Consider the following 72,089-nt stretch of genomic DNA (forward strand, 5'->3'; position numbering starts at 1 on the left):
TACACCTTCATTTCAAAACAATGATGTCAGTTTATCCTTTTGCAAGTCATAATCATGTAAAGGGAGGTATTGTATTCATTATAAGGTTTTCTAAGCCTAGGGAAATGTGTCATTACAACTATTTTACCTAATCCTAATTTTATGCAAAATTTGACTTATAGTAAAAATTCGATTGCCGCTACGAAATGTTTTCGACGCTTTTTGAAAAAAATTAAAACCTGATTTATAAAATATTGGTCTTCCACCTATATGATATGGCATTTTGCAACATTTTCTGGCCCAATTGAGCCTTTTAAGATCAATCTCTAGTTTGCCATGTTTTTCTTAAAACCGATTTTTCCAGCAAACCCAAATTTGCAATTTTTTAGTGTAGAAAGGTTGTTAGTTGTCTCGCAATCCTCTATTAGGGTATTTCAAGGTCAGTAAAGGTGTTTTCAGGTCTTGGAGCATTCCAAATGGGTCAGTATAACAACGTGATGCCAACCTAAGCTGCATATACCATAATGATGTAGCCAAAGCCGCATATACCCACAGTATGCAAATTAAAATTGCATGTCACACTATGTCTATCCTAGGAATTCCAAAATTCCTTACTTAGGGAAAATTCTCTTAATCAAGGTTTAAGGCTCCTTAATTAAACTCTATGCAGAAACATTTCATTTAACTATCCCACAGGTTACGACTTTGGGTTATTTTTCAACTCCAACGCTTATCAACCATACCCTTTGGTTAAAACCCAAACTTAACCCATAAAACCTTAACCCCGATTATTTCTATTATAATTCCCATATAATAGAAATATTACATAACCACACTTAAAACTTTACCTTTCCGCCTTTCTTCGAATCTTTGCACATAAATCGATGCTCTCATTGGCGCATTAGATCTCCGCCATCGATCTCATTCCTCGATTCGATAGTTATCGCATCACCCGATCATTAATTCACCTGGACGATCTCCAACGTTGATCTGCTCCACCCGATCCAACGACTATCGTGTTACCTGATCGCCAACAAGCTTGGCTAGTCTTCACCATTGATCAATCTCACTTGATCCAACGGTTATCGCGTAATTTCGCGTGAAATTAAGCACGACCAATATCAGGTCGAGAGCACGCGATAAAAGTGGTTTTCTCTTTCCTTCGTGTGCTATGTGTCAATCGTTAAAGCTAATCGCGTAGAATTTAGAAATATCATTTACCACCTTTATGGCACTCGAGAAACTGCTTATCGTCTTTTCAAGGCCGCTCCATCATTCTACACATTTCCAATCCTTTTGTCAACACGTGACTTGATCTCTGCCATTCATCTATTAACTTAACTTTGTGTGACTTAATCCTCCCCATCTATCGCACACAACCTCGTCCATTGATCTGATTGATCCAACGGTTCTTGTGCACCGTTACATTCTTTTGGTTCTTACTATGTAATCGCCCATTCGGCTTTCTCTCTGTGTAATTGTTCTCGCCTTACAATCTTCATTAGTTCTGATCTCTATCTCCACTCGCGCCTTTATGCTTCCTTCATAATTCCTTAGGTTTTAAGAAACCTTGCACTCATACCTTCGTTGTAACACTATAGGCTTTCTCCAATACTATTTGTGGATAAAACCATAACACTACTCTCTGCATCTCTTCTCTGGTTCTGCACTTGCAACCTATGTTACACAAAATTACTCTAGTTCATACACAAATATAATTTAATAACACAGTAAACATCATACAAACTCAAAATCAAGTAATCTATATTAACAAACAAATATTTACACAAGAATTTCTTCCTCGGCTTGATCTTCTATATCAGTGGCCTTTACTATCCTGGCCTTATAGTGAAACCTATCCAATTTCACTCTAACTAACTGACTCTATGCCTTTTAGGCTTACATTTATACAAAAGGTTTTGTTTAACCAATTCTGCATCAGATCCTTAATCCGCTGAACTAAATCCTAAATATCCTCTAAGTCCACTTTTGACTCTAGTTAATCCTTAATAATCCTCTCTAGTTCCACGAATCATGACACCACTTTCTAGTCTAAGAATTATAATTGATTTCCAACTTTCTCATCATTACTCATGTTTTCCTACATTTGAGAGGATTTACAAATATCCTCACAATATCTAATTAATTCCTATTCTAATCACTCAAAACATTAATGATTATATACATAGGAATCCAACTTCCTTGAAAACACAAGACCCCCTAAGTTAACTAGAACATAATGAAATTGTTGAGTTGAATGCCCCTGCACCAGACTCCCGAGGTTAAAATACTCATGATCTCCTGATCATGTGCTTCTGACCTTTGTTTTCCTGGATCCCATATTTTTTTCTTAGTTTGTCTTTGGTTGTTGTTGTTGGTTGTTGCCGTTCTCTAGGTTTCCACACTTTATGTTGCTTTGCCCCACTGGCTAAGCTTTCATAGTCTGCTGCTATCTTTCTCTTTCTGCTGCTCCTTGGCCTTCTTACTACTGCTTTCTTTTGAGGCACCTTCATCATCAATCTTATTATTCTTTCAATCTCTATGTCCAATTTATCTTTTGATTGATAATTACTTTGCCATTTGATCTGAAATGAGGCTTTAACATCTTGTTATACTTACAAGAACCTCCCACTCCAAAGCTTAACAAATATATGATCTAGCTTATGTTGACAACAGTGGAATTAAGTACTTGAAATAGGTGTATGTCTTTGCTTTAACTCTTTAAGTGCTTATTTGTTCATTTTGATATTAAACACATATAACAGTAGATGCAACTAATAAACAATCACACATAACAACAATATAATCTAGGAGTTCACCCTAATATCATGGGCTACGTCTCCTTGAGCTCTTGTCAATTTGACTTGGCTCTTTGGGATTATGGTAAAGCTTCTTTTACAAGTTCCACACTTAACTCCAAAGGTTTTTGAACTGAACCAATGGGCTTAGAATACCATCTATATCCCTGACTGTCCTCACTCTGCAACAGATCTAAGCTTTCTTGGACTTGATTCCTTCAATCAGTGCTCTAAGCTTACTTGAGCTTCTTGATGTCACTAAGTCCCTTAGAATTCTTCAACTATTTCTGGAACTTCTTCTTCTGTCTTCAATACATATCAGACACCTACAACAGACTGATCATTTGATCACTTGCTGCCTGAAACTTCCCTATAGCATCTTGGCCCTTAGAATCCTTTATATGTTCTGCAAATCCTTGCAATGGATTCATAAGGATCATTACAGTCCGAATTGACTGTTGGATCACTGAGAATGAGCTCTGGTAGCTCCTGCAACTGCCTCCAACCTCTGATGGCTCTGAACTCCAGAATCAATCTTCTTGGATGGAATTCTCCATGAATATGACTTCTTCAGCTTCTCTGGATTATTCCATTGGCTTTAGAAGGATCTGATTAGCTTAGTGAGCCTCTTGTTTCACTCTCTCTGAGTTTCTCTAAATCTCGGGCTCTGCCTCTGTTTCCTCTAGACTCTCCCCTGGTAAAACTACTCTGTGAGTGCTTTTATGTGACATCTCCACCAAAATTAACGACTGCACCTGACTCCAACTAAACGAAAATACGCTAAACATTAGCCACTCTGTCAGGCTGACCGTCAGAGGTATCCGTTAGCATTACCGTAATTGTTGGGCGTACATATGTGCGGTATAATCTCGACGGTTAGGGACAATCCTCCATAGAGCTCCTGATCAGGTTAATTCTGAATCGTCGATCTATCCCGTCCATCCAACGGTTGTCGTGTCGTCTACTGGCCAACTTCCCCGGATGATCTCTCATTGTTGATGTGACCCCACTCAATCCAATGGACGTCGCTCAATCTCGTGCAGATTTCATGCATGAACGATATCTAACCGAGGGCGTGCGAGAAAAGCAGTTTTGCTCTGCTACGTGTAAATCACTGAGTGGAATCGTGTGCTTTTGGTAGATTACCACTTCCAGCGTTTCACGCACGCGAAAAACCGTTTACCACTTGGTCGAATACTTCCCATGTGCTTAGTTCATAATTTACAGAAAAGGCACTTAACAAAGGTTTTTGCGCTTAAGGCCAATATTAACCTTTTAGCACTAATTCACGTAGAAATGGCAGTCATGTGAACTGTAACCGAATGTACAAACGTTGTTCTTAACCTTTGTTCTTTTCCTTTGTTATTAACCTTGTTCTTAACTACAGTTAAGGTTCTGGATCAATTTTTGATCACTCCTCCCCATTGAGAATCTTTTGGACCCCAAAATACTAATATATTGATTTGCACAGTAGATGAGAGTACGACACCCTCTTCTTTCAGCCTCCATACACTTGCCTTGCATGGCTAGTGCCTCTAAACCAAAACTTGAAGGCAGTCAACCCTTTCCTTCCTGGATGCGCTTGTCCTCCTGTTAAGAACTGTCTTCCTTGAATTCCTTCATAACTTCTATTGAGAAGGTTATAGAAGGTAGTTGAACATCTCTTCCTTGATCATTGATCCAAGGTGGCTCAAACAAATGTGAGATCACATCTTCTTAACAGAAATTTACATTTGTATTAGTTAAAGTATGTTTTACTGACATATTGTCAAAAACAACATAAACTCTTACTTCATCAAAAGAAACAAATTTCACATCAATGTCTTCACATCTTGTATACAAATTATTAACTAGATAACAAGCCAAAAAAAACATGCCTTTTCAAACAACTGACTCTTCAAGTCAAGTATGTATAAAAAGAACTTAAGGATTCTTTTTCAAAGATGAAACACTTCATCATTATCTCCTTTTTACAATCTTGGAGACAAAATCAACTTTTCTAAGTCAACATGACATTACATGCATGTTTTAAACATAACAATAAACCATCAAGTCAATTACACATACATGTTCAAATACAAGGAAATCATCAACATCCTTGTGTTCATACATATCATTCTCATGTATGTATTCCATCCTTCAACTTTGTTTTAAGCACACTATACTTACAAAGCTGAAATGAATATAATTTTTGCTGCAATGAAGTGAGTCTACATACTCAACTTTTCCATTCACCTTATTGGTAAACCCTGCAACTTGCATTCCATTAGCAAAGAAATGCATCAAATCAAAAGACATGCAACCTTAATTGGATAAGAACTCTAACCATTTCTTACCAACCCACATCAAAGGTGCTTCCTTTAACTGCACATTGACATCAACATGTGAATCATCCTGCAACACATCAATTATGGAAACTTCCTTTCCATTCTTGCCATTCTCTCTTTCCACCTTCTTCAAATTTCATGGAAGCATTGTTGGATTTAGAGTCCAAAACTTTTCAACAATATGTCCTTGCTTATGGCAATAAGTGCAACGCATGTGCATCTTCTTGACAACATGATTTGCCTTGTCCAATGGACCTTTGGCTTCTTGCCTCATTTTCTTCAATAGTTTCTTGTATGTGGCCATTCTCTTCCAACATCTAGAAACACTATGGTTATCCAAACCACAAAAGGAACATGCAATTTTTTTCCAATGCTTATGTGGAAATTTACCATGCTTTACATGATCAAAGGAAATATGATTGAAATCAGATTTATACCTTTCTCTTTCACCTTTATTACCTTTATGAGGAGGTGAACTCGTATGAAGAAGTGGCTTCCTTTGGAACACCATCAATCTCTTCAATGCTTTCCGAGCTTTCACAACTCTCTGGTTCAAGTGCATGCTTATGAACACCTTCTTCCTGAAAAGTATGTTTCAAACTATTGCATTCCCCAAGAATACAATCTTTACAAACTTGAGGTAGAGAATCTGAAATGAAACTCCTTCTAGGAACTGCTTCCTTTGCCTTCATCGCTATTTTGGAACTTTCTCCATACGCTTGTCCATAGCCAAGACCCAAATACTTAGGCCTTTTCTCAACCATTATTGGCTCAACAATGCCCTGTGCATGTTTGCCCAATCCTTTTCCTTCATAACCCATTTTTGACATCAACTTGGACCCTATGCCTCTATTATGTTTTTCAAAAGAACCAACATAAGCATTCTTAGAGGAGATTGAAGAAAAACTAGAATTATTTACCTCTTCTTCAAGCTGATACTTGAGTGAGGTTTCTTTGGCAACAAGAAGCTGTGTCTCCAACTCATGCATCCTTTCCAGGTTCATATTTGCAATATGAAGTTGACTCTCCATTTCCTGCAATTTGTCAGAAAGCAACTGCTTCTCTTCCTTCATGGAATTCAATTGCTCTCGAAGTTTGGTGTTCTTCATTTCTTCCCCATACATTTCTCTCACCATATCCATCATGATGAACAAGTCTTGCTTCATGTATTCATAAAATAATCTTGTGAAGGAGGAGGATTTTGAGAACTCACTTGTAGAAGTTGTCATTATCGAAATGAACAAAAGAACTTCAACAAAATTCACAAAGAGCTTATTCAAATAGCCTTTAGCAATCAAACCTCTTGTGCTTCAAGGATTGCCTTGAGGTCCTTGGGGTAAGGAGAATGCCTTCAACCCTTCTTCCTTCTTGTCCTCTCCTACACTTAGCTATCAGTAGTTTCCCTTCACCTTTGCAAACTCAAACAATAATTAGTTTACAAACGATCAAACAGTGAAATCCCTTGTACTGTTTAAACACCTTTCAAGTCAAGCAAGTAATCTATTGCTCTGTCAATCAAGAATCTATGCTCTGTTAATCAAGCAGCTAGCTCTGATACCACCTAATCTGAAATGAGGGTTTAACATCTTGTTATATTTCCAAGAACCTCCCACTCCAAAGCTTAACAAATATATGGTCTAGCTTGTGTTGACAATTTCGGAATTAAGTACTTGAAATAGGTGTATGTCTTTGTTTTAACTGTTTAAGTGCCTATTTGTTCATTCTGATATTAAACACATATAACAAAAAATGTAACAAATAAACAACCACACATAACAACAATATAATCTAGGAGTTCACCCTAATATCATGGGCTACGTCTCCTTGAGCTCTTATCAATTTGACTTGGCTCTTTGGGATTATGGTAAATCTTCTTTTACAAGTTCCACACTTAACTCCAAAGGTTTATGAACTGAACCAATGGGCTTAGAATACTATCTATATCCCTGGCTATCCTCACTTTGCAACAGATCTAAGCTTCCTTGGACTTGATTCCTTCAATTAGTGCTCTGAGCTGACTTGAGCTTCTTGATGGCACTAACTCCCTCAGAATTCTTCAACTATCTCTGGAACTTCTTATTCTGTCTTCAGTAAATATCAGACACCTACAATAAATTGATCATTTAATCACTTGCTGCCTGAAACTTCCCTGTAGCATCTTGGCCCTTAGAAGTCTTCAGATGCTTCTGCAATGGATTCATAAGGCTCATTACAGTCCGAATTGACTGTTGGATCACTGAGAATGAGCTCTGGTAGCTCCTGCAACTGCCTCTAACCTCTGGTGGCTCTGAACTCCAGAATCAATCTTCTTGGATGGAATTCTCCATGAAGATGACTTCTTCAGCTTCTCTGGATTATTCCATCGGCTTCAAAAGACTCTGATTAGCCTAGCGAGCCTCTTTTTTCGCTCTCTTTGAGTTTCTCTAACTCTCGGGCTCTGCCTATGTCTCTTAGGCTCTACCTCTATTTCCTTTGGACTCTCCCCTGGTAAAACTACTCTGTGAATGCTTTTATGTGATATCTCCACCAAAATTAGCGACTACACCTGACTCCAACTAAACTTAGCAAATCCGCTAAACTTTAGCCACTCCGCTACGCTGACCGTCAGAGGTAGCCATTAGCATTACCGTCACTGTTGGGCGCACATATGTGCGGTATAATCCTAACGGTTAGGGACAATCCTCCATAGAGCTCATGATCGAGTTAATTCTGAACCGTTGATCTATCCCGTCCATCGGTTGTCGCGTCGTCCGCTGGCCAACTTGCTGGAGAATCTCCCACCGTTGATGTGACCCCAATCAATCTAACGGACGTCGCTCAATCTTGCACAAATTTCATGCACGAACGATATCTAGTCGAGGGCATGCGAGAAAAGTAGTTTTGCTCTGCTACGTGTTGATCGCTAAGTGGAATCGCGTGCTTTTGGTATATTACCGCTTCCAGCCTTTCGCTTGTGCGAAAAACCATTTATCACTTGGTCGAACACTGCCCACATGCTTAATTCAGAATTTAAAGAAAAGGCGCTTAACAAAGGTTTTTGCACTTAAGGCCAATATTAACCTTTTAACGCTAATTCATGTAGAATTGACTGTCATGTGAACTGTAACCGCATGTACAAACATTGTTCTTTTCCTTTGTTCTTAACCTTGTTCTTAACTGTGGTTAAGGTTCTGGATCAATTTATGATCACCATTTTTTGTTGTACTATGTCCACTCATCGTCAAACTATTGCTTAATATCTTCTCTTTGAAGTCGTTGGATTCTTACTACCGCCCATTCATCCTTACCCTTTTGTTGTTGTCCAAACAACCTCTGTTCAATACTTGTAAATTTACTTTCAAAAAGTAAATTGTCCTCCAATTTCCTTTGTACTTGACTCCTCTTATATACATCACTATGTTGTTCATCAATTCCAACATATTCTCTTTTCTCTTTTTTGACAACTTTCAGTAATAGATTATATTTTCCAGCAAATAGGCAATCATAGAATTTAGAATTTTTGTGAAAAAAGAAAAAAACACAATGGAAATAGTATTTTTTGAAGATATTTTGATTAGCCTGATCAGAGAATTCATATATGTAATCCAAAGAAAGAAAGACAGATCCCAAATATATGTATTATTTTTTTTAACCTAAAATAGCCTCTCTCTTTTTTTTTCTTTTGAAAAAAAGAGTATATGCATTTCTGTAAAATATATTTATTATTAATATTTATGTATGATGGATTTATTATCCATAATACTGTAATGAAAGGAACAATTAAAAATATAATTGTAAATTGTCATAAGCTCATCATAAAATAAATTGTTCTATTATTTGCTTTGCTTGAGCATATATTTTTCCTTTTTGTGATGTTTCTCTGCGCAACCCTGCTTTAAAGGACATCTTTCCTTTTTCTAAACTGAATCTGTTATTGTATGTGCTTGTTATCCCGGGTGGTTGGGACGGTGCAATAATGCCCTCCCTACCCATATTTGAATCACGATTATACATGTTGGGTTGGCCCAACGTTTGTAAGCTTTTGTAAAATTGATATCATGGATTGTTGTCGGTTGACACAATGTTTGTAAAGATAATATAATCTATGATGTAATATAATGCTTCTTCAGCAGGGATTATCCCTTAATAAAAACTTGAATCTGTTACACTAGCTGGCCCATCAAATCCTAGGTGCATGACATTCGTAAGACTAAGATGGAGCTGACGCCATCAAATTCCAGGTGCATGACATAATGCTTCTTCCGGGAGGATTATCCCCTTAATAAAAACCTGAATCTGTTACATCAGCTGACCCCATCAAATTCCAGGTGCATGACATTCTTAGGACTAAGATGGAGCTGACGCCATCAAATTCCAGGTGCATGACATTCTTAAGGCTAGATGCATTTTTTCTCTGAGTCTATTTTTCAAAATGCGCTAGTAGTCACAAGGTTCTTTGAATCTAATTTTTCACAATTTTCATGCCTAGAGAAAGTGGCGAGGAGGAACTGACTAGGTTGCATGTTCGCTGCCAAAATTGCATAAGAAGAATTTAAAATATTTTATTCTTCTAGACTTTAACTTTTAAAACTTGATGGTCTATTTCTCGATTTTTCCAATTTCAAAAGTGACCGTACTATTTATTTATTTATTTTTCAAAAGTGATCGTACCATTTTTATTTTTTAAGACGTTATATTTTGAAATTTTTAATATTTTAAGATGTTATATTTTGAATATGAATATTAATGTTAACCAAATATAAAATTTATTTTCATGGTATGAATACCATCATACAATGAAACCATAAGTTCTTTTATGAATAGCATAAAAGATGTATGTTAGGAAAAATATGAAAAGCATAAAAGATGTATGTTATGAAAAATTGTAGCATAATGCGTTGGAAAAATAAATGTGTAGAAAGACCTTTGTCGACGCATTTCGAACCAACTTGTCCTGACGATGAACCACACTTGTTGGTTCGAAACGCGTCGACAAAGGTCTTTCTATATGTGATTTATGCCGAAGCTCTTCTTATAACTGTTATGGATCACAGAAGTCTGAATTCAACAAAATAAATGTGTTTACAAATTTTTTTAGAATAGAGTGGGGTATATTAGGTAAGTACATTTATGTTATAGAGATATTAAGTATATTATTTGTCTAGATTTATTATGTGTTTAGAGATCAAATTTCTCAAGGTGTAAATATTTTTTTAGAGTGTAAAGCTTGAGAAAATATTTAAACCTCAACCCCATGATAAATTCCGAGTTATATGGATGGTATTAAATGGTTTATTAACCTATGCACACATAAATGGATCAAAGCTCAACCCCATGTTTTCCTTTCAAAAGCCCATTAGGCTAGGCCAAATTGTGGACGTCCTACATCAGAATACATTTATTTACCAATATTGGGAACTTGCATAATTTCAAAACTTGGTTAACTTGCCTAACATAACTTGTGGATGGTTGCCTTAGATTCAATAGGAACAAATTTCAACACTGAACAACTAGAGCCATATTGTATGCATTATTGATCCAAGTATCCATTTTCACCCATTAACAACAGTGTTCACCAATGTTGTATTCCTAAAACTAGTCGATGTAGACATACAACATCCCAAAACCTAGTGTTATATCGATCCTACAGTCAATACATGGGAAAAATTCCAACTTGGCATCACACTCCTAGTCTAAAAATCTCAAAATGAATGTACCTGGGCTGAGACTTGAGGCCTCGTTTGGATAGTGAGTCTGAAAAAGCGTTATATTCCCAGAATATGTGTTCAAAAGTGATACTTTGGAAAACGTTTTTCAGCAGCAGAAAACTCAGGGTTCCCAGGCATTTGAGAGCAACTATGCATATGTTGTATGAAGAGGTGAAATTCAAAATTAGAACTTCAACAGACATTTTTGAAAGTTTTAGAAGCGATATCGAGGTCACGCAAGGTTGCCCATTGTCTCCTACCCTTTTTGGTTTATATATCGATAAGCTTGAAGAGTGGCTAAATTCGCAAGGGGCTGACAGTATCCATTTGGGCAAAGTTCGTTATAAGACTTCTTTTGTACACAGATGACCTTATTCTGACTGCTAAATCTACTCTTTGTTTGCAAGAGCACTTACTTTCCCTTGAGAATTTTTGTAGAAGGGTGGGGATGCAAGTCAATATTAGCAAAACGAAAGTAGTGGTTTTCTCTAACAAAAGAAAGCATAACCATCATAAGTTCTACTTTGAAGGAAACATTTTGGAAGAAGTTGCGGATTACAAATACCTCAGAATTGACTTCAACAGAGATCTAAGTTGGGATGATTGTAGAAAGAAAATAACTTTGGGGGGTTGGAAATCATTTTATGCTTTTCGAAACAGGTGTAGAGAGGTAGAGTTATGGGATTGAAAAACCACTCTAACTCTTTTTGGGCTTCTAGTGATTCCGATGATTCTCTACGGTTGTAAACTGTGGGCTAGCAGTACATTCGAGATGCACTGGAAACGAATTGAGAAAATTAAGAAGCGTTTGATTACAAACAAATTCAAAATTAGAAGTGCAGTTTCTTATGCTATCTTGTTAAGTGAAACATGGGTTGCTCCTATTGAAGCAATTGATATGGTGTGAGTCATAAGGTATTTAAAAAAAATTGAGCAAATGGAAGAGGGAAAATGGCCTAAGGTTGTGTTTAATGACATATTGTGCAAAAGAAAGAAGACTTGGATGCGAAAAAATAACAAATGGTTTAGTAAATGAGGAATTTTCTTGAGCATATGTCTCACAAACAGTGAAGAGATAAAAACTTTTGTTATGGATAAGTTTCACAAACATACTTGGGAGAACGAGCTAGGGAGAAAGAAGAAGTAATGTATTGAAGAGTTTAATCCCACTCATAATCATCAACAAAAAACATACATAGGGGCCAATATTTCTTGGAGAGACAAAATTCTTATTGCTCAATTAAGGACTAATTGTCATCAACTTCGTTGTGAAATAGGGTGCTTGAAAAGGCCAAAAGAAGTGTGGGAGGAAAGAATATGTATCTCTTTCTCTTCTAGGAAAGTGGAAACAGAAAAACATTTCATTTTAGAATGCGAGGCCTTCAAAGACAACACAGAAAGTTATGCAGATATTCTAGCAGCTAGCTCTTGGGATAATCTATTCAACGAGGGGTTTGTCGAGAAGCTAAGAGAATTTATTGTGAGACTTCACAAGAAAAGGGTCGAATACAAGCACCAGATGGACAAGCAATCTGTCCCATAGGCTATTTTTAGCCTCGTGGACATTAAAATAGTTTCATTATTCATTTAGTTTTGGATTAATGGAGGAGAAAAGGCTGCCATTCCACTTATCCATTCAATTACCACCCTTGAACGCCGATAGAACCTATTTAACCTTGCACAAAATGTAGCAGACCCCAGAGCGCATCACTTATGCTCTCGATTTTGTGTCGTCGCCACTACTCTAGTAAAATGTATACCTCAATTTGTGCACCACAGCCATAACATCTCACCTGTGCAGCCCCATCAAAATATCCAGTAATATATTTTGCAGTATGAGGGATCACCAATATTCTTTGTGCCAATGCCAACCATGTTACTTGAAAAAGGCACATATACATTCACTAACCCAAACTATGTAATATGTCATTTCCTCAAAGATAACAACATTCCTTCCCTTTCATATGCCCCAAATGATGAAAAAGGGGAGACTCTTATATGCCCCGACTCGACTCACCCATCATTCAAAGCATTCATCCATAGACCTATAATAGGTCACCTCATTTGTATATTAAGACAAAGAAGAACCCTGATCCATGTAGCTATTGCAAAGGAGCATTTTATGTGTAAATGATATGTATATTCGAGCGCACCTTTGCAAATGTAACATCGACCAGGGCCAATGTTTCCTCTCCTACCTAGGTTTTCCTATCCGAGGTTTCTATTCTTCCAAACCAACAAGCTAAAGATAGTGATTTTGAATGACATTTCCGAGGTCCACACAATCCAAAAATAACATATAGATTCATTTTCCATAAGAGAAATATAGATCTTCTGATATCTCACCATGAGTTAGATTACCATTTCATCTTGGTGTGTCGTCCTCTAATCTGATCGAGATCCTTGGCCATAATAAATGATTGATATATCTATCCCAAATTAAAGCATCCTCGTTTGTGATGTCGAGATCCACCGCCCCTTTCTACTTTGGAAGTGGATGCTCAACATCAGTTTGTTCCATAATTTGGCTTATATAGATGATGCCTTTCATCTGTAGATGATTAATTATCGATGTCCGAAGTAGAGATGAATCATGCATACCCATGATAAGATCAATCCCCACTTGTACAACAGATTCGGTTCCAATCTCCCATTGTAAATTTCCCATGATCCATTTTTTTACCTTCAAGATGCTATGCTAGATGTGTGAGCTGTTCTATTGAGATATTATCCTAGTCTAGTACCAGTCCACAGAAGAGTGATGTTTCATATATTTAGCCTTAGTAATGGATTTCCATATCCCTATACCGTATATTGCTCTCTAGAAACTCTTGGAAAGCAAAGCCCAACCGAAGGATTTTAAATCTTTTAAGCTCCATCTGCCTTGGTCAGTGAATCTAGAAATGTCCCTTAGACTAACCAAATGATTTTTTTTTCCTCTCGCCCCAGACCATAGGAACTTGACTATGTAGCGTTGATTTTATGGATAACCATATTGGGCAATAGAAATCTTTGCATTGAGTACACTGCAAGGTTGTATAAAATATATTGAATGTGTATCATCCTGCCCCTCGATGACATCGACATGTATGTCCAATTTGTTATCCCGCTCTCAATTTTTTCTATTATTCATTGCTAATCCGAAATCCGATAGCAATTTGGCTTTAATCTGTATCCCAAATATGTGAATCCATCATCTAGAGGCGAACCACCAACTCAAATAAGTGTGCAATTTCTGAGATGATCTCTTATTGATCGGAGGCATGGATAAGCATTGATTTTGAGCCATTTGAGACCAGAAGCATCCTTGAATTTTGAGATTATGTGCGAGAGTTCTTTCCATTGGCAAACAAGTACTTGTCCAAAGAGAAATACATCATCAAAAAACATTAGATGAGTAATAAATAGATTCTTAGTGACATGAAGACCAACAAATCTATTGTCAATCTTTGCCCTGGTAATTTTTCTACTTAGACCATCAATGACAAACAAAAATAGAAGAGAAAGGGCACAACCCTATCTTAGTCCCTTATGAGTCCGAAAGAAATGAGACAAAACTCCATTAATCAGAACAACATAACATACCATTGAAACACGTGACATAATCTAGTCCACGATGTCAATAGATAATCGATTTTATGCATGATCAACTGAAGGAACACCCAATCAACACTATCGTACACCTTATGCAAATCTAGCTTAAGAACAATGACCTCCTTTTCATGAAATTTAATCGAATGAATTGCACAAAAGTGTTACGCCTTATGCAAATATAGCTTAAGAACAATGACCTCCTTTTCATGAAATTTAATCGAATGAATTGCACAAAAGTGTTATGCCTTATGCAAATCTAGCTTAAGAACAATGACCTCCTTTTCATGAAATTTAATCGAATGAATGCACTTTTGTGCAATTGCAACAACCTCTTAAATTTGTTTGCTCTTTAAAAAAAAACCAAATTGTTCCACAAATATGAATTCATATAACTTCCCTTTTAAGCGATTTGCAATAATTTTAGAGATCATTTTATATGTGATATTACACGAGGAAATAGGTGTGTAATCCCCGGACAATAAAACTTTGGTACGAGAGCAATGAAAGTAGCATTTATATCACTTGTGAATTTTATAAAACGACAAGATTCCTCCACCAAATAAAATAGATCCATTCCCATAATGTCAATGAAATGTTTGAAGATCTCGTCCGTCCATCAGTCTAATCCATCTCATCCAGGACATCAAAAGATTTGCAAAAGATTGAAATAAATCTGTCAAAAATTGAAGAACAATCATTAATTCCTCCTTTGAAATAGGTTTGTCAAAAATTAAATAACAATTGTTAATTCCTCCCTAGAAATACACTTAATAATATTTCTCTGTGGTCTAACTGTCTACTGAGATACTACGTTGTGAAAAGCTCTGTTCTCCCTCGTCTCGCAGTCAAAAAAGTGAAGCCTACTACCAAGAATTCCACGCTTTTCTCGTATCTCAACGAACACGGAGAACGTATTTTATTCCGTCCATGTGGTCTTTTGAATGAGTCGCCGAAACCATCCGTGTTGAACGAATGCTTGCGCAGACAATAATTTAACATCAGGTTTTCTGGGCGGTGTCGATACTTTTTCCAAAATCCATTACATTATATATATTGCGCGCAGTGAGAATAGAACAGGTAAACAGGCAAGCAAGCCCATATCGCGTCTCGAAAATCGGTCTGGTGAAACTGTCACACATCTGGGAATTCCACCGTTGGGAAATTTGATTGTCTTGCCACTCTTCCTATTTCCATTTCATCAGGATAGCGATTCGTCGGGAGCCATCTAGGTGTTTGTTTTTTCTGGTTGTGAGGGTTTCATTTTTGTTTACAAATGAGTAACCAGACATGGAGATGGAGTGGAGATATACAGGGTAGAGTGAGATACTTGTTAGCAGAGCAACCCATGGTCACACATTTCAGATGGGACCATCACGCTTGGGGTTCCACATGGCACTTTCCCCTTCTGGCCATTGCCTCCTATTTGTTGCTCATTCTGCTTCTCAAGATTCTGCTTACGCCCAGGAAGAGGCCGTTGCCTCTAGGTCCCATCCCCGCCATTCATAACCTCTTGGTGGTTTTGGCTTCGGTGGCCATCTTCATGGGCTGCTGGGAAGCCACGGCGGTGGAGCTCAGAGAGACGAGATGGATTTGGGGTAGGCAATTTAAAAATGCGGGGGAATGGGTAATGTGTTTTCCTGTGGGCACGCGCCCCTCTGGCAGAGTGTTCTTCTGGTCATACATCTTCTACCTCACAAAGTACCACCAGCTCTTCGACACGGTCATATGGATCCTCCGCAAGAAGCCCCTCACCTTCCTCCACGTTTTCCACCGCGTCGCGGTCGTTTTCGTGTGCTACGCGTGGCTGGAGTTCTCGCAGTCGCTGCAGATCGTGACCATCCTCGCCACCACACTTCTCTATGTCGTGCTTTATTCGTATTTCCTTTGCCGCAGCATCGGTTGGGGTTGCTGGTCCTCTTTTCTGCCCGCCAATTGCCAGATGGTGCACTTGGCATTCACGTCGCTCACCTACGTTGCTCTTCTTGCTCGACACTTCACAGGGAAGGCAGGCTGCAACGGAATTGGCGCGTTACTTTTCGATGCCCTTTCCAACGTTACGCTTCTCTTGCTGTTCCTCAACTTGTACATCAAACAAAGATGCAGCAGCGCCAAATCAGTGAATACCGAGCACGACATAATGATGAACAACAGCAAGAACAAGAAGCACTTGTGACAACATTCACCTGACCATCTCTGTTATTGCCAAATGCTGGCTGAAAGTGCAGCCGCAGTAATGATGTGGGGAAAGCTATTTCCTGTAGCTTGCGAAAGAGGGTTCTGTGTATCCTTGTAATGGTAAATTTGATAACGAGAGTCTCTGCCTCAAATGGTAATAAACTGTAATATAGCCATCTCCGTATCGACCATAAATTCATTTCATTTAAAATTGTTTTATCTGAATTTCCACAAATTCCAAGCAAAATTCCATCTGAATTTCCACAAATTCCAATCAAAATTCCACAAATTCCATCTGAATTTCCACAAATTCCAAGCAAAATTCTATCTGAATTTCCACAAATTCCCAGCAAAATTGTGGCCACTTTAAACTAATGGCCAAAAAATATTCAGAAGCTATTTGTTTATATAATCCACCAAAAAGATATTCAAAAGCCATTTGTTTATATGATCCACCAAAAAAAATATTCAGAAGTTATTCGTTTATAATAATTTTCTGAACTTAGGTCTGTAGTTTGTGCTTGGCTAAGAGCTCTATTCACTTAAAGAGACAAGTTAATGGCCCAAGACCCAGAGACATCTGGCATGAATGAAAACCTACCCCTTTACGGATCTGAATTATGATAAGTTTTCCCACCTATTTATAATATTTTTCTAAACTTTCAATCGACTAAATAATAATGACCAACTAATAATGACTTGATGATAATACAAATTATGTTTTTCAGTGTAAAAATTTGTAATTTTAAATTCAAAACTAATAGAGTATATACATTTATGTAGGATAGAGTTATCATCCATAATAATGTATTGTACTGAAAGGAACGATTAAAACTATAATTGTAAATTCTTATAGGCTCATCATATGATGATAGCAGAACAGAGAACCTTGTTTGATGTTTTACTGCAATGCTTTATTCTATCTGCTCTGCTTGGGCATATATTTTGGGCTTTAACCGACATCTTTACTTTTATAATGCTGAATCTGTTACATCAAATGACGCCATCAAATTCCAGGTGCACGTCATTCATAAGAATAAGATGGATCTGTGCTACTTGTAATTCAATGAAGCAAAGCAAATGATGGGAAATATTAGTACTAAGCTGCTTGGCTTTATTGGTTCAAAATTCCAACGGATGTGGTTTTTATTCCAGATTTGTTCTCTGAATCTATATTTCCAAAACCCGCTAGCAGTCAAATGGTTCTCTGAATCTAAATTTTCACAATTTTCACGCTTACAGAGAAACTACCAGGAAGTGACCAGAACTCATGTTCGGGGTCAAAATTGCATGACTTAAAAGAGAATTTACAGTATTTTATACTTTTGGACTTTTCCATTTAATATTTGGTTGCGAGTTTTCCAATTTGAAAAACGATTGTACATAGTTTTTTTTAAATTTTGAATATTTTAAAATATGATATCTCTAATATTCATTAGTATTATTGTTTGCACTAAAAGGGTGTAAATATTAGAGGTAGCCTTATAGGAAATAAGGATGTGGATGTGGAAGGGATAAAGAATTAGGAGGTGTAGGTAATGGGAAGAAATTGGTAAAGTAGAGGGATAAGTGTGGAACATGGGTGTGTTATCTAAATCTAGAACATGGTTGTGTTGTAAGGGCAAATAGATGTCCTCATAAAAGCACCAAGGAGATAGCGATTGCCAAAAACTAATAGGGAAGACACTGAATCAAACAAATAAGCAAAGACTTAGAAATTAATTTTGTTGAAATAGCAAGACAGTGGAAGAACACATATATGGAAATGTTGACATGTACCCTATCACATAGATTTTCTATAAGTACGCATTGCTCAATCCATGAGCTCATCAAGTCTCCATGGCATAGCATTGCAAGCCATAGAATAATTTGTCATTACATCCACAATGATGTGTTTTTTCCACATCCAAATTTCTAGCAACATATACATGGTAGATTTGTCAGCATGATTAAGCACATGATTTTTGGTTGATTCCTTGATTATTGAAACCAACTTATCGCTACCTATTGGAGTAACTATATCTATAACATAATTAGGTCAAGAAAGTCTAAAATTTCATTTCTTGAAGTTACACAACAGATGAGCTTGTTACCTACAGATTCAAGAAGTGCTTAAATGATGATCTAATGCAAAATGGAATTTGTTCCAATTGCTTCTTTGGTAACCAAGAATGTTACAAATTAAACTGCAAAAACCTTAGCAATCCATAGGACAAAACACTAATTCGGTGAATTCAAACTCTACTTTTATAATGTTGCAATGGCAGATATAGGTTTGTGCCATAATAGGCCTCCAAGTCATGGAAAAGGGCATGCCAATAATGTTTCGGGGTTTTTTTGACCCTTCGAATATATATTTTACCATAGACAATTATCATGCATTGTCGAAAACCCTATAAGTAAAGATAATTAAATTATCTAGACTCTGCCCCATCTTATACACTGCAGAAAGGTGCAAATATTTTCTAAGCATTCTATCTCCTAGGTAGAGTATTAGAACTACGCTAATAGGCATGTGTGTACATACGAAAGGATGACGATGGATTTCCATGGAAAATTTCATTATTAGCGGAGTAACCAACCCGTCAATTTCATTATTAGCAGAGTAACCAACTTCTCAATTTAATCTAAATATTGATGTTCATTGTTTACCTTTCGTCCATTTGACTTGCATTATCATGTATACATGTCAGTGTCAGATGAGAGGCCTACATCAATTACTTGGTGGATTTGTATATAAGAATCAATTATGTTTCATTTGTTGGACTAAGTTTAAAGTCATTGCTTCCAGCATGAATGTTGCCCATATTCACTTTGTTGAAGCAATCTCGTGACATATATTTCCAGCAAGGATGTTGAATATGTTTAGCCTTGTTTGGTTGTGTAACAAAGTGGTTTGGACTAAATATGTATCTGGTTGGGACTGAGTATGCGACTAGTATGGTATTGAGTGTGTGTTTGATTATTGGTGAAATCTCAAGGCAAGGATACTGAAGGAAAAATGGTTTCTATTTCCTAAGCATTATACAAATGACAACAAAGTCAAAGCAATTCCTTTTCCAAAAGAGGAAATGACTCATACAGTTAGCATCAAGTTTACACCTTCATTTCAAAACAATGATGTCAGTTTATCTTTTCGCAAGTCATAATCATGTAAAGGGAGGTATTGTATTCATTATAAGGTTTTCTAAGCCTAGGGAAATGTGTCATTACAACTCTTTTACCTAACCCTAAGTTTATGCCAAATTTGACTTATAGTAAAAATTCGGTTGCCGCTACGAAATGTTTTCGTATCGCTTTTCGAAAAAAATTAAAACTTCATTTCTAACCCGTTAACCCATGTTTTTTTAGCGCTCAAGTGGTGATTTGTAAAATATTGGTCTTCCACTTGTATGATATGGAATTTTCCAACATTTTTTAGCCCAATTGAGCCTTTTAATATCAAACCCTAGTTTACCATGTTTTTCTTAAAACCAATTTTTCCAGCAAACCCAAATTTGCAGTTTTCCAGTGCAGAAAGGTTGTTAGTTGTCTTGCAGTCCTCTGTTAGGGTATTTCAAGGTCAGTAAAGGTGTTTGAAAGTCTTGGAGCATTCCAAATGGGCCAGTTTGACAATGTGAAGAGGTTTGAACCCGATGGCATGTACTTCGAAGTGTAACCTGAAATGATTGACCATTCAGAGATGTAGGTTGGAAACCAGTGTTTCAAAATTTTAATTGGTATAACCTTAGCAGGTGCCATGATTTTATCTTCTCCTTCGAAGGAAACAATTCCCTATCACAGAGGAGTCTATCTTTTAAAGCAACGAGTTTGCCAGTAGAAGTAGAAAGATGGTTCAGGAAGCAGAGGTTGTTGAATGTGGATTTAAATTTCTTCCTGAAATAAGATTGTCAAAATCAATATTGGAATGCAGGGTTCCTCCAAAGCAAACTGAAACTTCAATGGGTTGTTGTACTTAGAACTGTCCAACTATTCTTCACCTGTGAAGGTAGGTATTCCAAAGATTACCTATATCACATGAGGTTTCTTTGTCACATAGCAAGCTTTAGGAAAATGAATTTGGCATATTTCCTACATCAAAATTTGTTGAAAATGTGCACTAAGGCAAGGAAGAGACCTGAATTACAAGCTCATGATATTTGTCATCACAGTCTCATTAAGATTTTATATACTTATGAGTTGAATAAGAAAGTAGAACAATTAAGGAAAATGAGGCAAAATAACCCAAATCCATATGTACCTAGAAGATAAAAAAGAGGCCAAAACAAAGTTCCTTCTCAAGTTGTAGCTTATGAGACCAAAGAAGAATCTAGCTAACCCCAGGATGAAAAACACGAGGAGGTCCCTGTGAAGATGTCAAAGGTTGAAGTTTATGAAGGGAAGACTAGAAGCAAAAAAAGCCAACAGAGGATTATGGCAGAGGAGGAAGAAACAAAACAAAAAATCTCGAAAAGAAAAAAGGGCAAACAGAAAGTTGAAACAAAGGATGAGGAAGTCGAGACAAAGGTTAGGGTTTAGGGCAAAATACCTCACACTCGTCCTACTAACGAACTGAGGTTGAATTTCAAAGCTAGAATGGATCCTAAGTTCAAAGAAACAATTATCATCCTTGATGAAGAAGAAAAAACAGAGCAGACTTCAAAGAGTAGAAAAAGACAGAGGAAAACAGAGTATGCTCAAAAGAACAAAGGAAAAACCCTAAAAGATGATAAAAGTCCACAAAAACTTACCAAAAGGGTGACAAGGAGTCAAAATAAGCTAGATATCCTTGTTGAGGTTGTATAAGACATAGGAAAGTGATCATTTGACTTCAGAGGCATAGTATAGTATAAACCCTAATTTTGTTACAGTAAACCCTAATTTTGTTGCACCAAACCTTAATGGATATTTGAAATTTTTGTTTACTCTTGGTTAATCATCAAGTAGTAATCATTTTTTACTATACTTGGTAATATATCAAATATTGTTGTGGCTAAAGGAGTACAAGTCAACATAAGGAAAGCAAGCAATGAAGAAGGCAGACAATTACACAATTTTGGCATCATTTCCAAGTTCATGCATCAGTTGGCTACAACGAGGGAACACACATTTAGCTTTAGAGATCAATCCTGTAATGCAACAGACCATCCTATATCCTGTCTTGCAGTAGACACCTTGATATTCTTCCAGGATACTAGCAACAAGAACATATAACAACCTTGTGCTCTGATTTGACCATGGATTATGTATCAAATTAAGGATCCGAGTAGCTAAGATGATATGGTTTTTGTGATTTTTGTTAACTAAAATATCAAATATTATGTAAATATTTTGTAATTATTGCTACCATACTTCAAGGAGCTTATCTCTATTGTATTTTCTATATATTTCATCAATAATATGAAGAAAGGGTTGGTTTTTCTAAAAAGATATAGTAATTTTCTGTGTGCTTTTGAATACTTTAATTATTTCATTTTCCAAGATCAATAGATTGTAACTAATGATATAAATATCCATGATATAGTTGGTTTTAGTATGTATGTTCTCTGTGTTTTTCAAGTTCTCCTTTAATAATCTCACAAATGCATTCCTTCTGAATGTTTGGAAAAGATAAATTAATTCATAATTCTTCTTTGTTTTGATGCTCTGATTTAAATTTTCAAAGGTTCCCATATTGATCCTCTAAAGTTACCATAGGATTCACTGTGTATGCCCTGTTGTAGTGGATTGTTCTTCTTTTTCTTCATCCATCTACAACAATGACAAAGGTCTAGGATCTGCTATCCACCTTTCTTTTATTATCATGATCAAACAATCAATTATCTTGGTAAACCTATCTAAACCCTAGCTATTTGACTCCATCATCCAATGAACTATTGGTTTAAGGTCCAACCAAACCCTACATCAACATAACCTATCTAAATATCTAGCCACAATATAAAGGTTAGAGAGAGCCCTCTCTGGATTGAAGGGGCTAGCCTTCGATCAGTAAGTTGGAGTGAAAAGGTTACCTTGGAAACTTCTCTCCTACAACCAAGAGAAACTTTATGAGTGATAACACATACTAAAACAAAAAAATAATTGTTTATCTGGATTGTTGTTTTAATTCTGGCACTTGACTAGTTCACTTTTCAAGATCCAAGTAGTTCGACAAAATATTTTGTAAATTATTTTAATTGAACTGTTATTTTAATTTTAACATTTGACTAGTTCACTCTTTAAGATCTAATTAGTTCGACATAACATTTTGAAATACTCTTACAACATTGACCACTAAGAATGGGTGTGGTCTACCCTGATAGCACCCGTGAACAATGTAAGATATAATTCCAATAAGCTACAAGCCAAGAAAAACAGGTTGGCTGCTCTAAAATTTAGGAACTTAAGGGAAAAAATGAATTTCGTGCACAAATGACAAATAATAAGTTATTCCTTAGAAAGAATAAATAGAGGGAAATCAAAGAAAGGTCCATAATGGAGAGGAAATTTACTTGATTTGTTGTTCGTGTTCTTCATCGTTCACAACTTGTGCATCTTTTGGGAGCCGCTGTACGGTAAAATGCAAGTTGGTGACAACGATCTAAGTGTGCTTTCTATAACTCCTCCTTAAACTCTTCCATCTTTGATTGTCTCTTTGTAATATTTGCATTCATCTAATCAATTTGTTCTCTATAACTTTACTCCAAATAATTCATCTGCTCACACTTTCAATTAGCATAACACTCATAAGAACCTCAAAAAAAACAAAAGAAGATCAATTCTGAATAAAACATACATGGTTAAACATATTGCATTTTTACATTAAAATTACACGTCCAAATGACAACAAAAATTTACGCCTCACATAAAATTATACACAAGGTGCAATTCCAAGACACTAACTGAACTACTATAAGTTGTTGTGTTTCAACTTCCATGTGCTCTAGTCTCAACTTTCAATTAATCATACCTCTTTCTTGCATTCCTCATGCTGCTTTGTATCCCTTTGTCTAATAATTTTAATTTCTTCATCTTTCACACGCAATTTTGATGACACTATGCTAACTGTCTCTTCTAAACGTTTACTGTGCTTCTATTGTTTAGCAACCTTAGTTTTAAACCAAAGCAACTTCTGATTGTCCTCATCCATTTTCTTTAGAGTTTTCACAACCATTTTATGATATGATTTCATCTGATGCGTCAACCTTGATTTGCCTGCAAGATATTCTTGCATTGTTATAATAGCACCTTCAATAAAAATAAAAAAATTTACTCACTTGCATCAAACAACATGAACTAAAATCAAAGCATCCTCGCGAGTGATGTTGAGATCCACCACCTCTTTCCACTTTGGAAGTGGATTCTCAACATCAGTTTGTTCCATAATTTGGCTTATATAGATGATTCCTATCCTGTGTATATGATTGATAATCCATGTTGGAAGTAAAGATGAATCTTGCATACCTAGGATAGGACCTATACAACAAATTTGGTTCCAATCTCCCTTTGTAAATTTTCCATGATCCATTCTTTTACCTTGAAGATGCAATGCCAGATGCGTGAGCCATTCTATTGAGATATTATCCTAGTTCAGTACTAGTCCACAAAAGAGTGATGTTTCAAATATTTAGCCTTAATAATGGATTGCCATATCCTTGTACCATATATTGGTTTCCAGAAACTCTTGGAAAGTAAAGCCCAGCCTAAGGATTTTAAATATTTGAAGCCCCATCTGCCTTGATTATTCGGTCTAGAAATGTCCCTCAGACAAACCAAAGGAATTTTTTTTATTCCTCTTGACCCAGGCTGTGGGACTTGGCTATGATAACATTGATTTTATGGATAACCATATTGGGACAATAGAAATAGTTGCATTTAGTACACCACAAAGTTCTATAAAATAGATTGAATGTGTATCATCGTGCCCCTCGACGACATCCACATGTATGGCCAATTTGTTATCATGATCTCAAATTGCAAATCTGAAATCCGATAACAATTTTGCTTTAATCTGTATCTCAAATATGTGAATCCATCATCAGGAGACCTAACACCAACATCAAAAAAGTGTGCAATCTCTAAGATGATCAACAGAAGATGATCTCCTGTTGATCAGAGGAATTTTTAGCCATTCATGAAGAGACCATAAACACCCCCTAATTTTGAGATTATGTGCAAGGTTTCTTTCCATTAACAAATGGATACTTGTCTAAAGATGAGTACATCATTACCAAACATTAGATGGGTAATAAATACCTTCTTAGTGATCTTAAGACCAACAAATTTATCATCAATCTTTGCCCTGGTAATTTTTCTACTTAGGCCATCAATGACAAGAAGAAATAGGAGAGGAGAAAGGACACAACCCTGCCTTAGCCCCCTATGAGCCCAGAATAAATGAGACAAAACTCCATTAATCAAAACAACATAACATACCGTCAAAACACATGACATAATCCAGTCCACGATGTCAATAGTTAATTTGATTTGATAATATGATTTTATGTAGGATTAACCTAAGGAACATCCAATCAATACTATTGTGAGCCCTATGCAAATCTAGCTTGAGAAAAATAACCTCCTTTTTTTGGGATTTAATCGCATGAATGTGTTCTTGTGCAATTGTAACAAGGTCTTGAATCTTCTTTTCGTTAAAAAACCAATTTGTTCCACATATATGAATTTAGATAACTTCCCTTTTAAGCAATTTGCAATAATTATAGAGAGCACTTTATATGTGACATAGGGAAATAGGTATGTAATCCTTGAAAGCTGTGTGATAAGAAGACTTTGGTATGGGAGGAATGAAAGTAGCATTTATATTACTAGTGACCTTTCTAAGGCGACAAGATTTCTCCGCCAAATGAAGTAGATCCATTCCCATAATATCCAAGAAATGTGTGAAGATCTCGATCACCCACCTGTCTAGTTTAGGACATCTATCTTTTGCGGAAGATTGAATAACAATTGTTAATTCGTCCAGAGAAATAGGTTTGTCAAGCTCCAAAACATCCTCCACCCAATATGAGAAATAGAAAGAGGGAGAAAAAATACACACAACACAAATCACTCTCATATTTTTATTTATCACAAAAATTACATATATGTAGGATATAGATCAAAGACTTCGATGAATCTAGATCCTAAGAAAGTGGATCTATGACTCGGAAATGCCACAAATACAACTCAGACATAGGGAACAACAAATTCTAGATCGACTCTGTTAGACTCCGTCTCATGTCAGAGATTGATTCTTCTTCAAAACCCTGTTTTGAAGAAGAAATCATTAATGTGTTGTTTAAATTTGTGTAATTTATGCTCCAGCTCTTCAAAAGGCAGTGATTTCAAACTCCTATCCCTGCATAAGCACAATTCAAAATATCATTAGTCTCAAACAAAGAGGGCATCTTCAGTTTATTTGGATATTTGAAGTGACTATGAATAAATCCTACTCGTCCTCCACCAAGAAAATACCATCTAAGGGCACATCCAAGAGCTTTCCAAAGCACGACACTAGACATGTTTCAGAGTATAAGGTGGCTCACTTGTTCTCATGGAAATTTTTAACTCAATAACTATACTGCTGGCCTTTCTTCAAATTGGAATTATCTGAATGTTGCTAGATGTGCAAGATTTAGTCCAGATCAATGTTTCATGGCAACAGGGAGTACTGATACATCAATTAAGCTGTTTGAGGTTGCAAAGGTTAGGTAAATGCCGATGCCAGATGCAAGTGGAAGGGATGGACCTCTCCGGCCCGTTATCCGAACATTGTATGATCACATGCATCCTATCAATGATTTGGATTTCCATCCACGGTCTGCTGTATTAATATCTAGTACTAAGGATCATACCATAAAGTTTTTTGATATTGCAAGGACAGGGACAAGGAGAGCTCATCGAGTTATCCAGGATACACACAATGTTCGATCTGTTGCTTTCCACCCTTCTGGAGACTTCATTTTAGCAGGGACTGACCATCATATTGCACATTTATACGATGTCCATACTTTTCAGTGCTACTTGTCATCAACCTCGCAGGAGAGAGATGCCGGTGGGGCTATAAATCAGGTTCGGTATTCATCGAATGGTAGCATGTATGTGACTGCTTCCAAAGATGGGGGTGTTTTTAGCATTGCAACATACAGGCCTTACTTCAATGTGGACACATACGTTGTGGTTGAAAGAATTATTGGTTCACTGTATCCACACAAAGGAGACTTCATTAAAACGATTGCCGATAATCCTGATATGTATGGACCTGTCTGGATTTCCACAACTCTCGTCTTTTTGGCAACAGTTCTTGGAAATTTTGCGGCCTATTTATCTTTTGAACCAAGTAGCACTGTTATTGCGTGGGTTTATGATATCAACTATGTGAACTGGGCTGCAGCCATATTCTATGCGTATATATGTTTGGTACCGCTTGGATGTTACTTCCTACTTCAGTACTTGGGCATATCTTTGAGCTTAGTGGAAATATGGTGTTTGTATGGCTATTCTCTGTTCATCTTCGTTCCAGCTTCGTTCCTCTTAATAACACCAAAAGAGATTTCAAGGTGGATCATCATTTCACTTGCGGATTTACCATCGGCTTTCTTTGTAGCTCTCAATTTGCAGTCTCATATAATGGCTACATCTGACAAATGGACGATACCAGTTGTAAGCTCATTTATTGTGCAGATATGCTTGGCTCTTCTCATAAAATTCTGTTTTTTCATGTGAATGTTAGGCATTTGGTTCTCTTGTTTTCAGAGGCCGAACCCCTCTGGGCGGAGAGCATATTTGTACTTGTACCAGTTGGAAAGTCTTGGATCCAACATTTTGTGTGTCTTCAGGCCTTGTTTGTTTCAATATTTTAGGGAAGCAGAAAATGGAGAGATTTTGAGAAATTCTGTGGCTTTCCGAAAGCAATATGCTTATGTTCTTGTATAGCTTTATTAATGATTAGGTTATTTATGCTCTTAGATCCTTGAGGAGGCGGAATACCTACCAGGTTATGTCATCTCTGAGGGAAGATGAAGATGCGGTTGTGAAGCTTCGATTAGCGTTAGATTCTGTAACCAGTTTTCATGCAGGGTTTTTCTCAGCCAGAATGAAGGTTATGCTAGGCTCTTCAGAGTCAGATTCAATGAAAGTTGCTGGGCACGAAGGATCGAATTTTCCAAAGAACCTGTCTATCCCGTTTTGGGCCTAAACTGGCAGATGATGCTTATGCTGGGAAAAATGAACTTTCCTCTGTTGCACTAGATTGTAACAAAGCATGTAATCATTTCAATGAATTGGATTGAAGTCCCAGTGGTATCGACAAAGGGTGCATCGATATGTGCAAATTATTGGAACGTCATGGGCACTGCTGTACTTCATCAGTTTTTTATGTAATAACGGTGTTGCTTCTTGTAAACCTGGTGGTTGCATTCGTATTGGAGGCATTTTTTGCTGAAACAGAGCTTGCTGGCATTGATCGCATAGTTTTAATCCGGGCTCTTAAGCTGCTAGAGCAACGTGGGAAAATTTGGCTCACGTCTTTGACAACTGCTCTTCACTTCAAAGTCACCTGAAGACACCTGTTACCAGATGCATAAGAGTCTGCGCTCCAATTGTTAGGTTTTTTTTGGTTAGAGATTTTTGAGGGGAAAGTTATTACATGTTCTATTTATGTAATTCAGGTGAGACAACGCAGGGGTTTTTGGGTTGATTTGTTTTCTTTTACAACAGAGACTTATTTAATGTATTAAAAGAAAATCATTAGAGAAGGAATCAACAGGCAATGAACGCTTTGTGACCGCTATTCAAACGGTGCCAGAACATCAGAATATGATTCGATGCCTATTTCCAGACTTTATTCAATGGGATCAGCGCTCCGGTTTATTAGCCATAGGATTTCAAGAGAAACGAATTTGTCTATTTCGATCCTTAATCCTGATTTCATGGGATTTTTGCTCCAGATTTATCTCTTAACTGGCTAATTATCATAAGATTTACAGAACGCTGTTCTATGTTTAGGAAACGCCCTTTCCTACATTTTGTAATGTTAGTTAAAACAGCGCCCCTGTTTTGGGCAGCATTTTTTTTTTATTGTATTAAAAATTCGTTTTGAAAGAGAGTAGTAGAGAGGGGGGAGATTTTCTGAGTGCTGAGTGCTGGAACAGAGCTTTCATTGTACAGTTTTTGGCAGAGAATTTAATGGAATTTCACAGCTCTGTTTGCTGAGATTCATGTGGTATGACAATTTAACATTAGTTTTTCCTCTGTTACATATGTAAACCGTTATGTTTCATTTCATTTCATGATCATTTCTAGCTGAACAAATGAAGTGTTTAGGTAGGAATTCATAGTATTATATGCTCCTCCTATAAGTTTGTTCAATTCAATGTTTTCTTCTGTTTGACAAGGATTCAGTTCTATGCCCTTGTCAGCTCCTCACCAGTCTTGCCATCTCATTTAAAATCTAGATTTGGTGTTAAATTGCTTGCCTACCTTGCCTCAGTTGATAATCTGTGTAGTCATTATATTTCTCTGTTCAAGCTGTGATTTTGCCCATGCAGCCCAGAAAAGCCCCGTCATTTAATTAAAAACCCCAAATCAAACTTCCTTATCAGTTTACTAGCCTAATATCAGTGTTCCTAATTGGGTCAGCTCATCCTATTGAAAGATCTACCGAGTTTGACCAGAGAGAGCCTTCTCATACCCCGTAGGGCTAGCTACGAGGTGAAATGGTTTGATGTTGCCTTGAAGATTTACCTTCCTCAGCCTAGGGTGAAATCTCAAGCGCTAACAGACTCCTCGTAACTCCTAATGACAACTACACATGATATGGAAGCATTACTACCAACACCCTCCCTTAATGCTTACATGAAAAGCACACATTACAACAACAAAGATAATTTGTCTAAATGGTCTTCATCAATAATCACGTCCACTATGGAATCTCACAAACACCGCTCTTTCACCACCACATCTTTGAGTTGTCACTTGATCTCCATTTAAAACGTAACCGCCTTTGACCATCATTGATGAACTTTGCAAGATCAACAATATTGACAACTTGGCTCATCAAGGCTTCTGCGATACGAGCCATCAATTAATGAACCATCCTATGTACCAACAACCGTTTGTCAGATATTTTGCTTTCGGCTATACGTGAGTTGCTAGGATGGAGGTCTGGATATTGAATGTGTTCAAAAGTTGATCAAACAACTTGACCTTACTAACACACAAGAATTGATGTTTTGGACATTGAGACTTCCAGTTTAAGAACCACCAACCCTTTTTATAACCAGAATTGAAAAAAATAGAAAAATACTTGACAAATACATTTCACAACGACAAAGTCAATAATCATCAAACTATCAGCTGCCATTCAGGGATAGACAAGTGACCATGTCCCTCCTTAGCACAGGTCAAAAGTTATTCATCTCGTTCAATCTTTATCTTGGAGTTTTCTCGTCTTCACAAAGCAACATTTGTTAGAGTGGTCAATTCCAACAAAATTACACTCACATATTGGGTTGATCAGACTCAATATGTTTAAAATGAAAACTCCAAAATTTGAGATCGGAACAAGATTGCAACAAAAACATCTAACGCAAAGATCTCTTCTCGGCAGAAGCGAAAAATTGTGGTCTCCCTCCAACTATAACACTTTTGACATATATCAATAGCCACTTGAAACTCATCTACACCAGATCTCATATCCAGATCTCAAGTTCGGATCCGTGCAGCAGCATGTACAATTCATGGGCATGATTTTGCAGATTTATAATATGATAGTGCACACAATTTTGACAAAACCATCCAAACATGAATTTAACTCCTTTGTGTGACGACTTGGCACGGGTTCTTGGGTGGCTTGGGTGAGTGCCCGCCCGTCGTGCAAGTGTGCACGGTGTGACTTTTGGTGAAGTGTTGAGATTGTGAATGGAGGTGTGTCTCGGGCAAAGGTGCCCGTGTGTGACGACTTGGAGGCGCGCCCAAGTTGGGTAAACAACACAATCGTGCGACAAGGTGAATGAAGGGTTGGTGAGTCGTGCGGTGACCGTGCAGAGGCACCGACGCGTTGGGCAATCGAGTTTGCTGAAGATTGTAAATTTGGCTAAGTATGAAACTTGGTGTTTCCCAAGTATACTTGTAAAGCTTGTAACATTGAAGATTGTATAATATATATTTTTCGGGTAGACTCATTGTTCAGGGAGTTGCCCCTCCCTTTATACTGTGCAATTATGTTCTTCATGTATAATTGCTGATGTTAATGAATGTGTATGGGTGTTCATTGGTATAAAGGAAACATTAATATTACTTGGTTGCGAAACACAAACTAAGTAGGAATAAGTGGTTAGGCATAGTCCACAAACATAAGTATTGGTGAAAAGAAAGTGTTCGGTGGTGCCGCACCTTGCCTAGCACGGTTGAAAGACTACCGTAGGCTTGGGGGCGTGATAGGTGGTATTAGAGCTACTCTGAAGACTTGGAGGAGTCTTGCAGGAAGCTGGGTGAAGCAGGTGTACATACACTTGACAGTTGGTGACAATGAAGCAGGTACTTGCAGGTGGAGGAAGTTGTTTCACATACAAGTGGAACAAGAGTTGGTTTAGGTTGCAGGCATCTTGGTGAAGGTGTTGGATGGTCGAAACTAGATCGCAAAGAAGAAGGACGATGTTAGCAATGGTAGCTGAATGTCAGGCTGGGTCTAGTCACGGTGCGAAGGATGCTACTATGGAATTCATTGAAAAGGTGTTGGAGAAGATGGAGGAATTGGAAGATTTTTGGACTAAGAAGATGGACTTGGTCGACAAGGATCAAGAGGCCAATTCGAAGATGAAGGAAGAGCTCGATGAACTTCGGACTCAACACGAGTACACTGATCTTATGTGTACACAACTTGAAGTAAGGGTCAAGGAGGTTGAAGAGGCAAGAGACCAAGGTCTTGCAGAGATCATGGGCTTGCGAAAATCTCTTGACGAAGCCAGAGATGATCGTAGTGTTGAAGAAGGCTGTGAGGCATAACTCAGGTGGAGGAGTGCCTCATGTGAAAGTCAAAGAACTAGAATCTTACGATGGTACAAGGAGTGCAAAGACACTTGGCAAATTTCTATGGGACATGGAGCAATACTTGGAACGATTGGGTCTATCTGATGATGAGACGAAGGTCAAAGTAGCTGCTCAGTTCTTGACAAAGGATGCTAAGATGTGGTGGCGAAGGAGGATGGATCATATTGCCAATGGCAGTGCTGGTGACATTACTTCATGGGATGAGATGAAGAAAGCATTGCAGACCCATTTCAGTCCTCAGGATGAAACATGGGAAGCAAGGATGAAAATTAAGTTCATAAAGCAGACAGGGAACCTTCAGACATATCAGTGGGAGTTTGCAAGTGCGATTCTGGAACTTTCTGACATGGAGGAGAGGGACAAGGTGTTCAATTTCATTATTGGGTTGAAGCCTTGGGCACGCAATGAAGTGAAGAGGTAGAGGATTAGAACACTTGAGGAAGCTTTTGTGTTGTCGACAGGTTGGTGGAGCATTATGATGAGACTTCTGATGATAAGAAGAAGAAGCCCGATAAGCCGAAAGAGAAGAAGAAGGATGATGCTTCGAAATCGGATGATAATTCGAAGACGAAGAAAGCCTTGAAGTGTTGGATATGTGCTGGACCACATACGACGAAGAACTGTCCTTCTAGACCAAAAGTGGCTGCGATTGCACAATCTAATGCGAAGAATGAAGAAGCTTTTGTGGGGATGATGCAGATACTTGGTGTTGCTGCTGTTACAGAGGTGGTCTCTCGGAGGGATCCTGAGAGGAACAGTTTGGAGTATGTTCGGATGAAGGTTGGAAGTGTTGATGTAATCACTATGGTGGATAGTGGGGCAACTCACAACTTCATGGGCGAAGATACTGCAAGAAGAATTGGGCTGAAATTTGTCCCGGTGAAGGCTTAGATGAAGACAGTCAATTCTCCTCCTGATGGTATTCTTGGTGTAGCTGAGAAGGTGGACACAACACTAGGTGAGTGGACAGGGAAGGTCGACTTCACTATAGTGCGGATTGATGGCTACGAAGCTGTGCTGGGAATGGAATTCATGAAATAATTCGATGCTATGATTGTTCCATATTTGAAGAAGCTGCACATTTATGATGGAAGGGAAGATGTACCCATTGGTGTTCCAACCATTGGAGTGACAAGACCTGATTGTAAGTTGGCAGTGATGCAGATGGAGGATGAGAAACGAATGGGAGACATGAGTAAGTGGTTGTCTACGGTTGAGACAAAGCTTACCGAGCAGTCATTGGTCATCAAGACACTTTCAGATAGTATCTTGGATTTATCCAGAAGGCTAGAAGTGGTTGAGGATGATGATGATGATGAGGCATATGTGAGGCCGAATGTCTGTGGGGGGGATCGGGTCACTTATCTACAGAGGATGGAGATAGAAGATCCTGACAGATGGATTGAAATGATTAGTGAGGGTGAGCCTTCAGGCTCTACTCCCTCCACATCTTCTTAGATGACAAGAAGATGGGGCTCATTGTTAGATGCTCATGGCAATGAGTCCTTAAAATAGGTTGAGCAGGTCTGACAGATGGTGCAGGGATGGCTTGGCATCAAGCATCATGACATGTTGCAGATGGGAAGGAGTTTCCATGAACCTGAGCATGGGTGAGATTCTTGGTGAGTCCAGAATGTGGCAGAATCCGAGATAGACTGGAGAAGGCATAAGGATGGACATTCTTATGATTTGAGCGTGACAGTTGGATTGATCACCCGACTAGTTCAAGTCATGGGGGATAGCAGTGTACCAGAGAGATGTTGACATCAGGCAGACAAGGAGGGTAGTTCATAGGATGAGGACAACACATGATGGAGATGGAAGTTCTACATATGTTGCAGGGATGTTTGCAGTATGTGGAGGAGTTGACATCATGCACCAAGGATGAGACAGATATTGATGTTGATCTTGGTGGATGGCTACTAGGATGGCAGGTTGTCGAGAACAACAACGACTTCAGGTGGAGGAGGATGTAAGGACCTGCAGCTCCGCCCGAAGTGCGACCGCGACTGAACAGAGGGCGTGCGGTTGGAAGTTGAACGAACAGCATGAGGTGCGAGCTCGAATTGGTGTGCGAAGGCATTATGATATAATGCGAAGGCATAAGAGTTGGGTGCGCTGTTATATAGGCATGGGAGCGTAATGATACACCCACGGGCCGACCATACTTGGACACAAAGCCGATAGGGTAAAGTGTGATGAAGTGTGGGTGTGTAAGGCGTGGAGGACGAGTCGGCCGGGTAGGCTAACTCGCCCTGCCACCCGTATAAACAAGTGATGCGTTGGAGTCATTTGAACCATCATCCATCGCTCATCGCTCAAACATGTGAAGAAGGCGCAGAACAAGAGTGTGGATGCAGCTAAGGAGAAAGGCACAGATTTGGGTGATGTGCCCATTCTTGGGCAAGGCCGCACGAAGGTGAACCGCTTGTCTTGGTTTTGGGTGAGGGGCGCGAGCAAGGTTGCCCGCCGGTTGGAGAAAGGCGTGCACGATGTGTGTGGCACCCGGGTGATGTGTAGGAGTGCCCGGTTTGTGCGACGACTTGGCACGGGTTCTTGGGTGGCTCAGGTGAGCGCCCGCCCGTCATGCAAGTGTGCACGGTGTGACTTTTGGTGAAGTGTTGAGATTGTGAACGGAGGTGTGTCTCGGGCAAAGGTGCCCATGTGTGGCGACTTGGAGGTGCGCCCAAGTTGGGCAAACAACACAATCGTGCCACAAGGTGAACGAAGGGTTGGTGAGTTGTGCGGCGACTGTGCAGAGGTGCCGACGAGCTGGGAAATCGAGTTTTCCGAAGATTGTAAATTTGGCTAAGTATGAAACTTGGTGTTTCCCAAGTATACTTGTAAAGCTTGTAAGATTGAAGATTGTATAATATATATTATTCGGGCAGACTCATTGTTCAGGGAGTTGCCCCTCCTTTTATACTGTGCAATTATGTTCTTCATGTATAATTGCTGATGTTAATGAATGTGTATGGGTGTTCATTGGTATAAAGGAAAAATTAATAATACTTGGTTTCGAAACACAAACTAAGTAGGAATAAGTGGTTAGGCGTAGTCCACGAACATAAGTATTGGTGAAAAGAAAGTGTTCGGTGGTGCCGCGCCTCGCCTAGAACGGTTGAAAGACTACCGTAGGCCTGGGGGCATGACAGTTGGGAAATTTTATTCTCTGGCCACTCTTCGTATTTCCATTTCATCAGGATCACGATTTGTCGGGAGCCATCTCGTAGTTTGTTTTTTCTGGTTGCGAGGGTTTCATTTTTGTTTACAAATGAGTAACCAGACCTGGAGATGGAGTGGGGATATAAGGGGTGGAGTGAGATTCTTGTTAGCAGAGCAACCCATGGTCACGCATTTTAGATGGGACCATCACACTTGGGGTTCTACATGGCACTTCCCCCTTCTAGCCATTGCCTCCTACCTGTTGCTAATTCTGCTTCTCAAGATTCTGCTCATACCAAGGAAAAGGTCGTTGCCTCTGGGTCCTATCCTCGCCATTCATAACCTCTGCGTGGTCCTGGTTTCGGTCGCCATATTCTTGTGCTGTTGGGAATCCATGGCGGTGGAGCTCAGAGAGACGAGATGGATTTGGAGTAGGAAATTTAAAAACGCGGCGGAATGGGTGATGTGTTTTCCCCTGTGTGCGCGCCCCTCTAGCAGAGTGTTCTTCTGATCATATAGCTTCTACCTCACAAAGTACCACCAACTCTTCGACACGGTCATATGGTCCTCCGCAAGAAGCCCCTCACCTTCCTCCACGTTTTCCATCGCATCGCGGTTGTTTTCGTGTGCTATGCGTGGCTGGAGTTCTTGCAGTCGCTGCAGATCGTGACCATCCTCGCCACCACGCTTCTCTATGTCGTGGTTTGTTCGTATTTCCTCTGCTGCAACATCGATTGGAGTTGCTGGTCATCTTTTCTGCCCGCCAATTGCTAGATGGTGCACTTGGCATTCACGTTGCTCACCTACGTTGCTCTTCTTGCGCGACACTTCACAGGCAAGGAAGGTTGCAACGGAATTGGCACGTTATTTTTCGATGCCCTTTCCAACGTTACGCTTCTCTGGCTGTTCCTCAACTTGTACATCAAGCAAAGATGCAGCAACGCCAAATCAGTGAATACCGAGCACGACATGACGATGAAGAACAACAAGAACAAGAAGCACTTGTGACAACGAATACATTCACCTGACCATCTCCTTTGTTATTGTCAGATGCTGGCTGAAAGTGCAGTCGTAGTAATGATGTGGGGAGAGCTATTTCCTGTAGCTTGCGAAAGAGGGTTCTGTGTATCCTTGTAATGGTAAATTTGAAAATGAAAAATCTCTGCCTCAAATGGTAATAAATTGTAACATAGTGTTGAAGCCCCAAAAATCCGGTCGACAACAAGGGGGATACCCGCCCGGTCTGGACCTTGGTTGGCAGCTCCTTATCCGTTTGGTATAGCGGGTCCGACTGGGGATAATGGGACCAGTTTCCCAATCTATGGGTGTGTGTGTGTAGAATTGGATGTTGTTGATCTAACAGTTCCTATCTAAGCTATTCTAATTCAAACTTTAATCTAATTCTATTCTATTGTAATCTAATAAACAACACATCTAAATCTATGCTAACCCGGGATGTAATTCTTCTATTATGCGATCTAAAGAGATTTCAAATAACAACTGGTAATAAAGATCATTCAGCAATTATAAGAAAGGAAATCAATTAAGATGAACCACTTCGCATAAAAAGTTAGGCGAAACAGTTGTGAACAACATATCGCATAATGAGCTATTCATACATTAAACATAAATAAATAGCTACCATCGTACAAAAGTGCCAAATGATAACTCAAGCATTCATGCAATAACATATAAACAACTAAAAATTGTATATCACTTTAACATATAAGCAGAAATGGTCAAGAGATAAAAGTACCATTTATGACTGGTCCTACTCATAAGCTTCAAGCAATAATGATTTATCTCTCCTTGCTTTAACATCTATTAAGAGTACAAAAGTGCAACATCAGTAGCAGATATCAAATGCAAAAATCAACAAATCTTGATCCATTCATTCACCAAAACCTTCTCTGAGGGTGCAACAGGGCATTTTCTGAGGACAAGTTCTTCATAAATTTCTGGACCCTTCTCTAAATGCATGAGAAGGGTTTAAATACTACTAACTAAATAACTTAATTACACAGATTCAGGATACGGTTTAAATGACCGCCCTTTTTCTAAGCAAAACTATTTCTAAAAATTAAATCTAATATCTAACTACTTCTGCATTTGCTCCTTAATGTTGCGAGCGTTCAATATTTGCCTGGGTAGAGTCGGCTGACTGTCTTCCGCTTTTGGTTGAGCTAAGCAAACAAAAATGGTAAGAGCTGGCACCATCTTTTCAGCAAAATTGATGATATACTTGAGAATCATCCTCTGGCTATGTGGATTTACTGTGTATGCCCAGTAATAATCCAAGTTCCACTTGGTTAATCCTCGAATTGCTTCTGCCTTTGCTTTCTTGCGTTTTCCGGGCTTACGAGTGACTGAGCAGTTAGGGACTTTGATTTTTGAGAAATTTTCTTAGCGATGCACGATTAGCGCTAGGCGCTAATCGCGCATCGGAAACTGCCTCCGTTCTTTGATCCGGGCCTTTCTGGTGCGCTTTTTTCCTTTAGCGCCTTTTCCTTCACCGGGTATAAGCTTCAAAATTTTGTAAACAAACTGTTTTTGTGAGCTTCTGACCTTGAGCATTTAAATCACCTATTGATAGCAGCATTGTTCAACTACTCATTCAACCATGGCTGTGACTGAAAGCTCTGTAATGGATAGCTCAGCAGCGCTCTGTGAATTTGCGGCTCTGTTGCATGCGATATCCGTTTATGAGGGCATCTCTTCTCTGTTTCTGAGCATTGGAGCTTTACCCTTTTCCTTTATCGCTTCCTGCACATTGCTTCATGTTGTTTCTGTTTTTCATTCCTGCAGTTCACACATGAGGAGAGAGTAATGATAATAAAAATCGACAAGAAGGTTTTACACTCTACGGATGTACAAAAACATGCCACCTGACGTGAACTGACTCTTCGAAAAACACAAAACTGTCTTTCATTAACACTTGGTGTATCATTCATTAATTTTCATTAAAGCGCGTATCCAATTTTTGGTTTATGGACAGCTTTTCTTGAATGTTGAGCTGGGGAAAATCTGCGATGGACAGTTTCTGCGATTCGCATCGCATCATCGCAGTATCGCATTATCGCATTTTTCATTAAGATGTGTTATTGCAGGGTTGCCCGATTGCGCTTATCGCAGAATCGCAGATCGTTGTATCGCGCGATCGCGAGATCGCAGATTGCAGTATCACGCTATCGCAAGATTATTATAATCGTTTATGTGTTTTTATGTGATATTGCGATATGCGATATCGCATATCAGCCATCGGCGATTTTTTAAGGTTATTCCAGTATGAGTGTTTCTTAATACATGCGATGCGATGAAATTCACGTCGCACTTTCGTAGCTTATCATTTTTAATCATAAGGAAGTGCCCTATTAGTCTTTGCGCGATGCGATGTTTTCTTAAGGAGTAGAATACATAAGCCTTAATTGAATTTTTTGAATTTTTTCACTAAGGTTCCCCACTTACTTAGTGTTATTGCTAATACTAAATAAGGAGGGGGATTGTTGGTGGCCACAACAATTGGCGATTCACTTGGAAGAACCAGTTAGCTCAGTTTTTCTATTGAATTTTTCAAACTTCCAAAACAGAAAATTTTTCAGAAAATTAAACTTTGTTATGGAAAGATAGAGTACATTATGCTCTAAACTATCAATGATATTTTGTTTCAACCTCTTTCTACTCTAATTATTTGCTTCCTCGGGCTAGTCCTTGTATTTACATCAGCCATTACATGGTCTTGTAAAAATAAAATAAAATCTCTTCTGTAAACCAGTTTTAAATATGCTCATTTGTCGTAGGTAGAGCCTCTGTTGCCAGCAGGTGTTTATAGCCTCGACAGGGTTACCTGTTACCCAGCAATGATCCTGTATCCTACTTAAGGTGACCTACAACTTTCAAAGAAAAATCGATATCCACACTTATTGTTTTGATTTTCTTTTTTATTCTTAAAGAACAATGTCTTGGTTTGGTAGCCAAATTATGACACAGTCACTCACTTGATTTATAAAATTTGCTGAACAAGCTAGCTCGTGATGAGACCCCTTGTCTTTTGATTGCAACAATCTTGAGTCATTGCCCTGTTGTGGTAGATAGTATTGGAAAAGTCAGCAAGTTATAATATCTGTGATAATGATAAGCCGGCTCGTGATGAGACCTCTCATTCTTCAGGATAAAGTGTATCCTTGGATTATTCCTCTGAAGGCTGCGATTTCCTTAGAAGGGAGGAAGTCATTGTTTCCTTAAGATAGCTCTGGACGACAATAATAGAGTTTTTGGAAACAACTGTTCTACAGAGAACCTTTATTTTGTTATTGATACCTTTCATAGTACTGAGATAAAACAATTTCTTCACTAAAGTTTGCTTTCATCAAATTCTTTGAAGTTGAAACTAGTATCATATCTAGGCTAAAGTTTTAACTGTATCTTTCAATAATAAAGATCAATTTTCAAAAATATTTGCTATTTATACAAGCGAAAAGTTCAAAATCTGAAAGAGAATTGGTGTCTTTTTCCGTAAATGCCTAATGTAACCATTCACAATGGGTTTTATTATGAGAAAGAAAAACTATTCTACAAAAATAGAAGAATAATCTTCTACGGAAAATATTTCTTGAGAATTTGTCCATTAACAGGCAAAGGATCCCTCTTGCCTGCTAAATCCTGTAACACAAATGTTGATGGACCTATGACTTCAACAATATGAAAAGGACCAAGCCACATCCTTTGAAATTTTGTATGTTTGCCCTTTTCTTCATGAGCCTTGTCCCACTTTAAAACTAAATCTCCCATCTGAAAATCTTTTCTGGTAATTATGTTTGAATCAAAAGAGGATTTTACTAGTGCTTGATGATGAGCATGTGTTTTCTTAGCTTGTTCTCGTTGTTCTTCTAATTTAATTATTTCCATTTGTCTTAGCTGTAAGGAGGAAGCGGGTACTTCATCAATGTATTGTACTAAAGACAAAGAAGGAATGGCTAAGTGAGTCGGAAGAACCACTTCTTTCCCATAAACTAAATTAAAGGGGGGAGTGCCGATATAAGCTTTTTACGTTATCCTATCTGCCCATAAAGCATATATCAAAGCCTTGTGCCAATTCTTTTGATTTTGGTCAACTGTTCTTTTAATATTCCTGATTAGGTTTTTATTTGTTGAGTCAGCTAACCCATTACCTTACGGGTAGTAATTGGCCGAATATTTAAGCTTGAATCCTCTTTTAAGTGCAAATTCAGTCATTGCATTTCCAGAAAAGTATGATGCATTATCAAACATTAAAGTGGATGGCAATCCAAACCTAGTGATTATAAATTGATCTATGAACTCGATGATATTTTCAGAATTAGCTGTCTTGAGAGGAATTGCTTCTACCCATTTAGTAAAATAATCTTTTGTCATGGGGATGTATCTATGCTGCTTAGAAGAGTGAGGAACGATCTCACCTATTATGTCCAAGCCCCACTGACTGAAAGGTTGCTCGATGTTTACCGGCTGTAGTGGCAGGGACGACTTCTTTTGTCTTCCAGCAGTAGTTTGGCAGACTTGACATCTTCTCACGTAACTGTGCGAGTCTTTGAACAGCGTGGGCCAGTAATATCCCGCGCGTAAGATTTTATGTGCAGTAGCATCTCCAGCGTAGTGTCCGCCTGCTGGCCCATCGTGGAGTTCCTGCAAAACTTTTTCAGCTTCAGCTTTCTCAAGACACCTAAGAAGAACATAATCATAATTTTTTCTAAAAAGAATATCATTTATGAGCTGATATTGCTTAGCTTTCAACCTTAGGGCTCTTTTCTTAGTATGGTCAAGGTGTGAAGGAGCATACCCGTTCTTAATATAATAAATGATATCAGCGTATAGTGATTCTGCATCGTTTAGGCTTACCTCACACATTTGTACCTCTTTAGATGGAATTTCAGAAATTTGCGATGCTCCGGCCAGCATTTTGCAGAAGCCTTGACCTCTTACAATGTTTGCTGGTTTGATCTCAAGGTCATATTCCTGTAAGGCAGTAACCCAATTGGCCCTTTTCTCACCCACATCCTTCTGTACTAGAAGATTCCTTACCGCTGGAAATGGTACTATGATCTTAGTATGGGTTTTAAGTAAGAAAGTTTTGAAGTATTTGACCGCTTTGAAAACATCATAAGCCTGTTTCTCCACGTCTGAATAATTGAGTTCAGCACCCTGTAAATTTGAGCTAAAAAACACAATTGGAGCTTCCTCTTTTTCTTGATTTGCTTGAGTTAGAATCGCAGCATATGACTTATCTGAGGCAAATGTGTATAAAATAAAAGGCTCTGAAAAATTCGGGGTTGCTAAAGATGGAGCATTAATAATAGCTTGCTTGATCAGGTTGAATGCTTCATGTTCATCTTGACCCCATTTAAAATTTGAATTCTTTTTAATCATGGTTTGCAAAGGAGACACAATTCGTGAAAAATCTGGAACGAATCTCTTTACAAAATTGATTTGACCAAGGAAAGATTGCATGGCTTTTTTGTTCTGAGGTAGGGATATTTCAGAAATTTCTTTGATTATGTCGGGATCAATGTTTTGACACTATGAATCCTAGGAGTTTCCCTTCACTTAGTGCGAAAAAAGATTTCTTTGGGTTAAGTGAAATTCCATACCTTAAACACCATTGAAATATTTGTTTCAGGTCTTTGAGATGGTCGCTTCGTTCTTCGAGTACACTGTTATATCATCCAAATAAATTACTACAGATTTATTGACTAAACCTTTGAATGCGATGTCCATGGCTCTCTGAAATGTGGCACCAGCATTAATCAAACCAAATGGCATCTTCCAATATGCGTATGTGCCCCATTTAGTTCTGAATGTGGTTTTCAACTGATCATCAGGATGTACCAACACTTGATTGTATCCTGAAAATCCATCCAAGAAAGACATTAATTCTAAGCCCGCCACTACCTGCAGTATCTGCTCCATAAGAGGTAAAGGAAAATTGTCTTTTTGACAGGCTTTGTTAAGGTTCCGAAAGTCAATGAAAATCCTAATATCTCCGTTTTTCTTTCTTACAGGTACGAATATCTCTGTTTTTCTTTCTTACAGGTACCATATTGGAGTTCCATTTGGAATGTCTGACGGGAAAGATTATTCTGGCTTTCAATAACTTATTGAGCTCAGTTTTTATCTGATTTTCTAAATTGGGGTGGATCTTTCTCAGCTTTTGTTGGATAGGTTTTTCGTTATCGATCATGGGAATAGTATGCTGGATGATGGAAGTGTCGTATGTTTTCAGCTCATCATAATTCCAGGCAAAAACATTTTTATATTGTCTCAAAAGATGAATATACACTAGTTTCTCTTCAGGGGCTAGGCCGAGGCCTAGATTAATGTTTTGTGGTTTAGCATCGGTCCCTAGGTTTACTAATTCGTAGTTCAAGGTTGAATTTTGGAGTTTTGAATTGGTAGACCTCTTAAACCGATATTTCAAATCGTAGAAGTCTTCTAACTTGACCACCGACTTAGGTATAGCATTATTAGTGCTATTTTGTTGCAATTGTCGATCGTGCTGGTGTTCGTCAATTATTTGATTGGAGTAGGATCCTTCAGACGTGAGGAAATTTATGATATCAGGATCGTCATTAAATACTCTCCAATTTGTGATGTTGTCAGGAATGGATGGTCTAAAGATTAATTCTATTGAGAATCTATCTGGACTAAAATCTTCAGACAGAATAAGCTTAGAAGCTACGTTAGCCAAAAGGTCTGCACTTGCATTTTGGAGCCTGGGGATTGAAGAAATATTAAACGCTGTGAAATGCTCAGTCAGATCTTGTACTAAAGATTGATAGTGTTTTAAATGACCTAATAAGCAATGTATAGTGTTACGTACCTGTTTAACCATAATCTCAGAGTCTCCAAAAACTTGAAGATACTTGACGTCTAACCCGATTGCTTTGTACAGGCCTTGAACCAAAGCCTCATATTTTGCTGTATTGTTTGTGCAATCGAATTCGAGTCTGCATGTGAGCATGATCTTATCTCCTTCTGGACTAATCAGAATGCATCCTGCTCCTGCTCCTTCGTTAGATCTAGAGCCATCAAAAAATAATTTCCAAAACAAAGATTTATTTACAGGTTTATCTAGAAAATTGATACATTTCGAACTATCAGTTCGAGAAAAATTTTCGACTTGGGACAAAACAAAGTGTTCTAAATAGGGTGACGCATGAGCATTGAAATTACCGAGGAAAGAATCTACCAAGTAATTGCCAATGATGCTGCTGTTATACGCTACTGGTTCATTTTCTCCCTCTAACTCCGTTACTATATACTTCTGGTGCAGCTCTCGTTCAACTTTTATTTGATTCGGTTTACCATTGTAGGGCAGCCACATGTGTGACCAGTCGGTTGCGAAGTATCCATGGAGTTTCTCTGACCAATCCCTTCTAAGAATTAAGCCATAGAATTCTGGGATATCAGCAACTAGAATGTCAATAACCTGACATACCTTCGGGTTGGATGACAATCTTATGGTTACTTGATTTAGTTCACCAATCACTTCGACTTGAGATCGATCTAGCTGAACTATGCTCACTGCGGATTTCTATGGTTGAACATTTAACTTGGCACATATAGATTTGGGTAAAATATTCGATGAAGCACCGGAATCTACCAAACAATTGTGCACATTTTTATTGAAGATTTCATAAGTAAGGAGAAACGGGGGAGTGTGAGATCTTGATCTTCCTCCAATTAAGGCGATGTCATTTGGATCAATCTTATTGATCGTGGTAGTTGGAGGTCTTCCCATGTGATGGGAAGCTTGAGAAAGTACAGCGGCAGGCAAAGGTGCAACAGGCACGGCATGTAATTCTTTCATCATTATCTTCTGTTGATGTTTCAACTTGCTCAGTTCATAAAGAGTGATATTAGCCCTAGTCTTCTTCATGTCATTAATAATATTGTACTCCATTTCATCCGACACTATCAGTGTTTTAGATGGAGTTATTTCATTAGCTTGGACTGGGCTAGTTTGAGTCGCTTTAGATGTCGTTTTCTTTGTTGCGACTTTATCTTTTGTTGCAGAGCTTGCGCTCTTCGGCCTAGGGGTAGTTTGGGGAGGATCAAGCTGATTTTTGCTTCGTGTGCTAACTGGAAATACTTCTTGATCTTCCTCTTGTGGGAGGATGAAATCCCACATTCCTTGTAATTCCACAACTTCTTCGTCATCGGTCTGCCCTTCAGTGGCAATTTCCTCTTCCTCTTCCTCGAATTCAGCATTTGAAATGGCATTGGGTGGCTTTGCATCCGTTGAAGGACCTCTTTTAAAAGCTCTATAGGGCTTTTCCGAAGAAGTTTCTGCTACTTGATTTTTTATGTCGACCATCTCATTGGACATGGTCTTTAGAACTTTCTGCAATCCTTCCAAATCAAAAGGATCTTTTGCTTGTTTCTTCTTGGAGTCTTCCTTGAAGGTGACTTTTTTGGACTTACGTTCCTCTATCGTGGATCTCTTTTCAAGGGCTATTATTCGTTTCTCTACTGCTATCGCCTCTTTCATGTTATCAGCTAAGGTTATTTTATTTGCCCTGTCCACAAAGATTTCTATGTTCGATGGCAGAGCGGTAATATACCATTCACATCGTACTTCTTCGCTGGGCTGGGAAGCAGTAGGAATTTTGTTGAACCGTAAATTGAAATCCTTGATAGGCTCTCTAGCTTCAGCTTTAAGATTGGATAGGTCATTGATTAACGTTGCCGTCGACCTGTCATCACCAAACTTGGTTAGGAATTGGTCCTGGAAGATGTCCCAACTTGTGATGGATCTGGAGGGTAATGAAAAGTACCATGACTCGGCTGTTCCTTGCAATGTATAGGGAAAAAGCCGAACAACAACATCTTCATTAGTAACTCCATTGAGATTAATGAAAAGCATGAAGTTGTTTATGTTCTCTTCTGCTAGCATGTCTGCCTTGGGATTGAATTTAGGCAGCCATTTCTCAGGATGGGCCGGTATTTGACTCAAGGGTGCAGGCATTAAGACTGCCCCAGGGTTATTCCATGGAGACTGGGCCATTGTTGAACTGCTAATAGAGGAAAGTGCAGAAGATGATCCTTGTGGCTGGGAGGATGAGGATACTACGATTGTAGATGATTGAAGAGGGGTTGTGGGGGTTCCAGTGGATGGATGGATGATGATCTGGAGTGGAGGTGTGGATGGTTGACTTCGCGGTGAAGTAGTTGAGATGGACGATGCTGACGAAAGAGTCTCACTGTCAGACTCTTACGGTGATTTCCTTGCTCTTTTCCTGGTGGGAAGAGGTAATTTGGTTGGCTGGACGCCAAACTTTTCACTCTTTAGCCTGGTCAGGGGATGAGTAGGGTTGTACTGTGAAGTCACTCTGCCTTGAGATTTATCAGACTTCTGAGGAGAAATGGAAAATCTCTGAAGTTTGTGAATCAGGGATTCGACTTCAGGAAGTCCAACGGTAGATTGTTCTGAAATATCAGGGTGTGTAGTAGCAGTTGATACTCGAGCGACTGTAATGGGGAAGTCGGGGGAGATGATGAGGGCGATTTACTCTCAGAATGGTATTCATATTTGGATTTACTTGTCATTCATAGTTCAAGCCCTCCTAGCGCCAAATATGTTGAAGCTCAGAAAATTGGGTCGACAACAAGGGGGATACCCGCCCGGTCCGGACCTTGGTTGGCAGCTCCTTATCCGTTTGGTATAGCGGGTCCGACTGGGGATAATGGGACCAGTTTCCCAATCTATGGTTGTGTGTGTGTAGAATTGGATGTTGTTGATCTAACAGTTCCTATCTAAGCTATTCTAATTCAAAATTTAATCTAATTCTATTCTATTGTAATCTAATAAACAACACATCTAAATCTATGCTAACCCGGGATGTAATTCTTCTATTATGCGATCTAAAGAGATTTCAAATAACAACTGGTAATAAAGATCATTCAACGATTATAAGAAATGAAATCAATTAAGATGAACCACTTCGCATAAAATGTTAGGCGAAACAGTTGTGAACAACATATCGCATAATGAGCTATTCATACATTAAACATAAATAAATAGCTACCACCGTACAAAAGTGCCAAATGATAACTCAAGCATTCATGAAATAACATATAAACAACTAAAAACTGTATATCACTTTAACATATAAGCAGAAATGGTCAAGAGATAAAAGTACCATTTATGATTGGTCCTACTCATAAGCTTCAAGCAACAATGATTTATCTCTCCTTGCTCTAACATCTACTAAGAGTACAAAAGTGAAACATCAGTAGCAGATATCAAATGCAAACATCAACAAATCTTGATCCATTCATTCACCAAAACCTCCTCTGAGGGTGCAACAGTGCATGTTCTGAGGACAAGTTTTTGATAAATTTCTGGACCCTTCTCTAAATGCATGAGAAGGGTTTAAATACTACTAACTAAATAACTTAATTACACAGATTCAGGATACGGTTTAAATGATCGCCCTTTTTCTAAGCAAAACTATTTCTAAAAATTAATTCTAATATCTAACTACTTCTGCATTTGCTCCTTAATGTTGCGAGCGTTCAATATTTGCCTGGGTAGAGTCGGCTGACTATCTTCCGCTTTTGGTTGAGCTACGCAGACAAAAATGGTAAGAGCTGGCACCATCTTTTCAACAAAATTGATGATATACTTGAGAATCATCCTCTGGCTATGTGGATTTACTGTGTATGCCCAGTAATAATCCAAGTTCCACTTAGTTAATCCTCGAATTGCTTCTGCGTTTGCTTTGCGTTTTTCGGGCTTACGAGTGACTGAGCAGTTAGGGACTTTGCTTTTTGAGCAATTTTCTCAGCGATCGGAAACTGCCTCCGTTCTTTGATCCGGGCCTTTCTGGTGCATTTTTCGGCTTTAGCGCCTTTTCCTTCACCGGGTATAAGCTTCAAAATTATGTAAAGATACTGCTTTCGTGAGCTTCTGACCTTGAGCATTTAAATCACCTGTTGATAGCAGCATTGTTCAACTACTCATTCAACCATGACTGTGATTGAAAGCTCTGTAATGGATAGCTCAGCAGCGCTCTGTGAATTTGCGGCTCTGTTGCATGCGATATCTGTTTATAAGGGCATCTCTTCTCTGTTTCTGAGCATTGGAGCATTACCCTTTTCCTTTATCGCTTCCTGTACATTGCTTCATGTTGTTTCTGTTTTTCATCCCTGCAGTTCACACATGAGGAGAGAGTAATGATAATAAAAATCGACAAGAAGGTTTTACACTCTATGGATGTACAAAAACATGCCACCTGACGTGAACTGACTCTTCGAAAAACACAAAACTGTCTTTCATTAACACTTGGCGTATCATTCATTAATTTTCATTAAAGCGCGTATCCAATTTTTGGTTTATGGACAACTTTTCTTGAATGTTGAGCCGGGGAAAATCTGCGATGGACAGTTTCTGCGATTCGCATCATCGCAAGGTTGCTCGATTGCGCTTATCGCAGAATCGCAGATTGTTGTATCGCGCGATCGCGAGATCGCAGATCGCAGTATCACGCTATCGCAAGATTGTTATAATCGTTTATGTGTCTTTATGCGATATTGCGATATGCAATATCGCATATCGGCCATCGGTGATTTTTTAAGGTTATTCCAATATGTTTCCTAATACATGCAATGCGATGAAATTCGCGTCGCACGTTCGCAGCTTATCATTTTTAATCATAAGGAAGTGCCCTATCAGTCTTTGCGCGATGCGATGTTTTCTTAAGGAGTAGAATACATAAGCCTTAGTTGAATTTTTTGAATTTTTTCACTAAGGGTCCCCACTTACTTAGTGTTATTGCTAATACTAAATAAGGAGGGGGGTTGTTGGTGGCCACAACACATAGCCATCTCTATATGGACCATAAATTCATTTCATTTAAAATTGTTTTATCTAAGGGGTTCTCTACCCAGGCCACAATTTTGATCAGCTACAGGAAAAAATTGTGTTTTTTTGCTGAGGTCAAACTTTATAAGGATAACCAAATATGGTTAAATTTTTTCAAAAAATCTAATCCCTATAGTGTTTGAATCATTTTTTTATTGGGACACTCAAAATTTTGAAGCTTGACAACTATAATTGGGATTTCCGATTTTTAAAACGGAATTTTGGCAGAATTCCACCTGAATTTCCATAAATTTCCAAGAAAAATTGTGGCCTCTTTAAACCACTGGCCAAAAAAATATTCAGAAGCTATTTTTTTATATAATCCACCAAAAAAATATTCAAAAGTCATTTGTTTATATAATCCACCAAAAAAAATATCCAGAAGTCATTTGTTTATAATATTTTTCTGAACTTGGGCCTGGAGTATGCCCGAAAACTGCTTGTGCTTGGCTAAGAGCTATATTCCTAGGACTTAAGGAAACATGTTAACAACCCAACACCTAGAGGCATCTGGCATGAGTGAAAGCCTGCCCCTTACTGACCACCAACGGGTTATTCCAGGTGGTGTGGTTTTCCTGCCCCCTTTCTGACTACCAACTCGTTATTCCAGGTGGTGTGGTTTTCCTTGATAACTGTGATGAGTGAGCCTACATAGCCTGCCCCTTTACGACCACCAATGGGTTATTCCATGTAGCCTGGTTTTCCTTCATAACTGTGATGAGTCAACGTACATCTCTGGATCCTAGGGTCCTCACTGCTGGTTTGACATCCAAATTATGATAGGTTTTCCCACCTATTTATAATATTTTTCTGAACTTTAGATCAGCCAAATAATGATGACTTAATGATAATTAAAATTTTATTTTTTTAGGGTAAGAATTTGTAATTTTAAATTCAAAACGAAGAGAGTATATACATTTATGTAGGATAGAATTATCATCCATAATAATGTATTGTACTGAAAGGAATGATTAAAACTATAATTGTAAATTCTTATAAGCTCATCATATGATGATTGCAGAACTGAGAACCTTGTTTGATGTTTTATTGCAATGTTTTTATTCTATCTGCTCTGCTTGAGCATGTATTTTTAGCTTTACATATGTTTCTATGCGTAGCCCGGCTTTAACAGACATCTTTACTTTTGATAATGTTGAATCTGTTACATCAACTGACGCAATCAAATTCCAGGTGCATGTCATTCATAAGAATAAGATGGATTTGTGCTGCTTGTAACTTCAGTAAAGCAAAGAAAATGATGGGAAATATTAGTAATAAGCTGCTTGGTTCAAAATTCGTACGGATGTGGTTTTTATTTCAGATTTGTTCACTGAATCTATATTTCCAAAACCCGCTAGCGGTCAAATGGTTCTCTGAATCTAATTTTTCACAATTTTCAAAATTGCATGACTTAAAAAGAATTTACAGTATTTTATACTTTTGGACTTTTCCATTTAATATTTGGTTGCGAGTTTTCCAATTTGAAAAACGATTGAACATGGTTTTTTTAACATTTTGAATATTTTAAAATATGATATCTCGAATATGAATATTAGTATTGGTGTTTGCACTAAAGGGGTGTAAATATTAGAGGGAGCCTTATTGCAAATAAGGATGTGGATGTGGAAGGGGTGAAGAATTAGGAGGTGTGGGTAATGGGAAGGAATTGGTAAAGAAGAGGGATGAGTGTGGAACATGGATGTGTTGTAAGGGCAAATTGATGCCCTCTTAAAAGCTCCAAGGAGATAGAGATTGCCAAAAACTAATAGGGAAGACAATGAATCAAGCAAGCAAGCAAAGACTTAGAAATTAATTTTGTTGAAATAGCAAGACAAAAGTGGAAGAAGACATATATGGAAATGTTGACATGTACCCTATCACATATATTTTCTATAAGTATGTATTGCTCAATCCATGAGCTCATCAACTCTCCATGGCATGGCATTGCAAGCTGCAGAATAATTTGTCATTAAATCCGCAATGATGTGTTTTTTCCACATCCAAATTGCTAGCAACATATACATGGTAGATTTTGTCAGCATTATTAAGCACAAGATTTTTGGTTGATTCCTTGATTATTGAAACCAACTTATCGCTACCTATTGGAGTAACTATATCTATAACATAATTAGGTCAAGAAAGTCTAAAATTTCATTTCTTGAAGTTACACAACAAATGAGCTTGTTACCTACAGATTCAAGAAGTGCTTAAATGACGATCTAATGCAAAATGGAATTTGTTCCAATTGCTTCTTTGGTAACCAAGAATGTTACAAAATAAACTACAAAATCCTTAGCAATCCATAGGACAAAACACTAATTCGGTGAATTCAAACTCTACCTTTATAATGTTGCAATGGCAGATTATAGTTTTGTGCCATAATAGACCTCCAAGTCATGGAAAAGGGTATGCCAATAATGTTTCGGGATTTTTTTGACCCTTTGAATATATATTTTACCATAGACCATTATCATGCATTGTCTAAAACCCTATAAGTAAAGATAATTAAATTATCTAGACTCTGCCCAATCTTATACACTACAGAAAGGTGCAAATATTTTCTAAGCATTCTATCTCCTAGGTAGAGTATTAGAATTACGCTAATAGGCATGCGTGTACATACAAAAGGATGACAATGGATTTCCAAGGAAAATTTCATTATTAGTGGAGTAACCAATCCGTCAATTTCACCTAAATATTGATGTTCATTGTTTACCTTTCCTCCATTTGACTTGCATAATCATGTATACATGTTAGTTTCAGATGAGAGGCCTACATCAATTACTTGGTGGATTTATATATAAGAATCAATTATGTTTCATTTGTTGGACCAAGTTTAAAGTCATTTCTTCCAGCATGAATGTTTCCTATATTCACTTTGTTTAACCAATCTCGTGACATATATTTCCAGTAAGGATGTTGAATATGTTTAGCCTTGTTTGGTTGTGTAACAAAGTGGTTTGGACTAAATATGTATCTGGTTGGGACTGAGTATGCAACTAGTATGGTATTGAGTATGTGGTTGATTATTGGTGAAATCTCAAGTCAAGGGTACTGAAGGAAAAATGGTTTCTATTTCCTAGGCATATACAAATGACAAGAAAGTCAAAGTAATTCCTTTTCCAAAAGAGGAAATGACTCATACTGTTAGCATCAGGTTTACACCTTCATTTCAAAACAATGATGTCAGTTTATCCTTTTGCAAGTCATAATCATGTAAAGGGAGGTATTGTATTCATTATAAGGTTTTCTAAGCATGGGGAAATGTGTCATTACAACTATTTTACCTAACCCTAAGCTTATGCAAAATTTGACTTATAGTAAAAATTCGGTTGCCGCTACGAAATGTTTTCGTAGCACTTTTCGAAAAAAATTAAAACTTGAATTTTGACCCATTAACCCATCTTTTTTTAGCACTCAAGTGGTGATTTTTATAAAATATTGGTCTTCCACCTGTATGATATGACATTTTCCAACATTTTTTAGCCCAATTGAGCCTTTTAAGATCAAACCCTAGTTTTCCATGTTTTTCTTAAAACCGATTTTTCCAAGAAACCCAAATTTTTAGTTTTCCAGTGCAGAAAGGTTGTTAGCTGTCTTGCAGTCCTTTGTTAGGGTATTTCAAGGTCAGTAAAGGTGTTTGCAGGTCTTGGAGCATTTCAAATGGGCTAGTCTGACAATGTGAAGAGGTTTGAACCTGATGGCATGTACTTCGAAGTGTAACCTGAAATGATTGATCTTTTCAGAGATGTAAGTTGGAAACCAGTGTTTCAACGTTTTAATTGGTATAACCTGAGCAAGTTCCATGATTTTATCTTCTCCTTTGATGGAAACACAACTAGAATCAGGACATTGCAATTCCCTGTCACAGAAGAGTCTATTTTCTGAAGCAACAAGTTTTCCAGCAGAAGGTGAAAGATGGTTCAAGAAGTAGAGGTTGCCGAATGTGGATTTAAATTTCTTCCTGAAAGAAGATTGTCAAAATCAATATTGGGATGCAGGGGTCCTCCAAAGCAAACTGAAACCTCAATGGGTTGTTGCACTTAGAACTATCCAACTATTCTTCACTTGTGAAGGTAGGTATTCCAAAGATTACCTGTATCAGATGAGGTTTCTCTGTCACTTAGTAGGCTTTAGGAAAATGAATTTGCCATATTTCCTACATCAAAATTTGTTGAAAATGTGCACTAAGGCAAGGAAGAGACCTGAATTACAAGCTCATGATATTTGTCATCACAGTCTCATTAAGATTTTATATACTCATGAGTTGAATAAGAAAGTAGAACAATTAAGGAAAATGAGGCAAAAGAACCTAAACCCATATGTACCTAGAAGATAAAAAAAAGGCCAAAACAAAATTCCTTCTCAAGTTGTAGCTTATGAGACCAAAGAAGAATCTAGCCAACCCCAGGTTAAAAAAAATGAGGAGGTCCCTGTGAAGATGTCAGAGGTTGAAGTTTATGAAGGGAAGACTAGAAGCAAAAAAAGGAAATAGAGGATTATGGTAGAGGAGGAAGAAAGAAAACAAAAAATCTCGAAAAGGAAAAAGGGCAAAGAGAAAGTTGAAACAAAGGATGACAAAGTCGAGACAAAGGTTAGGGTTCAGGTCAAAAGACCTCACACTCATCCTACTAACAAACTGAGGTTGAATTTCAAAGCTAGAATGAATCCTAAGTTCAAAGAAACAATTATCATCCTTGATGAAGAAGAAAAAACAGAGCAGACTTCAAAAAGTAGAAAATGAGAGAGGAAAACAGGGTATGCTAAGAAGAACAAAGGAAAACCCCTAAAAGATGATAAAAGTCCACAAAAACTTACTAGAAGGGTTATAAGGAGTCAACATAAGCTAGATATCCTTGTTGAGGTTGTAGAAGACATAGGAAAGTGATCATTTGACTTCAGGGGCAGAGTATAGCATAAACCCCAATTTTGTTACAGTAAACCCTAATTAGTTACACCAAACCTTAATGGATATTTAACATTTTTGTTTACTCTTGGTTAATCATCAAGTAGTAATCATTTTTTACTATACTTGGTAAGATATCATATATTTTTGTGGCTAAAGGAGTACAAGTCAACATAAGGAAAGAAACCAACAAAGAAGGCAGATAGTTACACAATTTTGGCATCATTTCCAGGTTCATGCATCAGTTGGCTACAATGAGAGAACATACATTTAGATTCAGAGATAAAGCCTGTAGTGCAGCAGACCATTCTATATCCTATCTTGCAGTAGACACCTTGCTATTCTTCCAGGATACTAGCAACAAGAACATATAACAACCATGTTCTCTGATTTGACCATGGATTATTTATCAAATTAAGGATCCAAGTAGCTAAGATGATATGGTTTTTGTGATTTCTGTTAATTAAAATATCAAAGATTATGTAAATTTTTTGTAGTTATTGCTACCATACTTCAGGGAGCTTATCTCTATAGTATTTTCTATATATTTCATCAATAATATGATGAAAGAGTTTGTTTTCCTAAAAAGATATAATCATTGTCTGTGTGTTTTTGAATACTTTAATTATTTCATTTTCCAAGATCAATAGATTCTAACTAGTGATATAAATATCCATGATATAGTTGGTTTTAGTATGTATGTTCTCCGTGTTTTTCAAGTTCTCCTTTAATAATCTCACAAATGCATTCCTACTGAATGTTTGGAAAATATAAATTAATTCAGAATTCATCTTTGTTTTGATGCTTCAATTTAAGTTTTCAAAGGTTCTCGTCTTGATCCTCTAAAGTTACCATAGGATTCATTGTGTATGCCCTATTGTAGTGGATTGTTCTTATTTTTCTTCATCCATCTACAACAAATGACAAAGGTCTAGGATCTGTTATCCACCTTTCCTTTATTAATCATGATCAAACAACAAATTATCTTGGTAAACCTATCTAAACCCTAGCTATTTGACTCCATCATCCAATGAACTATTGATTTAAGGTCCAACCAAACCCTACATCAACATAACCTATCTAAGCATCTAGCCACAGTGTAAAGGTCAGAGAGAGCCCTCTCTGGATTGAAGGGGCTAGCCTTCAACCTGTAAGTTGGAGTGAAAAGGTTACCATGGAAACTTCTCTCCTACAACCAAGAGAAACTTTATGAGTGATAACACATACCAAAACAAAAAATAATTATTTATTTGGACTGTTTTTTTAATTCTAGCACTTGACTAGTTCACTCTTCAAGATCGAAGTAGTTCAACAAAACATTTTGAATTTTTTTTTAATTGAACTGTTATTTTAACTTTAACACTTGAATAGTTCACTCTTTAAGATCTAATTAGTTCAACAAAACATTTTGCAAGACTTTTTTTACTTCTTTTTTATTTATTTATTTATTTGTATTATTTATTTATTTATTTTTTTGAAAAAAGCTATATTTATATTAATCTGTTGGATCATATACATCATAGTAACATTCCTTAGCATGGTTCATCATAAAACTAGATAATCCACGATGCTATGACAATCAACCCTATTAAACAGACCATATACAGTCATGTACATCCAGTGAGAGAAAATACAAGTAAGAGCTGCATATGGAGTATAGCAGATATGAAAGAGAGTCACCACAGATATTTCATCAAATATAAACTTTCTGATGAAACCATCAGCCCATATTCATAGTGAAACATATAAGAAAACATATCGTCCTGAGTTCATTTTTTACCTGTTGTCATACAAAAAAGTAAAATCTCTTATACAAAAAAGCCAAAATTTATATGCAATACTATCTTGGAAACATGAACTCCATGGCGCCCATAGTATTCTCCTCCATAATTATGTCCATTAGCACTTCTCCCACATTTCCTTGTAGTCCTTTCTTTGAGAGAACTTCCGCAATCTGATTATGTTCTCTACCAGTATGGTTGATTGGAGGTCTCCCGAGCTTAGACCAAAGATTATCAATTATTCTTAACCAACCAAGAAGAGCTGGTTGTTTGATCTGTGCTTTTCTAAGTAGCAGGAAACGCTGGGCAGGGGTCCGTTTCCGTACGGAAACGAAACGGAAACGGGTTTCCCCGTACCGTACGGCGTGGAAACGAGTTTCCGTCCGTACGGGCGCGTTTCCCGAGATGGAAACGCGCCCGTACGGACGGAAACTCGTTTCCACGCCGTACGGGCCCCGTTTCCTGTAAAAAAGCACTTGTTTTAAAAAAAAAAAAATTTCCTAATTAGTTTAGGGTTTAGCTTAGGGTTTCTAATCACTTCTAGAAAGCGTTTCTAAAGTTATAAAAGAGCTGTGCCTCTCATTCTCTCATCACACTATTCAGCAAGGAGTTTCTCTTGGAGATTGGCAGTTGTTTCAGTAGCTGGTGTTTTGAGCATTGAGCAAAGTAGATTTCAGCAGCGGGAGAAAGAGATTTCAGCAGCAAGAGAAGGAAATTTCAGCAAGAGATTTCTGTAGCAGCAGATTTGGCTCAGCTACAACCATATTTATCTTCTCTTTTCTGGCATTTCCGGGTAGTTTCAACCACAGAAAATTAATTTGGGTAAGCCACATTCATTTTGTTAGTTTTTTCTTACTATTTCTTCAAATTTTCTAGGGTTTATGCAGCTAAATTGCTGAAAAACGTTTTTTATTTATAGATTTGTTTTTTAAATTTATTTTTGCAGCAGATTTGGCTCAGCTACAGCCATATTTCTCCTCTTTTCTGGCATTTTAGGGTAGATTCAGCCACAGATAATTCATTTGGGTAAGCCACATTTATTTCTTAGTTTTTTCCTTACTATTTCTTTAATTTTTCTAGGGTTTATATAGCCAAAAATATGAAAAACGTTTTTATAAATTTATTATTTACAGATTTGTTTTTTTGATTTATTTTTGCAGCAATGGCTTCCAGCCAAAGTGCAGCTGCAACTTCAAACCCTAGGGCCAACCCAAGGGCTGAATATTATCCTCTTTGGAGGCATGTGGTGAAGCTTCAAAAATGTGGAGGTGGTGGCTCATGGGAATGGCGATGCACTCTTTGCAATATTACGTACAAGGGCTCCTACCCAAGAGTGAAGGCGCATCTGTTGCATGGAGGAGGACAGGGGATTGTGGGTTGCACAAAAACAGCAGATCCGTTGGTAAGGAGGGCATATCAAAGAGAGCAAGATGAGGCGGATGGTACTAAGAGGAGGCATGATGAGCATACTCGGGCTACATCTAACGTTGAGCCAAGGATTGTAGTTGAAGCAAGAAAGAGGAGAGGTGGTCTGGGTCACAGTCAAGAACATGAACAAGCAGCACCCAAACATACCAGAGGCTCAGGGGCATCCCAATCAGTTCAGGATAGCAGAATTGCTAGATTGGTGAATGTGCAAGCAAGAGAAGAAGCTGATTCCAGAGTTGCCAGGTGCATTTATGCATGTGGTATCCCATTCAATGTTGTTCGCTCTCCTTACTGGCAAGATATGTTGAGGGCAGTTAACAAAGCTCCTCAAGGGTACAAGGGGCCCAACTATGAGAAAGTCAGAACCCAACTTCTCAAAAATGAGAAGGAACTTGTGGAGGACGTTTTAGCTCCAATTCGTTCTTCCTGGAGTAGCTCTGGGGTTACCATAGTCTCAGATGGTTGGACAGATATGAGGCGCAGACCATTGATAAATATCATTGCCACTTCCCCCAAAGGAGCAATGTTTATCAAGGCAGAAGACTGCTCAGGAGAGGTGAAAGATGCACAGTTCATTGCTGATATTATTATAAAAGCTATTGAACAAATAGGGGCTAACAGGGTGGTGCAAGTTATCACGGATAATGCACCAGTTTGCAAAGCTGCAGGTTTGATTATTGAGGGGAGGTATGACAACATATTTTGGACACCATGCATTGTCCATAATCTGAATCTGATCTTAGAGGAGATCGACAACAAAGTTTCCTGGATAAAGGAAGTCACAGGGGATGCAAGGGAGATTATCAAATTCATCACCAACCACCACCAGTCTCAGGCCATATTTCGAGAGTACTCCAAATTGGAGTTGTTAAAAGTTGCTGAGAAAAGATATGCCTCAAACTTCGTGATGTTGCGCCGCCTTGTTGAGGTTAAGCATGCATTAGTTTCTATGGTGGTGAGTCAACTGTGGATTGAGTGGAGACAAGCAGATTCAGAGCGGGGATCTATGGTGCGTAGATTGTGCCTTGATGAGGATTGGTGGAGCAAGGTAGATTTCTTGCTAAAGTTCACAACCCCTGCATTTGAGCTTCTCCAGAGTGCTGACACTGACCAACCTTTCTTGGGAGAGGTATATGATGGCATGGATTCCATGGTTGAGAAAACTATGGAAATCATTTCGCAGGAGTCTCCACAACTTCTGTTTGTTGATGATCATTTTGCTGGTTTGATCAAGAAAATCATTGTTGACCGGTGGAACAATTTCAATACACCATTGCACACTTTAGCACATGCTTTGAACCCCAAATTTTATGATGAGGAGCTTATTGCTAAAAGCAATGGGAAGAGGAAGGCACCCCATAAGGATAGAGAGGTGGCTACTGGGGTGAAAAAAGCACTAATGAGAATGTTTCCTTCTCACCTACATAGGGAGGTAAAGGAGGAATTTGCCAGTTTTGCTGCAGGAATAGATGATTATGCAGATATATCAGCTTTGGAGGAGAGAAGCACCATGAATCCAGTTAGGTGGTGGATTTGTCATGGAGCAAATGGTGTACATTTGCAAAGCCTTGCCATTCGTATTCTTTCACAAGTGGCAAGCTCTTCATCAGCAGAAAGGAATTGGAGCACTTATGGTTTTATTCATTCTGTGAAGCGCAATAGGTTGGGCTCACAGAAAGCAGAGGATCTTGTTTATGTGCACTCCAACCTTCGCCTTGCATCTCGTAGGGGTCCAGAATACAACAGTGGTCCTTCTAAAGAATGGGATGTGGATGCAGAAAATCCTGATTTGGATCTCTCTCTTGCTGCCCTGAATATTGAGGAGGATTCTGGAAGTGGAATTGGTGCATCATCTTCTTCAGCACCACCATCCACTGTTGAGCATTCTGCTGCTTCTATTTTTGATGAGGATTGTTATGATGAGGATTAGTCTTTTGTGACTTGTCTCTATAGTTCTTGCAGCCTTATAGTCTTTATTGTACTTGCAGCCTCATATACTAATATAAATAAAGGCTGATTTTGGATTTTCCAGTTCCTATATTTTTATTTTCATTATGTGATGACTCATGAGTAAATGTGATCATTGTGATGTAAATTTAATCTTAATGTTAAAATGTTTAAGTAAATGTATCATTAATGCTTTATGATTGCAGTCTTGCACATATATATATTAATAATTTTTAAATGTTTTTAATATATATATATATATATATATATATATATATATATATATATTATTATATATATTCGCGTTTCCCCGTTTCCAAAATTCGGGGAGGTCGCGTTTCGTTTCGCTTCCGCGTTTCGTGTCGCTTCCCCGTTTCCCCGTTTCGTGCAACTTAGGTGCTTTTCCATTTACATGATCCAAGATGATATTAAAATCCCCATATATATGGATCTCGGGATGTTGAGAAAATTTATAAGCCATAAGATACCCGATAGTGCCATTGCCTCAGCCTTGTTATTTGATCTCGTACCAGCATTCCAGTGTGCTCTATATTGTGGTTCATTTGAAATTACTAACCAAATACCACAACCGCAAACATTGTTTTGTGCCACACCATCGAAGAAAGCAAGCAAGAACACCATATGAGGGCAATTTCTCCTTGAAAGATGATTTTTTTTGGTACAATGTCTTGAACAGGATACAATGAGTATAACGATATGATCTTCTCATGTATCAGTCTTACAACATTGACCACTAAGAATGGGTGTGGTCTACCCTGATAACACCAGTGAACAATGCAAGATATGATTCCAATAAGATACAAGAAAAAAAACAGGTTAGCTGCTCTAAAATTTAGGAACTTACGGGAAAAAAAGAATTTCGTGCACAAATAACAAATAATAAGTTATTCCCTAGAAAGAGTAAATAGAGGGAAATCAAAGAAAGGTCCACAATGGCAAAGGAATTTACTTGATTTGTTGTTCGTGTTCTTCATCATTCACAACTTGTGCATCTTTTGCGAGTTGCTGTAGAGTAAAATTCAAGTTGGTGACAACGATCTAAGTGTGCTTTCTAGAACTCCTCTTCAAACTCTTCCATCTTTGATTGTCTCTTTGTAATATCTACATACAGCTGATCAATTTTTTCTCTATAACTTTACTCCAAATAATTCATCTGCTCACAATTTTCAATTAGCATAACACCCATAAGAACCTCAAAAAAGAAAAAGAAGATCAATTTTGAATAAAATATACATGGTTAAACATATTGTATTTTTACATTAAAATTACACGTCCAAATGACAACAAAAATTTACGCCTCACAGAAAATTATACACAAGGTGCAAATCCAAGACACTAACTGAACTACTATAGGTTGTTGTGTTTCAAATTCCATGTACTCTAGTCTCAAATATCAATTAATCATACCTCCTTCTTGCATTCCTAATGTTGCTTTGTATCCCTTTGTCTAATAATTTTGATTTCTTCATCTTTCACACGCAATTTTGATGACACTATGCTAATTGTCTCTTCTAAATGTTTACTGTGCTTCTATTGTTTAGCAACTTTAGTTTTAAACCAAGACAACTTCTGATTGTCCTCATCCATTTTCTTTAGAGTTTCCACAACCATTTTATGATATGATTTCATCTCATACGTCAACTTTGATTTGCCTGCAAGATATTCTTGCATTGTTATAATAGCTCCTTCAATAAAAATTAAAAATTTTACTCACTTGCATCAAACAACATGAACTAAAATCAAAGCATCCTCGCGAGTGATGTCGAGATCCACCACACCTTTCCACTTCGGAAGTGGATTCTCAACATCAACTTGTTCCATAATTTGGCTTATATAGATGATTCCTATCCTCTGTATATGATTGATAATCCATGTCAGAAGTAAAAATGAATCTTGCATACCTAGGATAGGACCTATACAACAAATCTAGTTCCAATCTCCCATTGTAAATTTTCCATGATCCATTTTTTTACCTTGAAGATGCTATGCCAGATGTGTGAGCCATTCTATTGAGATGTTATCCTAGTTTGGTACTATTCCACAAAAGAGCGATGTTTCAAAGATTTAGCCTTAATAATGGATTGCCATATCCCTGTAACAAATATTGGTCTCCAGAAACCCTTGGAAAGAAAAGCCCACAAGCCTAAGGATTTTAAATATTTTAAGCCCCATCCGCCTTGATTAGTTGGTCTAGAAATGTCCCTCAGACAAACCAAATGAATTGTTTTTCTTCCTCTTGACCCAGGCCATGGGAACTTGGCTATGATAACGTTGATTTTATGGATAACCATATTGGACAATAGGAATAGTTGCATCTAGTACACCGCAAGGTTCTATAAAATAGATTGAATGTGTATCATCGTGCCCCTCGCCGACAACCACCTGTATGGACAATTTATTATCATGATCTCAAATTTTTCTATTACCCATTGCAAATCTGAAATTCGATAACAATTTGGCTTTAATCTATATCTCAAATATGTGAATCCATCATCAGGAGGCGCAACACCAACATCAAAGAAGTGTGCAATCTCTAAGATGATCTCCTGTTGATCAGAGGAATTTTGAGCCATTCATGAAGACACCACAAGCATCCCCTAATTTTGAGATTATGTGCAAGGGTTCTTTCCATTAACAAATGGATACATGTCTAAAGATGAGTACATCATTAACAAACATTAGATGATTAATAAATATCTTCATAGTGATCTTAAGACCAAAAAAATTATCGTCAATCTTTGCCGTGGTAATTTTTCTACTTAGGCCATCAATGACAAGAAGAAATAGGACAAAACTCCATTAATCAAAACAACATAACATATCATCAAAACACATGACATAATCCAGTGCACGATGTCAATAGATAATTTGATTTGATAATATGATTTTATACAGGATCAACCTAAAAAACATCCAATCAACACTATTGTGAGCCGTATGCAAATCTAGCTTGAGAAAAATAGCCTCCTTTTTGTGGGATTTAATCGAATGAATGTGTTCTTGTGCAATTGCAACAAGGTCTTGAATCTTCCTGTTGTTTAAAAGACCAATTTGTTCCACATATATGAATTCATATAACTTCCCTTTTAAGCAATTTGCAATAATTATAGAGAGAATTTTATATGTGACATAGGGAAATAGGTATGTAATCCTTGAAAGTTGTGTGACAAGAAGGCTTTGGTATGGGAGCAATGAAAGTAGCATTTATATTACTAGTGACCTTTCTAAGGCGACGGAATTCCTCCGCCAAATGAAGCATATCCATTACCATAATATCCATGAAATGTGTGAATATCTAAACCGCCCATCCGTCCAATCGAGGACATCTATATTTTGCAAAGAATTGAAGAACAATTGTTAATTCGTCCAGAGAAATAGGTTTGTCAAGCTCCAAAACCTTCTCCACCCAATATGAGAAATAGAAAGAGGGAGAAAAAATACACACAACACAAATCACTCTCATATTTTTATTTATCACAAAGATTACATATATATAGGATATAGATCAAAGACTTCGACGAATCTAGATCCTAAGAAAGTGGATATATGACTCGGAAATGCCAAAAATACAACTCATATATAGGGAACAACAAATTCTAGATCGACTCCTCATAACTCCTAATGACAACTACACATGACATGGAAACATTACTTCCAACACCGTCCCTTAATGCTTACATGAAAAACACATATTACAACAACAAAGATAATTTGTCTGACTGGTCTTCATCAGCAATCACATCCACTATGGAATCTCACAAACACCACTCTTTCACCACCACATCTTCGAGTTGTCACTTGATCTCCATTTAAAACGTAACCGCCTCTGACCATCATTGATGAACTTTGCAAGATCAACAATATTGACAACCTGGCTCGTCAGGGCTTCTGCGATATGAGCCATCAATTAATGAACCATCCTATGTACCAATGACCATTTTTCAGATATTTTGCTTTCGGCTATATGTGAGTTGCTAGGATGGAGGCCTGGATATTGAATGTGTTCAAAAGTTGATTAAACAACTTGACCTTACTAACACACAAGAATTGATGTTTGGGACACTAAGACTTCTAGTTTAAGAACCACCAACCCTTTTTATAACCAGAATTGAAAAAAATAGAAAAATACTTGACAAATACATTTCACAGTGACAAACTCAATAATCATCAAACTATTAGCTGCCATTTAGGCATAGACAAGTCACTATGTCCCTCCTTAGCATAGGTCAAAAGTTGTTCATCTGGTTCAATCTTTATTTTGGAGTTTTCTCGTCTTCACAAAGCAACATTTGTTAGAGTGGTCAATTCCAACAAACTTACACTCATATATTGAGTTGACCAGACTCAATATGTTTAAAATGCAAACTCCAAAATTTGAGATTGGAACAAGATTGCAACAAAAACATCTAACGCAAAGATCTCTTCTCGGCAGAAGCGAAAAATTGTGATCTCCCTCCAAATAACACTTTTGACATATATCACTAACCACTTGAAACTCACCGCACCAGATCTCAGATCCAGATCTCAAGTCCAGATCCGTGCAACAACATGTACAGTTCGTGGGCACGATTTTGTAGATTTATAATATGATAGTGCACACAATTTTGACAAAACCATCGAGACATGAATTTAACTCCTTTGCATGTTCCGAGCAGATAAACACAAATAAAACTTTACAGATAGCAAGATGACAGAAGGATGGACGCTTGAAGAAACTGCAAACAACAAACAGATCTACACACAAGATCACAAATAATTTCACACACTGCAAATAAACTCTCGCACATCTATACTAATATGTACAGAAGCAATAACACTCACAATCCCTCACATATTCTTGGCCCTCCCTTGAGGGAGTCAAGCCAGTACCATCTCTGATACAATATTAGAAATAGAAAAAGAAAAAAAATACACACAACACAAATCACTCTCATATTTTTATTGATCACAAAAATTATATGTATATATAGAATATAGATCACATGCTTAAACGAATCTAGATCTTAAAAATATATATATAACTCGAAAAATACCACAACTACAACTGAAACATAAAAAACAATTTATGTATTCAAGTTTCTGTGATCCGTAATGAATTAAACAAAGTCTTTCGGTAGAAATCACATGAGAGAATTTTTTGGCCGACGTGTTTCGAACCAACAAGTGTGGTTTATCATCAAGACCAAATGAAGAGGCAGACCATGGCAAAGGCTTAAATAGAGAGCAATGTAGAGACATAATTTCAAGTAACGACTATATTTGAACAATTTTGTTTAAATTATAATATTAATTTATTAATATATTAAAAACAAATATTATGATGTAACGGCTAGCTTTTGAAAAATATTTAAATAATGATATTATTTCATTAATTTATTAAAAATATTAATAGGTAACGGCTATATTAAATGGCTAATTTTTGAAAAATAATATTTAAATTAATTTACTAAAAGCAAATATTATTAGTTCTTGAAAAATAATATTTAAATGATGATGATAATGATGATGCTTAACGTGCCCACGGGGCTTTGGATTGATGGTGAATGGGTGCGCTGTTAAGGCACTCCTTGTGATATGTCACCGGTTCAAATCCCCCGTGGGTACTTAGGTCAGTCTTAACTAAGAAAAAAAAAAAATGATGATGCTTAACGTCCACTGAGACCAAACTTTGGTCTATCGGACCTAAAGAAACGAATTATTTTGTTTGATTTAAAATTTTATTCCTATGCTCAAAAAGATTGGAGAGAAGCCTCTCAAGCTCACTGTAATTTTGACAACGTAAAAGGCTAAGAAGGTCAGTATTGCAACAAAGATTTTGAAACTGAGATCTAATGTGGTTGTACGCGGGGCACTCTAAGAGGAAGTGATTTTCATCCTCGATATTCGTATTCTCACAAAGATGGAAAAACCTTTCCATCCATGGTGTTTTAGGAACTGCCCAATGACCCGTTTCACTATAGAGCTCATGAGAGTTCGTTGTAATCTTGGCTATATTAATTTTCTTCTCTGAGCTAGTTAAAACAAAGAGATATTTTTGATCTTCTAAGGTGGGGTTGATGACCTCCTTATAAAATCTTAATTTTGTTTTAGCTGTTAAGTCTTTCTCACACCACATTTTTTCTTTGAACTTAGAAGTAACAATATTTTTAATGTTATTAATGCTTTGCAATGCAGCGTTCTCGTCGATCTCCCAATGGTTTAACCAGACCCTGGTATCTTTATACCAACCTCGTTTGAGCCTTAGGTGGTTTTGGCTGAAATTTAAAGCTAGCTTAAGAAGTCTATGGTCTCCTATGTTAATGATATTAGTTTATTAATTTATTAAATATTAATATGTAGCGGCTATATTAAACGACAAGTTTTTGAAAAAATATTTAAATAATGATATTATTTCATTAATTTATTAAAAATATTAATATCTAGTTTTTTTAAAATAATATTTAAATTAATTTATTAAAACCAAATATTACTAGTTCTTGAAAAATAATATTTAAATAATGATATTAGTTTATTAATTTATTAAAATATTAATATGTAACGGCTATATTAAACAACTAGTTTTTGAAAACTAATATTTAAACTATGATATTAGTTTATTAATTTATTAAAAATATTAATAAGTAACTGCTATATTAAGCAACGAGTTTTTAAAATAAATATTCAAAGTCAAACTTTAAAGGAGGAGAGTCAAAAATGATAAAAACGAGTAAAGGCCCTAATCGAGACAAGGTCATTTGATAAATAAAATAACTAATGGAAATAAAATAAAATAAATTAAAAATAATTAATGGAAAAATAAATAAAATAAAACAAATATATACACAAGTGAATATATATATATATATATATATATATATATATATATATATATATATATATATATATATATATATATATCCAAAGAAAAATAATCAATAAATAAAACGGGGTCAACAATAAAATATGGGGCTCAGGCCCATTAAACAAATAACAAAAATATTAAAAGGAGTTAAGAACGAATATGGTGATAAAATACATAAAAAAATGAAGAATCAACAAAATAAACTCTAATGAAGAATAAATCAACAACAAATACTATAAAAAGGATGCCAATACCTACATAGATTAAAAAACAAAAATAAAATACAACTAGGAGGACAAGATTGGGACGCAACTTCTACTAATATTCTAACCATCATCTCTATTCAAATTATTGGGTCTTTTTTCAATTTCTAGGGCCTCCCTCAATTTTCGATGATGAAAATGACTAACCTTAGCAACGACTTGGGCCGCCTCAATGCAAATGTGATGCTTAGATTTATCTGCATGCTTCGCCAAAGCAAAGGAGCGGGTCCTGCCATGCTTGATGTCAGCAGCATGCTGACAAATCTTTTGATAATCGAGCGACCAGTCTCACCAATGTAGGGAATCCCACAAGAGAATGGGATAACGTAAACACCCTTCATATTCTTGGGGTCCACTGGGTCTTTTTACAGATCTAAGGGAGCTCCGTATCATATTTAAAGGTCAAAAGGTTGAAGCCACCTTATGCTTCTTTAGGATCCTTGCAATCTTATTAGTGGCCCCTTGGATAAAAGGAAGATGAACACCAGAAAATCGATCCTTGGTATCTTTCTTAGTAGTAGGACCTTTTTCAGCATTGAGGAAAGCCTTAGTACATTGGTGTCTACTATACCCATTATTAAATAAAACATTTAGGAGATGTTCTTTCTCTTCCTTGAGATGGTTCTCATAAAAAACTCTTAAAGCTCTAGTTGCTAAGGTGTTGAGAACACCAAGCTTTAGAGCTGGGAAATTATGAGAATTAGCATGAGGATATTGTTCCGTATGAGTTTTCTTACGATATACCTGATGAGAGAGAGCCATTATCATTCCTTGAGAGGAGGACGTCAAGGAAGGGAAGACTACCATTACATTCAAATTCCATGGTGAACTTTATAGAACTAGATTGATTGTTAAGATGGAGGAAAAATAGTTCCAACTTTTCTTTACCATGGGACCAGATGACAAAAGTGTCATCCACAAACCTCTTCCACAACTTAGGCAGAAGACGAGAAGAGGCTAAGGCCTTTGATTCAAAATCCTCCATGAATAGATTAGCTACCACAGGGGAGAGGGGGGAACCCATGGTGACACCGCAAGTTTGCTCATAGAATTCCCCATCGAATGAAAATAAAGTAGAAGTAAGACAAATACCAACTAAATAAGCTGTATCAGGATCTGTGATGCACTTGATGACTTTGATGGCCTCGTTGATAGGGATATTAGTGTAGAGAGAGACCACATCGAAGCTCACAAGCTTGTCATCTGGATCAAGCTTGAAACTCTTTAACTCATTAACAAATGATGCAGAGTCCTTGACGAAGGATTTTGTATGGCCAACAAGGGGCTTAAGCTTCTGGGCTAAATATTTAGCAAGAAGATAAGTTGGCCCTCCTATCGTGTTGACAATGGCTCTCAGAGGAGCCCCTTATGAATCTTTGGCAGACCATAGATTCTGGGGTTAAGAGGGCAACTTTCAATAAGCTTATGACTGAACGAGTTGACCCAGTTACTGGCCTTTATAGCAAGAGCCACACTTTTGGAAATCTTCTTCAGAGGATCCTTGTTGAGTTTCTTATAGCTCCTGCTATTATGGAGGTGGTCCAACATCTTACGATGGTAATCATCTTTATCAAGAATAACCATAGCACCACCTTTGTCGGCTTTGAGAACGACAATATTCTTATTATTGTTTAACGATTTGAGAGCATCAAACTCATGTTTGCTTATGTTTAGCTTGGGGGGCTTTGCCTTTCTAAAGACAACTGCACAGTGTTGACGAATGATATCTTTAGTGACATCCGGTAAGTCTCTAATACCATATTCAATGTCACAGATGATATCGTCGACCGGGATCTTTCTAGGAGCAAGAGAAAAATTTAAACCTTTCTCCAAAAGACTAAAGACAGGGGGATCAAAAGAAAAGCTAGAGAGATTGACAACTCTATTACTAGAAGAGGAAAGAAAATTAGAACAACCAATATGATCCAAACTTAGAGTCTTATTACCAATCCTATTATTATTACAATTATCAGAATTGAAAACAGAGTCACTAACCTCATTAATATTATTATTATTATTACGTCCAGTGATATTATTATTATTATTATTATCCAAACATAAATTATTATTGTTATTCTTAATATTATTATTCCTATGTGAGGTGAAAATATAATCACTATTATTAGTATTACTATTAAACCAATTATTATTATTATTATTATTTAACTGAATATTATTATTAATAGAACCACTTCCACTATTATTGAAACCAAAGAAGAATTAACAGACAACCAACCTGAGGGAATCTGTCATGAGATTGTTCTAGCTTCACCTTCGATGGCAGAAGGGTGAGAAACACTATCAACCCAATATCGGAGAGCAGAGATTTGATTAGAATTAATTTTGCTTCTGGAAGGACCATGAAGGCTGCGAGATGAATTTCTCTAAGAGCTTATTGAACTTCTTGGACTGCTTTACTTTCCATATTTCTTCCAAACTAGAAATATAACCGTTACTTAATAATATTTGTTTTTAATATATTAATAAATTAATATTATAATTTAAACAAAATTGTTCAAATATAGCAGTTTTGTATGTCTCTACATTACTCTCTATTTAGTCTGCCTCTTCATCCGTTGGCCTGATTTTTACCAAAAAAATACTTTGTTTAAATAAAAAACAACTTTTAAAACAACTCCTCCTAACTCCAAATAACACCCAAAACATGTATGGAAAATAATTAATAAAATCCATTTGGGTGTCAACGTCAACGTTTTCTCGGCCCGGGAAGAAACCCGAAATATAACACAAACTCTTTGGAGCTCGTAAACTTTTCGGCTGAATCGGATACAATCTTACAATCTTACAATCTCCCGATTGTCGTTTATAAACAAGGTTAACGTTTTCCGTAAGTGGCATCTTTGATATGAACGCCTTGCGTTGAGAAACTTCATTTAAAAGTGGCATCTTTGATATGAACGTCTTGTGCCACACTGTTGGTGTACATGCACCTAGATTAGCTCCAGTTGTTGGTGTACATGCACTTAGACTAGCTGTGTTGGTGTACATGCACCTAGATTAGCTCCAGTTAACTTATTGCTTGCATGTGGCACATGTACACATTAACATAAGATAAAGCACACTTAGCTTTAGTTAGCTTTAGTTATTGCATGTACAACTAAGCTTAACTTAGTTGCTTTTATGTATTTATTCTAAAACTAATATTGTAGAATCACTTTCATTCTTTTCTCAATTCTTGCTCACTTCCTTCCTTCTCTTGCAAGCTTGTTATTGTTTTGCAGATCTAGATCTATCTGTGTATCTCAAAAATCTTACACACACTTCACAGCGAAGGAAGGTTGCAACGGAATTGGCGCGTTACTTTTCGATGCCCTTTCCAACGTTACGCTTCTCTTGCTCTTCCTCAACTTGTACATCAAGCAAAGATGCAGCAATGCCAAATAAGTGAATACTGAGCACGACATGACTATGAAGAACAACAAGAACAAGAAGCACTTGTGACAATGAATACATTCATCTGACCATCTCCTTTGTTATTGTCAGATGTTGGCTGAAAGTGCAGCCGCAGTAATGATGTGGGGAGAGCTATTTCCTGTAGCTTGCGAAAGAGGGTTCTGTGTATCCTTGTAATGGTAAATTTGAAATGAAAAATCTCTGCCTCTCCGTATGGACCATAAATTCATCTCATTTAAAATTGTTTTATCTCCTTTAATGATCAATGATCAGCCACCGAAAAAAGGCGTTCCCTGCCAACGCCGCCACAATTTTGATCAGCCACCGAAGAAAGGCGTTCTTTGCCTAGGCCGCCACAATTTTGACCAGCCACCGAAAAGAGGCGTTCTCTGCCAAGACCGCCACAATTTTGACCAACCACCAAAAAGAGGCGTTCTCTGCCAAGGCCGCCACAATTTTGATCTTTGAATATTTTTTTAGTGGAACTGGATTCAACGCCTTAAGAAAACTGGGAACACTCAAAATCCAAATCCTGAAGCTTGAGACTGTAACTGGGATTTCCAAATTTTTTACTAAACTTTCTCAAAATTCCACCTGAATTTCCACAAATTTCTGGGCAAAATTGTGGCCTCTTTAGACTACTGGCCCAAAAAAAATCTGAAGCTATTTTTATATATAATCCACCAAAAAAATATTCAGAAGTCATTTTTTTACATAATATTTTTCTGAACTTGGGCCCTAAAACTGAGTGTGGTTGGCTATAAGCTCGTTTCTCTGGGAAATAAGAGTTAAAGGGCCAAGACCCGAGGCATCTGGAATGAATGAAAGTATAGCCCTTATGAACCACCAATAGGTTATTTCAGATAGGGTGATTTTCTTTGATAATTGTGATGAATCAACCTTTGGATTTTTCCATTTAATACTTGGTTGCGAGTTTTCCAATTTGAAAAACGATTGTACATGTTTTTTTAACATTTTGAATATTTTAAAATATGATACCTCGAATATGAATATTAATATTGGTGTTAGCCCAGGAGGTGTAAATACTAGAGGTAGCGTTACATGAAATAAGGATGTGGATGTGGAATGGATGTGGAATTTCATAAGGATGTGGACGTGGAATGCTTGAAGAATCAGGAGAGGAAGGGAGGTAGGGTAATGGGAAGGAATTGGTAAAGTAGAGGAATGCTCGTGGAACATGGTTGTGTTAGGAAATCTAGTAAGTTGTTGGGGCTATCAAATGCCTTCATAAAAGAGGAGATATAGATAGCCATAAACTAATGCCCTCATAAAAGCAATGAGGAGATAGAGATAGCCACAAACTAATAGGGAAGACTGTGAATCAAGCAAGTAAAGACTTATAAATTAAATTTCTTGAAATGAGGAAGAAAGTGAAAAAAGACATATGGAAATGTTGACATGTAACTTATCACATAGATTTTCTATAATTATGCTTTTCTCAATCAAAATGAATAGAGTATATACATTTATGTAGGATAGAATCATCATCCATAATAATGCATTGCACTGACAGGAACGATTAAAACTATAATTGTAAATTCTTATAAGCTCATCATATGATGATTCACAACAGAGAACCTTGTTTGATGTTTTATTGCAATGTTTTTATTATATAATCTTTGCTTGCGCATATATTTTTCGTTTTACAAATGCTTCTATGCGCAGCCCGGCTTTAACAGACATCTTTACTTTTGATAATGTTGAATCTGTTACATCAGCTGACGCCATCAAATTCTAGGTGCACGTCATTCATAAGAATAAGATGGATTTGTGCTGCTCGTAACTTCAGTAAAGCAAAGCAAATGATGGGAAATATTAGTACTAAGCTGCTTGGCTTTATTGGTTCAAAATTCGGACGGATGTGGTTTTTATTTCAGAATTGTTCTCTGAACCTATATTTCCAAAACCCGCTAATAGTCAAATGGTTCTCTGAATCTAATTTTTCACAATTTTCACGCTTAGAGAGAAACTACCAGGAAGTGACCGGAACTCATGTTCGGGGTCAAAATTGTACAACTTAAAAAAGAATTTACAGTGTTTCATACTTTTGGACTTTTCCATTTAATATTTGGTAGTACTAAAAGGGTGTAAATATTAGAGGTAGCGTTATATGAAATAAGCATGTGGATGTGGATGTGGAAGGGGTGAGGAATTAGGGGGTGTGGTAGGAGTGGGGTGCGGGGAATGGGAAGGAATTGGTAAAGTAGAGGGATGAGTGTGGAACATGGTTGTGTTATCGAAATCTGGAACATGGTTGTATTGTAAGGGCAAATAGATGCCTTCATAAAAGCAGCAAGGAGATAGAGATTGCTAAAAACTAATAGGGAAGACAATGAATCAAGCAAGCAAAGACTTAGAAAATAATTTTGTTGAAGCAAGACGAAAGTGGAAGAAGACATATATGGAAATGTTGACATGTACCCTCACATAGATTTTCTATAAGTATGCATTGCTCAATCCATGAGCTCATCAAGTCTCCATGGCATGGCGTTGCAAGACACATAATAATTTGTCATTACATCCACAATGATGTGCTTTTTCCACATCCAAATTGCTAGCAACATATACATGGTAGATTCTGTGAGCATGATTAAGCACAGGATTTTTGGTTGATTCCTTGATTATTGAAACCAACTTATCGTTGCCTATGGGAGTAACTATATCTATTAATTAGGTCAAGAAGGTCTAAAATTTCATTTCTTGAAGTTACACAACATATGATCTTGTTACCTATAGATTCAAGAAGTGCTTAAATGATGATCTAATGCAGAATGGAATTTGTTCCAATTGCTTCTTTGGTATCCGAGAATGTTACAAAATAAACTACAAAAACCTTAGCAATCCATAGGACAAAACACTAATTCGGTGAATTCAAACTCTACCTTTATAATGTTGCAATGACAGATTATAGGTCTGTGCCATAATAGCCTCCAAGTCATGGAAAAGGGCATGCCAATAATGTTTCGAGGTTTTTTTTACCCTTCGAATATATATTTTACCATAAACTATTATCATGCATTGTCTAAAACCCTATAAGTAAAGATAATTACATTATCTAGACTCTACCCAATCTTATACACTGCAGAAAGGTGCAAATATTTTCTAAGCATTCTATCTCCTGGGTAGAGTATCAAAACTACGCTAATAGGCATGCATGTACATACGAAATGATGGCAATGGATTTCCAAGGAAAATTTCATTATTAGTGGAGTAACCAACCCATCAATTTCATCTAAATATTGATGTTCATTGTTTACCTTTCCTCCATTTGACTTGCATTATCATGTATACATGTCAGTTTCAGATGAGAGGCCTACATCAATTACTTGGTGGATTTGTATATAAGAATCAATTATTTTTCATTTGTTGGACCAAGTTTAAAGCCGTTTATTCCAGCATGAATGTTTCCTATATTCACTTTATTGAACCAATCTCGTGACATATATTTCTAGCAAGGATGTTGAATATGTTTAGCCTTGTTTGGTTGTGTAACAAAGTGGTTTGAACTAAATATGTATTTAGTTGGGACTAAGTATGCAACTACTATGGTATTGAGTATGTGGTTGATTATTGGTGAAATCTCAAGGCAAGGGTATTGAAGGAAAAATGGTTTCTATTTCCTAGGCATATACAAATGACAAGAAAGTCAAAGCAATTCTTTTTCCAAAAGAGGAAATGACTCACATTGTTAGCATCAAGTTTACACCTTCACTTCAAAACAATGATGTCAATTTATCCTTTTGCAAGTCATAATCATGTAAAGGGAGGTATTGTATTCATTATAAGGTTTTCTAAGCCTAGGGAAATGTGTCATTACAACTATTTTACCTAACCC

At 37.3% G+C, this 72,089-nt stretch overlaps 3 pseudogenes; all 3 read left to right on the forward strand.

The window, feature by feature from the left end:
- The first annotated feature begins 15,470 nt into the window (after positions 1-15,470).
- LOC149155528 (fatty acid elongase 3-like pseudogene) lies at positions 15,471-16,669 on the forward strand (annotated as a pseudogene).
- Positions 16,670-25,955: 9,286 nt separating this feature from the next.
- LOC149155529 (uncharacterized) lies at positions 25,956-27,243 on the forward strand (annotated as a pseudogene).
- Positions 27,244-34,843: 7,600 nt separating this feature from the next.
- LOC149155530 (fatty acid elongase 3-like pseudogene) lies at positions 34,844-35,866 on the forward strand (annotated as a pseudogene).
- Positions 35,867-72,089: the final 36,223 nt, after the last annotated feature.

Source organism: Pinus tabuliformis, chromosome 9 (genome assembly GCF_031772625.1).
Source record: "Pinus tabuliformis cultivar Carrire ecotype Pingquan chromosome 9, CPIR1, whole genome shotgun sequence".
Taxonomy (NCBI): Eukaryota; Viridiplantae; Streptophyta; class Pinopsida; order Pinales; family Pinaceae; genus Pinus; species Pinus tabuliformis.